The 66,382-nt window shown below is 43.7% G+C and overlaps 2 protein-coding genes and 3 pseudogenes across 2 annotated transcripts; 3 read left to right on the plus strand and 2 right to left on the minus strand.

The window, feature by feature from the left end:
* The first annotated feature begins 5 nt into the window (after positions 1-5).
* Positions 6-12,502, plus strand: LOC121562738 (annotated as a pseudogene).
* A 1,651-nt stretch (positions 12,503-14,153) lies between these two features.
* LOC121561903 lies at positions 14,154-25,928 on the plus strand (annotated as a pseudogene).
* LOC121581171 (cyclin-dependent kinase 5 activator 1-like) lies at positions 16,086-17,641 on the minus strand. Its single transcript, XM_045219783.1, has one exon. It carries the CDS (start codon positions 17,636-17,638, stop codon positions 16,691-16,693), a length of 948 nt encoding a protein of 315 aa, XP_045075718.1. The 5' UTR covers positions 17,639-17,641; the 3' UTR covers positions 16,086-16,690.
* Positions 25,162-29,419, plus strand: LOC123489088 (dynein axonemal heavy chain 11-like). The gene is made up of 5 exons (XM_045219782.1): positions 25,162-25,248; positions 27,570-27,924; positions 28,101-28,238; positions 28,332-28,420; positions 29,374-29,419. The coding sequence occupies exons 2-5, from the start codon at positions 27,787-27,789 to the stop codon at positions 29,417-29,419; spliced, it is 411 nt and encodes a 136-aa protein (XP_045075717.1). The 5' UTR covers positions 25,162-25,248; positions 27,570-27,786.
* On the minus strand, positions 29,266-31,195 carry LOC121561900 (annotated as a pseudogene).
* Between the last annotated feature and the right edge of the window lie 35,187 nt (positions 31,196-66,382).

Raw genomic sequence — 66,382 nt, forward strand, 5'->3', positions numbered from 1 at the left:
CAGGCAGGAAGTTGGGGTTCACCATAGACCTTGGGAAACTCCACATGTGGTTTGTCTTGTGGGTCGGGGTCAGAGGGCTGTGTGGCTGAGGTCGCCATGGAGATGGCTGATAAAAGAGGAGGGACACTGGGTCATTTTTACAGGTATGGCTATCCTGCTATATACTGTACATAAAACAGCAATTCATTCATTCATCATTGCATCCATCCATCCTTCCATCCATTCATTGTTTCATTAATCAATTTATTAGTTTGTTGCGCTTACATTTGTTCATCCATCCATCCATTCATCCATACATTCATCCATTCATTCCCGTTCATCCATTCATCCATTCATTCATTCATCTCTGTCAGAATATCCACCTGGTGGCTCGCTGGCTGGGGTCGTTGGAGAAGCTTCTCGGGCAGCTGCTGTGAGGCAGTCACCAGGACTACAGGGTGTTTATGAGTGCTGAGCCTGCCCCACACCACAGGAGCACATCATCCCTCAGGTACACACACACACACATACACACACATGCATTTATAATAACACGGTGTGTTTTCCTAATTAAAAAAGTGTGTTTGTTCTCCTCTCCTCACTCAGGGCATCCTGGAGAATGCCATCAAATCTCGAGCCTCCCACTGGCATGCATGCCAACCTTCATGCTGCTCTGGACAACTACGACAGGTACAGGAATGTGTGTATTAATGTCTGTCTGTCCACTGGTGTTAGGGATGGGCAATTGAAATTATTGTTCAAAATAATCTCATCAAATGTTTGATTCACACTTTATAATAATGTCCAGTAATAGATCATTTATAAGGCTATTATAAACAGTTCTCACTATTTACTAATTGCTGTTTCTACATTTGCAAATGTTAGTAAGCTATACATAGTTATTTATAAACTTTCCAAATGAATTATTGGATAATTTATTAGATGTTTAATATAGACCCTTATAAAACATTTACTAATCATTAGTAAAGTACAGTGGTGTAAAGTAACTAAGTAAATACTTTGAAGTACTACTTTGAGGTATCTGTACTTTACTTGGGTTTTTATATTTTTTACAACTTTTACTTCTACTTGACTACATTCTGAAATAAAATATGTGCTTCGTTACATTTCTAATGCTCAGGCAGGACAGCAAAACGGTCAAATTCATGTACTTATTAAGAAAAAATGCATCCCTACTGCCTCTGATCTGGTTTGTAAAAGATTGTTGAACTGTGTCCCTGGATTCCCATAAATAAATAAAAAGAAAGGCAATTAGCATAATATAAAAGAATTTGATATATAGCCTTTGCTTTCACTTTGATACTTAAGTACATTTAAAACCAGATACTTTTAGACTTTTACTGAAGTAGTATTTTACTGGGTGACTTTCACTTTTACTTGAGTCATTTTCTTTACTTTTACTCAAGTTTTACTGAATTGGTACTTTTTCCACCACTGGTAAAGTATTATCTCCACCAAGATCTCAAAATGACATGGAAAATATCAATTGTAAAATAATAAGGACACAACACTGGATGTTTAAGAGAATATATATAGCATTTTATTCCAAAACAGTCACACTGTTCGATTCAAGTTCATCAGAACCAATGGTCCTCAAGCGAACCCCTGTCCCCCCAGAACTGTCCAGTCCTGTGCTTGCTGTGGGGGAACATGGGTGTTCACTTCACAGTCTAAAGCGGCGGGGTTGCAGCTTGTCTGTTCAACCATGATCTGAGCACTAGCCCACTCACACAAGGGTGCCTCCTTCCCTCCCGTGGTAGAAAGTGCACATCTCACACAGTCAGAACAGTAGGCTGGTAGGCTGCAGCCTGTGTGATGTGAGCACTAGCACAGTCACTCGTGTGCCTCCAATCCTCCCGTGGTAGGCGGTGCACACGTCAGACAGTCATGGTACAGTAGATAGTTAGCTACAGCCTCAGTCCTCTACACATTCATACCTACCGATTTGTGTTCTCTTTCAAGCCAAATTAACCCTCATATTAACCCTTAAAATCTATAAATCATATTTTCCCATCAAAGCTCACCCCTCTACCCATTCCCTAAACCAATCCTCCTCCCTCCCATTTTGAAATGTCAGGCTATAGTAGGCCCCTCCCCTCCCCTGGCCCCTCTACCTAGGTCCCTCACTGAGTGCTGTACACACCGCTGGGCAGGCGGCTCTTCTTCTCCTCCTTCTGGCTCTCGTTCTTCAGGTCCAGCAAACATCTGGGAGAAGAAGTTGGGGTCTGTGTTCATCTGGAGCATCTTACCACTCATCAGCTTGGTGATGGACATGCAGCGGATCCAGAAGGTCTGCCTGCAGGTCTCCACCGGAAGGGTCCCAGGGGGTAGGAGATCTGGTTGCCCACGTAGGAGCAGGTCGTGTAGAGGCAGGTAAGCAGCACCTGGCTTGCAGCTCATGCAAGGTGGCCACCTCGGAGGAGACCGCCTCGCGGCCACAGCATGTAGAGGAAGACCACCATGGCCGGGTTGATGCAGCTCTGGTTCTGATAGCAGTTGTCCAGCAGATAACGGTCAACCACCCGCAGCCACAGCTCCGGGTCCATGGAAGACATGTCCTGGATCAGGTAGCAGCGCCGGCACAGGAACTCACCCAGGCAGCGCAGCAGCTCGCCGGTTGTAGCGTGGACCATCACCAGCCTCTTGGGCGTGTCGAGGTCCTGGGACGATCACCGTCTGGGGCGGCGGGGGCCGTGTTGGAGTTGGTCAGGGGGCCTTCTCGACCCGACGAGGGGCGTTGTTGGAGCTGTTGGCGATGGCTGGAGTGCTCTGGTACTGGGTGGACAGCTTGTCACAGGATTGAGACTTCTCCAGGGTGAGGGTGGACAAGTTGGAGGAGGACTGAGACTTCTCCAGGTTCTCGTTACTCAGATGGGCGATGTTGTTTTGGTTGGTGTTTCGTGGGCCTGCACCTTCTTGGGAGCCTTTCTTCTTCACAATCCGCCTCCATGGCGAGTAGCGCTTCAGGGTCTTGTCTTTGCGCTCTTACGGGTCTGGACTTCAAGAAGTGGCCCACCGTGTCCGGCCCATCTTTGAAGTGGACTGCCTTCTCGCGGAGTGAGATAGACATTGCGGATCCCATGGTCAATAGTGCCTGTGGAAAACAAAATGCTTCAATATTAGCAAAATGAAATGCATGGCATCAGTTCAGTAGGCCTATCTAGCTCAGCTCTGGGTGTCTCCCAGATGGCAGCCTATTCCCTATATAGTGCACTGCTTTTTACCAAGGCCTATAGGAGTCTGGTCAAAGTAGTGCAATATATAGGAAATAGGGTTCCATGTGGGACATAATCTAAATCAAAGAGTATTAAGCATAGACATTAGGGTTATGTGTTCATAAACATGAGCAATATAACATTTCAAAGCAAAACAAAAATATTACTCACTGATTTCAAGTTGATATGTGAAAAATTGTAAAGATAATTCAATATTTTCTTCGTTAATTGAAAGGTAAAGGCGGGTTGTCCAGGTGCTTTGAGTTCAAGGCTGTTATGGTTGTGAACATCGGAATTGTCCAAGGTTCTGAAATCGGGCGTTCTGAAATTGTGTGTCCCCGTCGTAATAAAGAGGCATGTATAGGCGATTTTGTGAAAGATTAAGTTTGATGTTGGCAAAAATAAATAAATAACACAAATAAATAAAGTCAGATTTTCGCCATGATAGAATTTGCCTCATATTTGCTATAGCCTAGCTCAATACGTTGAAAACGAAATAATCTTTGAGTGACTGCTACGCTTCAGCGTTATATTTTGGCCTCAATGGATGAATAACATGTATCTGCGAGTGTTTTGCATGGATCTCAATGGTCTGTCAAATTAAATTGGCACCTCTGTCAGGTGCGCGCTTATCTCGTTCACCACCAGACTCTTCTTCCCCCTAAAGGGTGCGTTAGTCATTTCACTTTGGCAATCTACTCCGATAATGAGCATTTAGCCTAGGGACAAATAGGTGCTCGCCTATAATCGCTATTTGAAGTGGGGAGATACAGGCCTACTTCTATGTCAGGACTGACTGAAGGACTAGCAAAATGCGTTATGAAGTAGGCTAAATAGCCTTTTCGTGTAAAACGCAACATAAGAACCAGCAGTAGCTCAAATAAAAACGTCTAAAACTACACTCCCAAAGTTATAAAAAAAGATATACCGTACCAGTTAAAGGTTTGGACACACCTACTCATTCAAGGGTTTTTCTACATTTGTGGAATAATAGTGAAGACATCAAAACTATGAAATAACACATATGGAATCATGTAGTAACCAAAAAAGTATTAAACACATAAAAATATATTTTATATTTGAGATTCTTCAAACACCGCTCTTGCTGCTGGTGATTCTCAGATCCACCTCTAGGCAGACGACACCATTTTGTATACATCTGGCCCTTCATTGGACACTGTGTTAACAAACCTCCAAACGAGCTTCAATGCCATACACCACAACTTCGTAGCCTCCAACTGCTCTTAAACACAAGTGAAATGAAATGCATGCTCTTCACCCGCCCAAAGTCCCCATATACTACCCACCACTGCGACCTGTATGCTCTTGTTGGCTGGTCCACACTACATATTCGTTGCCAAACCCACTGGCTCCAGGCCATCTATAAATCACTTCTAGGCAAATCCCCTCCTTATCTTAGCTTATCCTAATCTCTGAAGCTGGAGACACTTATCTAACTTTCAAGCATCAGTTGTCAGACCACCTTACTGATCACTGCACCTGTACACAGCCCATCTGAAATTAGCCCACCCAACTACCTCATCCCCATATTGTTATTTATTTTGCTAATTTACACCCCAGTATCTCTATTTGCACATTATCTCTTGTACATCTATCATTCCAGTGTTAATACTAATTGTAATTATTTTTGCACTATGGCCTGTTTATTGCCTTACCTCCATAACTTTCTACATTTGCACACACTGTATATATTTTCTGTAGTATTTTTTGACTTTATGTTTTGTTTTACCCCATATGTAACTCTGTGTTGTTGTTTTTATTGCACTGCTTTGCTTTATCTTGGCCAGGTGGCAGTTGTAAATGAGAACTTGTTCTAACTGGCTTACCTGGTTAAATAAAGGTGAAATTAAAAAATTAAAAAAATCAGTTGCCTTGATGACAGCTTTGCACACTACTAGCTTCACCTAGAATGCTTTTCCAACAGTCTTGAAGGAGTTCCCACATATGCTGAGCACCTGTTGGCTGCTTTTCCCTTCACTCTGTGGTCCGACTCATCCCAAACCATCTCAATTGGGTTGAGGTCGGGAGGGATTGTGGAGGCAAGGTCATCTGATGCAGCACTCTCATTCGTGGTAAAATAGTCCTTCCACAGGCTGGAGGTGTGTTGGTTCATTGTCCTGTTGAAAAAACAAATTATAGTTCCACTAAGCCCAAACCAGATGGGATGGTGTATCGCTGCAGAATGTTGCGGTAGCCATGCTGGTTAAGTGTGCCTTGAATTCTAAATAAATCACAGACAGTGTCACCAGCAAAGCACCCCCCACACCATAACACCTCCTCCTACATGCTTTGCGGTGGGAAATACACATGCGGAGATCATCCGTTCACCCACACCACGTCTCACAAAGAACCACGGCAGTTGGAACCATACATCTCCAATTTGGACTCCAGACCAAAGGACACATTTCCATCGGTCTAATGTCCACTGCTCGTGTTTCTTTGCCCAAGCAAGTCTCTTCCTAATTATTGGTGTCCTTTAGTAGTGGTTTCTTTGCAGCAAATCGACCACGAAGGCCTGGTTCACACGGTCTCCTCTGAACAGTTGATGTTGAGATGTGTCTGTTACTTGAACTCTGTGAAGCATTTATTTGGTCTGCAATTTCTGGGGCTGGTAACTCTATTTAACTTATCCTCTGCAGCAGAGGTAACTCTGGGTCTTCCATTCCTGTGGCAGTCCTCATGAGAGCCAGTTTCATCATAGCACTTGATGGTTTTGCGACTGCACTTGGAGAAACTTTCAAAGTTGTTGAAGTTTTCCGTATTGACTGACCTTCATGTCTGAAGTAATGATGGACTGTCATTTCTCTTTGATTATTTGAGCTGTTCTTGCCATAATATGGACTTGGTCTTTTATCAAATAGGGTATCTTCTGTATACCACCCCTACCTTGTCACAACACAACTGATTGGCTCAAACACATTAAGAAGGGAAGAAATTCCACAAATTAACTTTTAAGAAGGCACAGCTGTTCTGAAATGCACATTCCAGATGACTACCCCATGAAGCTGATTGAGAGAATGCCAAGAGTGTGCAAAGCTGTCAAGGAAAGGGTGGTTTCTTTGAAGAATCTCAAATAAACAAATCAAAATATATTTTATAACACTTTTTTGGTCACTACATGATTCCATATGTGTTATTTCATAGTTTTGATGTCTTCAGTATTATTCTACAATGTAGAAAATAGTTAAAAATAAAAAAAAAACCCTGGAATGAGTAGGTGTGTCCAAACTTTTTGACTGGAACTGTGTATATATATATCATGGTATATCCTTGTGTGCAAGAATGTGTTAGAATCAAATACTTACAACAGTTGATCCAATTCCTAGCCTAAGCTCGGTTTGAATATTCAGTACCTCCCCCATCCCTAACTGCTGTCCTAATACAGTTGAAGTCGGAAGTTTACATACACACCTTAGCCAAATACATTTAAACTAAGTTTTTCACAATTCCTGACATTTAATCTAGTAAAAATTCCCTGTTTTAGGTCAGTTGGATCACCACTTTATTTTAAAATGTCAGAATAATTGTAAGAGAATGATTTATTTCAGCTTTTATTTCTTTCATCACATTCCCAGTGGGTCAGAAGTTTACATACACTCAATTAGTATTTGGTAGCATTGCCTTTAAATTGTTTAATTTGGGTCAAACATTTCGGGTAGCCTTCCACATGCTTCCCACAATAAGTTGGGTGAATTTTGGCCCATTCCTCCTGACCAGAGCTGGTGTAACTGAGTCAGGTTTGTAGGCCTCCTTGCTTCACGCTTTCAGTTCTGCCACACATTTTCTATAGGATTGATGTCAGGGCTTTGTGATGCGCCACTCCAATACCTTGACTTTGTTGTCCTTATGCCATTTTGCCACAACTTTGTACGTGTCGCTTGGGGTCATTGTCCATTTGGAAGACTCATTTGTGACCAAACTTTAACTTCTGACTGATGTCTTGAGATGTTGCTTCAATATATCCACATAATTTTCCTTCCTCATGATACCATCTATTTTGTGAAGTGCACCAGTCCCTCCCTGCAGCAAAGCACCCCCCACAGCATGATACTGCCACCCTCCGTGCTTCACCGGTTGGGATGGTGTTTGTCACGCCCTGGCTCTGGGGACTATGTTATGTTGAGCCAGGGTGTGTAAGTCTATGTTTATTTTCTATGTTGGTCTGAGTGACTCCCAATCAGAGGCAAGTGTCAGCTGGGTGTCTCTGATTGGGAGCCATATTAACTGTTTGTCTTGCACTTTGTGTTTTGTGGTTTCTTGTTCCTTTTGTTTGTGTGTCGAAGGACTTCGCGTTTCGTTCATTGTTTTTGATGTGTGATCTAGTCAATAAATATAAATATGTTCACCATAGCCTGCGCCTTAGTCATCTCTAACCAACGATCGTCAGAAGAAACCACCAGACCAGACCAAAGCAGCGTGTCCAGGAGCCATCGCTAATAGATCTCCGTGGCAGCTTCGCTGGGTCAAGCCCATTGAGGAGCTGAGTGGCGAGGGGTTGGAGACAGAGGGGGGCGGGGGTGGGCGGGAATGATGGAGGCCTGGTCCCACGGGGAGGAGAGACCCCCAGAAATTTTGGGGGGCTCACGGCGTCGGGGCAGAGGCCGCTCTGGAGCGGTCAGCGGGGTTGCAGAGGAGGCCGCCAGGTACGGGCCACTGGTAGAAAAAGGGATGGAGGTGTGGGGGGGGTATGGCGTGTGTTGCCTCCGGTCCGGCCCGTTCCAGATCCCGGTGTAGAGCCAGTGGTGTGTCCCCCGTGCGGTCGGTCTATTCCTGCTCGCGCGCAAACCTCCGGTGTTGCGTCGACACCCATCGCGGCCCGTTCCTGCTCTCCGCCCCAAGTCTGCGGTGCGCGTCGCCTATGCCTAGCCCAGCCCATCCAAGCTTCCGCGCGCAAGCCGGTGGTGTGGCGTCGTCGGCGGGTGCCTGCTCTCCGCCCGCCAAGTCTGTAGTGCGTTTAAGTAAGCCCTGTCCGTGGCCGTTCCTGCTCTCCGCACCAAGTCTGTGGTGGCGCGTCGTAACCGGTCCGGCCCGCCAAATCCGCGCGGGTCGGTGGTGCGCGTCTCAGCCGGTCCGGCCATTTCCTGCTCCCCGCGCCAAGTCAAGTGCGCTTACCCGTCCAGCCGGTCCGGTCCGTTCCTCCTCACGCATCAAGCCAGGGGGTGTCGTCGTCGGTCCACACAACCCGTGCCCCCCGGTCATGTCGGGCCGGATCCGCCTCGCCGCTGGGTGCCCACCGGTCCCTCCCCCTGTTGTGGTGTTGGCGCGGCCAGAGTCCGGCAACTTTGAAGGGGTACTGTCACGTCCCTGGCTCTGGGGACTATGTTATGTTGAGCCAGGGTGTGTAAGTCTATGTTTATTTTTCTATGTTGGTCTGAGTGACTCCCAATCAGAGACAGCCAGTGTCAGCTGGGTGGCTCTGATTGGGAGCCATATTAACTGTTTGTCTTGCACTTTTGTGTTTTGTGGTTTCTTGTTCCTTTTGGTTTGTGTATGAAGGACTTCACGTTTTCGTTCATTGTTTTTGATCCGTGTGATCTAGTCAATAAATATAAATATGTTCACCTTGCTGCGCCTTGGTCATCTCTAACAGCGATACGTGACAGTGTTCTTCGGCTTGCAAGGTCCCCTTTTTCCTCCAAACATAACGATGGTCATTATGGCCAAACAGTTCTATTTTTGTTTCATCAGACCAGAGGACATTTCTCAAAAAGTACAATCTTTGTCCCCATGTGCAGTTGCAAACCATAGTCTGGGTTTTTATGGCGGTTTTGGAGCAGTGGCTTCTTCCTTGCTGCGCGGCCTTTAAGGTTATGTCGATATAGGACTCGTTTTACTGTGGATATAGATACTTTTGTACCTGTTTCCTCCAGCATCTTCACAAGGTCCTTTGCTGTTGTTCTGGGATTGATTTGCACTTTTCGCACCAAAGTACATTCATCTCTAGGAGACAAAACGCGTCTTCTTCCTGAGCGGTATGACAGCTGCGTGGTCCCATGGTGTTTATACTTGCGTACTATTGTTTGTACAGATGAACGTGGCACCTTTAGGCATTTGGAAATTGCTCCCAAGGATGAACCAGACTTGTGGAGGTCTATAATTTTTATTCTGAGGTCTTGGCTGATTTCCTTTGATTTTCCCACGATGTCAAGCAAAGAGGCACTGAGTTTGAAGGTAGGCCTTGAAATACATCAACAGGTACACCTCCAATTGACTCAAATGATGTCAATTAGCCTATCAGAAGCTTCTAAAGCCATGACATCATTTTCTGGAATTTTCCAAGCTGTTTAAAGGCACAGTCAACTTAGTATATGTAAACTTCTGACCCACTGGAATTGTGATACAGTGAATTATAAGTGAAATAATCTGTCTGTAAACAATTGTTGGAAAAATTACTTGTGTCATGCACATATTAGAAGTCCTAACCGACTTGCCAAAACTATAGTTTGTTAAAAGGAAATGGGAGTGGTTGAAAAACTAGTTTTAATGTCTCCAACCTAAGTGTATGTAAACTTCCGACTTCAACTGTATATTATCAATATCTCACAAACTCCTTCCACAACCACCCTCGCTCTCTCTCTCTCGCTCTCTCTCTCTCTGTCTATCTCTCTGTAGGACATATTGGATCAGTGCAGTAGAGAGCAGGAGTTTAAGACCATCCTGTTCTCTCTGTGTTATTTTCATGCCTGTGTGGCTGAGAGGCGTAAGTTCGGTCCTCAGGGTTGGAACAGGAAATACCCCTTTAACACTGGAGACCTCACCATCTCTGTCAACGTGCTCTACAACTACCTGGAGGCCAACTCACAAGTCACTGTTTACCGTGTTATAGTGATCAGGATGGTGATGATCATGACTGTATTGATGATTGATGATGTTTATATTGATGATGATGATGAGTCATTGTTCATGTATTTTGTGTGTGAGTGTATGTGCTTGCGCATGTTTAGGTGCCGTGGGAGGACTTGCGCTATCTGTTTGGAGAGATCATGTATGGAGGTCACATCACAGACGACTGGGACAGAAGACTCTTTAGAACCTATGTAGTGTCGAGTATATGCAGCCCAACCAGGTGTGTGTGTATGTTACATTGTGATTATAGTGTTAAATAAACCACAGATTTCAGCATATGTTTCAGCCACCAGTTTGAGACAGGAAAGTTGGCTCTGGCTCCGGGCTTTGTGCTCCAACCTGGACTAACAGGGTTACCATGGTTATTACATCTACATTTTAGTCATTTAGCAACGCTCTTGTCCGACTTACAGTTAGTGAAACATTATACGGCCCCCATGGGAATTGAACCCACAACCTGGCGTACAACGATGCTCTATAAACTGACTACACCCTTTCCATCCCCTACCCTGGAGGAATGTATGCGGCCCAGTGAGTGTGTCGCGGCGGCTGCGCAGAAACCTGGACCTTTCGACCAGGCAGTAAGTTGGCTCTGCGGCGTGCCTATGGATCAGGGATGAGATGAGATGCTGCCCCACGAGAGCCCGGTGCATTATGGACTACACCCCAACGCAGAGATAGAGTTTCTGACGGTGACCTCTGATAACCTCTTCCACACACTGCTGGAGCTGCAGTCACCTGATTCTGTGATGGGAGAGGGGGGCTTCACAGACCGTAGAGGAGAAGGTGTGTGTGAGAGACACATACACACACACACCAGGCATATTCATAACAGACACACTCATAGCAGACACACACATACAGCGGACCCACACACACTCATCCCTCATCCTCCCTGCAGGTGAAGACCATCCTAGACGAGGTGTTGGAGAAGCTTCCAAAAGAGTACAACATGTCAGACATCACGTCTAAGACTGCTGAGAGATCACCATACATCCTGGTCTGCTTCCAGGAGTGTGAACGTATGAACACGCTCATCTACGAGATACGACGCCCACTCAAGGAGCTGGACCTGGGGCTGAAGGTGGGTTAGGGGCTAGGGGTCAGCTGGGAAATTAGACTAGGACTGATAGATGACATAAGGGTGAATTGGTAGTTGTCTCTCATAACAGTGATGTTTTTTTCTCCTTCCAGGGTGAGCTGGCTATCTCCTCAGAGATGGAGCAGATCCAGTCAACTCTTTTCTTTGATAACGTCCCAGACACCTGGACCAAACTGGCCTACCCCTCCACTTACAGCCTGGCCCAGTGGTGAGTCACTGTGTGTACTCTCCCACTGTCCCAACGTGTACTTAAGATGATGTGTTGCTATGTGTGTGTGTGTGTTTACCAGGTATAATGACGTGTTGCTGCGCTGTAAAGAGCTGGACAGCTGGACACAGGACCTGGCTCTGCCCACCGTCGTCTGGCTGTCTGGACTCTTTAACCCACAGTCCTTCTTAACAGGTAACATACACGCACATCCCCCTACACACTTACAAACAACATACCCAACCAACTTATGTTGTAACTGTCAGTTGCCTCTTGGTATTCTCTGTTCAGTGGAATTATTTGCTCAACTACCCTCTCTCCCTCCAGCGGTGATGCAGTCTCTGGCTCGTAAGAATGAGTGGCCGTTAGATAAGATGAACCTGACTGTGGATGTGACTAAGAAATTTAAGGAAGAGTTCAACCAGCCTGCCAGAGAGGGAGCATACGTATACGGACTATACATGGAAGGTATACACTCCTCTCCTTCTCATGAACACATACATCCTAGTTCATTTATCTTCATTTTTCCCTCTTTGTCCCATAGGTGCAAGATGGGACACTCAGGGTGGGGTGATCACTGAGGCTCGTCTGAAGGAGTTAACCCCTCCATGCCAGTCATCTCAGTCCGAGCCGTACCTAACGACAGACAGGAGACGCGTAACATCTATGAGTGTCCCCTGTACAAGACCAAGCTGAGAGGAACCACTTATGTCTGGACCTTCAGCCTCAAGACCAGAGAGAGACCAGCCAAGAGGGTACTGGCTGGGGTGGCACTGCTGCTCAGTGTGTGAGCTGTCAGGGTAGGAACTCTGCTTGTGAGAGAAATGAGGTGAAGGTGGAGAAGGATGAGGGGCCTGATGCTCTACAAGACTGTTGGTTAAAAGGGCTTTTTGGAGGTTGGAAAGAGGCAAGGTAGTTTTTTCTTTAGTTATTCGTAGGGTGTGTATTTTCTGCATTATGTTGCTAAGTGTGAGAAAAGTTATTTTATGTCAAATACGCATGTTTTACTACATATCCCTCAAGCCAGGTTTCATGCTGCTATTGAAATATAAAAGGAATTTGTATAGTACTGTTTTAGCACCTGAAAGCTATATGAAAATGTATAAAGCTATATTACGTTTTTTCATATGAATTAGTTTGAATATATTTGTATTTTTCTGAATTTATTGAAAAACAATACAGTACAAGCTACAAAATAGTTTCACACATTTGATCACAGTAAGAACCCATTACTTCAAAGCTTATTATTTTGAAGAAATCAACTGTATCGTCTAACAAGTGTACAAATCTAAAAGCAGAAAACATTGGATTGTACCCTTTACCTAGTCCTAGCATCTAAAAAGGAGTGGTGTTCAAGTGCTCTATGGTCTATGTAACACTTGTTAATATGGCACATCAGTTACACTTTAAAAGCTTCAATAGACTAGGGCCCGGTTTCCCAAAAGCATCCTAAGGCTAAGTTCATTGTTAGAACTTTATGGATGAACTTAGCCTTAGGATGCTTTTGGGAAACCAGGCCCAGAACAACATGACAGTTAGCAGGACGAAATCCACACTGCTCATAATTCTTCACTATTATCCCCTACAGTCCTCACACAAAGGGGTGTGTATACATTTGGCTTCAATTAAAAAAGAAAATGACATAACAGAAACAAAATAGTGTTTGTGTGTTCTCCTAGTCACTTGTCGTCGTCAGACCAGCCCAGGTCCATCATGTTCATGTCCAGCGTCGCGGCGGTGGCGGCCATATTGATTTTGGTTCCCTGTCGTACGCTGCAGGTCTTAGAAGAGTTCTGATTGGATGTTGTCCGCATGCTCACCTGTACCCCGACCTCACCCCCTGACCTCTGACCCCTAACTCACTCCTGACCTTATGACTTATGACCCCAACATTAGCCATGTCACCCCTGACCCCTACCACCCCCATGTTCATATTCATATCCATGTCCCCTATCCTCTCTATCCCCCAATATCATCCAGAGAGTGCATATCCCCAAACCCAACCATACTCCCCCCACTCAGCTCCCTAAACATTGACTGCATCCTCCCTCCCTCCACACTCCCCCCTCCACCACCCTCTCCTCCTTCGTTACCTCCCTCCATCCCTCTTGTCTCCCAGTCTCCCCCCATCCCCTCTCCTCCCTCTCTGTCTCCCCATCTACCTCTCCAATCCCACCCTGGAACCCCTTTAGCATGATTTGTAGCCTCCCCCTTCCCCTAGCTCCAGCCGACCCCCTTCTATCCCTCCCTCCGTCCCCCTCTCCTTCTCTCTCTCCCCCCAGGTTACCTCTATCCCTCCATCCCCATCCGCCTCCCCAAGACTGCTTGAGAAGCCCCTAATCATGGACTGGAACCCACCTATCCCCCTGTCTATCCCTCCCTCCATCCCCCTCTCCCTCTCTCCGTTGCTGAGGGTTCTGATAAGGCAGGATATCTTGGCGCTGTTGGACTCCTGAGACTGAGAACGGAAGAACGACTCCGAGCTGATGCCTGATGCTATGGGGGAGAAGAACTGAAAGAGAGAAAGAGATGGGGGGGCAGTTGAACACAACCCAGATGTCATCATTAACCACACTATAAATGTGTTGTTACTCTAGGGATGCGGGGCTTTGACACCATACAACATGACTGTTTCTAATATCTAAATCTCAAATAAGGTTGTAAAACAAATAGAAAATGTTTATGAATGAAGCATCATGGTCTTTGAAACCCGGCAAATATGTAGGCTACTCACAGGGGTGACATTGGACCTCTCCATCAATCTCTCCTCCCACAGTCTCAGTCTTCTCTCCCTCTCCTCTTCTCTCCCTCTCCTCTTCTCTCCCTCCATCCCCATCTTTTATATGTCTCTGGCAAATTATAATGACGATCAATCTCCCTCCACATACCCTCCCCTCGCTCTCGCGCACTCTCTTTCTGTCTGTAGGAACTTTGTGGAGGAGAAGTTGGGGGTGAAGTATACAGAGGGGAGGAAGACAGAGTTTGCTAAGTCCTTCAGAGAGAGTGGACCTGCCTCGCCTGTATTCTTCATCCTGTCTCCTGGAGTAGACCCTCTCAAAGACGTGGAGTCACTGGGTAACACTAAGACAACTAATTTTGTAATGTAAAGATCACTGTAAATCTGCATGAATATGACACACACACACACACACTGAGAAAATATTGTTTCCATGGTAACAGGCAGGAAGTTGGGGTTCACCATAGACCTGGGGAAACTCCACAATGTGTCTTTGGGTCAGGGTCAGGAGGCTGTGGCTGAGGTCGCCATGGAGATGGCTGCTAAGGAGGGACACTGGGTCATTTTACAGGTATGGCTATCCTGCTATATACTGTACATAAAACATAATTCATTCATTCATCATTGCATCCATCCATCCTTCCATCCATTCATTGTTTCATTAATCAATTTATTAGTTTGTTCGCGCTTACATTTGTTCATCCATCCATCCATTCATCCATTCATCCATTCATTCATTCATTCATTCATTCATTCATTCATTCATTCATTCATTCATCTCTGTCAGAATATCCACCTGGTGGCTCGCTGGCTGGGGTCGTTGGAGAAGCTTCTGGAACGCTGCTGTGAGGGCAGTCACCAGGACTACAGAGTGTTTATGAGTGCTGAGCCTGCCCCCACACCACAGGAGCACATCATCCCTCAGGTACACACACACACACATACACACACATGCATTTATAATAACACGGTGTGTTTTCCTAATTTAAAAGTGTGTTTGTTCTCCTCTCCTCACTCAGGGCATCCTGGAGAATGCCATCAAGATCACCAACGAGCCTCCCACTGGCATGCATGCCAACCTTCATGCTGCTCTGGACAACTTCGACCAGGTACAGGAATGTGTGTATTAATGTATGTCTGTCCACTGGTGTTAGGGATGGGCAATTGAAATTATTGTTCAAAATAATCTCATCAAATGTTTGATTCACACTTTATAATAATGTCCAGTAATAGATCATTTATAAGGCTATTATAAACAGTTCTCACTATTTACTAATTGCTGTTTCTACATTTGCAAATGTTAGTAAGCTATACATAGTTATTTATAAACTTTCAAATGAATTATTGGATAATTTATTAGATGTTTAATATAGACCCTTATAAAACATTTACTAATCATTAGTAAAGTACAGTGGTGTAAAGTAACTAAGTAAAAATACTTTGAAGTACTACTTTGAGGTATCTGTACTTTACTTGAGTTTTTATATTTTTACAACTTTTACTTCTACTTGACTACATTCTGAAATAAAATATGTGCTCGTTACATTTCTAATGCTCAGGCAGGACAGCAAAACGGTCAAATTCATGTACTTATTAAGAAAAATGCATCCCTACTGCCTCTGATCTGGTTTGTAAAAGATTGTTGAACTGTGTCCCTGGATTCCCATAAATAAATAAAAAGAAAGGCAATTAGCATAATATAAGGAATTTGATATATAGCCTTTGCTTTCACTTTTGATACTTAAGTACATTTAAAACCAGATACTTTTAGACTTTTACTGAAGTAGTATTTTACTGGGTGACTTTCACTTTTACTTGAGTCATTTTCTTTACTTTTACTCAAGTTTTACTGAATTGGGTACTTTTTCCACCACTGGTAAAGTATTATCTCCACCAAGATCTCAAAATGACATGGAAAATATCAATTGTAAAATAATAAGGACACAACACTGGATGTTTAAGAGAATATATATAGCATTTTATTCCAAAACAGTCACACTGTTCGTTCAAGTTCATCAGAACCAATGGTCCTCAAACGAACCCCTGTCCCCCAGAACTGTCCAGTCCTGTGCTTGCTGTGGGGAACATGGGTGTTCACTTCACAGTCTAAAGCGGCAGGGTTGCAGCTTGTCTGTTCAACCATGATCTGAGCACTAGCCCACTCACACAAGGGTGCCTCCTTCCCTCCCGTGGTAGAAAGTGCACATCTCACACAGTCAGAACAGTAGGCTGGTAGGCTGCAGCCTGTGTGATGTGAGCACTAGCACAGTCACTCGTGTGCCTCCAATCCTCCCGTGGTAGGCAGTGCACACGTCAGACAGTCAGCTGGTACAGTAGATAGTAAGCTACAGCCTCAGTCCTCTACACATTCATACCTACCGATTTGTGTTCTCTTTCAAGCCAAATTAACCCTCATATTAACCCTTAAAATCTATAAATCATATTTTCCCATCAAAGCTCACCCTCTACCCATTCCCTGAACCAATCCTCCTCCCTCCCATTTTGAAATGTCAGGCTATAGTAGGCCCCTCCCCTCCCCTGGCCCCTCTACCCTAGGTCCCTCACTGAGTGCTGTACACACCGCTGAGCAGGCGGCTCTTCTTCTCCTCCTTCTGGCTCTCGTTCTTCAGGTCAGCAAACATCTGGGAGAAGAAGTTAGGGTCTGTGTTCATCTGGAGCATCTTACCACTCATCAGCTTGGTGATGGACATGCAGCGGATCCAGAAGGTCTGCCTGCAGGTCTCCACCAGGAAGGGTCTCAGGGGGTAGGAGATCTGGTTGCCAATGTAGGAGCAGGTCGTGTAGAGGCAGGTAAGCAGCACGGCTTGCAGCTCATGCAAGGTGGCCACCTCGGAGGAGACCGCCTCGCGGCACAGCATGTAGAGGAAGACCACCATGGCCGGGTTGATGCAGCTCTGGTTCTGATAGCAGTTGTCCAGCAGATAACGGTCAACCACCCGCAGCCACAGCTCCGGGTCCATGGAAGACATGTCCTGGATCAGGTAGCAGCGCCGGCACAGGAACTCACCCAGGCAGCGCAGCAGCTCGCCGGTTGTAGCATGGACCATCACCAGCCTCTTGGGCGTGTCGAGGTCCTGGACGATCACCGTCTGGGGCGTGTCGGGGGCCGTGTTGGAGTTGGTCAAGGGGGCCTTCTCGACCGACGAGGCGGCGTTGTTGGAGCTGTTGGCGATGGCTGGAGTGCTCTGGTACTGGGTGGACAGCTTGTCACAGGATTGAGACTTCTCCAGGGTGAGGGTGGACAAGTTGGAGGAGGACTGAGACTTCTCCAGGTTCTCGTTACTCAGATGGGCGATGTTGTTTTGGTTGGTGTTCTCGTGGGCCTGCACCTTCTTGGAGCCCTTCTTCTTCACAATCCACCTCCATGGCGAGTAGCGCTTCAGGGACTTGTCTTTGCCGCTCTTACGGGTCTGGACTTCAAAGAAGTGGCCCACCGTGTCCGGCCCATCTTTGAAGTGGACTGCCTTCTCGCGGAGTGAGATAGACATTGCGGATCCATGGTCAATAGTGCCTGTGGAAAACAAAATGCTTCAATATTAGCAAAATGAAATGCATGGCATCAGTTCAGTAGGCCTATCTAGCTCAGCTCTGGGTGTCTCCCAGATGGCAACCTATTCCCTATATAGTGCACTGCTTTTTACCAAGGCCTATAGGAGTCTGGTCAAAGTAGTGCAATATATAGGAAATAGGGTTCCATGTGGGACATAATCTAAATCAAAGAGTATTAAGCATAGACATTAGGGTTATGTGTTCATAAACATGAGCAATATAACATTTCAAAGCAAAACAAAAATATTACTCACTGATTTCAAGTTGATATGTGAAAAATTGTAAAGATAATTCAATATTTTCTTCGTTAATTGAAAGGTAAAGACGGGTTGTCCAGGTGCTTTGAGTTCAAGGCTGTTATGGTTGTGAACATCGGAATTGTCCAAGGTTCTGAAATCGAGCGTTCTGAAATTGTGTGTCCCCGTCGTAATAAAGAGGCATGTCATAGAGGCGATTTTGTGAAAGATTAAGTTTGATGTTGGCAAAAATAAATAAATAACACAAATAAATAAAGTCAGATTTTCGCCATGATAGAATTTGCCTCATATTTGCTATAGCCTAGCTCAATACGTTGAAAACGAAATAATCTTTGAGTGACTGCTACGCTACAGCGTTATATTTCTGGCCTCAATGGATGAATAACATGTATCTGCGAGTGTTTTGCATGGATCTCAATGGTCTGTCAAATTAAATTGGCACCTCTGTCAGGTGCGCGCTTATCTCGTTCACCACCAGACTCTTCTTCCCCCTAAAGGGTGCGTTAGTCATTTCACTTTAGCAATCTACTCCGATAATGAGCATTTAGCCTAGGGACAAATAGGTGCTCGCCTATAATCGCTATTTGAAGTGGGAGCATACAGGCCTACTTCTATGTCAGGACTGACTGAAGGACTAGCTTAAAATGCGTTATAGAAGTAGGCTAAATAGCCTTTTCGTGTAAAACGCAACATAAGAACCAGCAGTAGCTCAAATAAAAACGTCTAAAACTACACTCCAAAGTTATAAAAAAAAGATATACCGTACCAGTTAAAGGTTTGGACACACCTACTCATTCAAGGGTTTTTCTACATTGTAGAATAATAGTGAAGACATCAAAACTATGAAATAACACATATGGAATCATGTAGTAACCAAAAAAGTATTAAACACATAAAAATATATTTTATATTTGAGATTCTTCAAACACCGCTCTTGCTGCTGGTGATTCTCAGATCCACCTCTAGGCAGACGACACCATTTTGTATACATCTGGCCCTTCATTGGACACTGTGTTAACAAACCTCCAAACGAGCTTCAATGCCATACAACACAACTTCCGTAGCCTCCAACTGCTCTTAAACACAAGTAAAATGAAATGCATGCTCTTCACCCGCCCAAAGTCCCATATACTACCCACCACTGCGACCTGTATGCTCTTGTTGGCTGGTCCACACTACATATTCGTTGCCAAACCCACTGGCTCCAGGCCATCTATAAATCACTTCTAGGCAAATCCCCTCCTTATCTTAGCTTATCCTAATCTCTGAAGCTGGAGACACTTATCTAACTTCAAGCATCAGTTGTCAGACCACCTTACTGATCACTGCACCTGTACACAGCCCATCTGAAATTAGCCCACCCAACTACCTCATCCCCATATTGTTATTTATTTTGCTAATTTACACCCCAGTATCTCTATTTGCACATTATCTCTTGTACATCTATCATTCCAGTGTTAATACTAATTGTAATTATTTTGCACTATGGCCTATTTATTGCCTTACCTCCATAACTTTCTACATTTGCACACACTGTATATATTTTCTGTAGTATTTTTGACTTTATGTTTTGTTTTACCCCATATGTAACTCTGTGTTGTTGTTTTTATTGCACTGCTTTGCTTTATCTTGGCCAGGTGGCAGTTGTAAATGAGAACTTGTTCTCAACTGGCTTACCTGGTTAAATAAAGGTGAAATTAAAAAATTAAAAAAATCAGTTGCCTTGATGACAGCTTTGCACACTACTGGCTTCACCTAGAATGCTTTTCCAACAGTCTTGAAGGAGTTCCCACATATGCTGAGCACCTGTTGGCTGCTTTTCCTTCACTCTGTGGTCCGACTCATCCCAAACCATCTCAATTGGGTTGAGGTCGGGGGATTGTGGAGGCAAGGGTCATCTGATGCAGCACTCTCATTCGTGGTAAAATAGTCCTTCCACAGGCTGGAGGTGTGTTGGTTCATTGTCCTGTTGAAAAAAAAATTATAGTTCCACTAAGCCCAAACCAGATGGGATGGTGTATCGCTGCAGAATGTTGCGGTAGCCATGCTGGTTAAGTGTGCCTTGAATTCTAAATAAATCACAGACAGTGTCACCAGCAAAGCACCCCCACACCATAACACCTCCTCCTACATGCTTTACGGTGGGAAATACACATGCGGAGATCATCCGTTCACCCACACCACGTCTCACAAAGACACGGCAGTTGGAACCATACATCTCCAATTTGGACTCCAGACCAAAGGACACATTTCCATCGGTCTAATGTCCACTGCTCGTGTTTCTTTGCCCAAGCAAGTCTCTTCTAATTATTGGTGTCCTTTAGTAGTGGTTTCTTTGCAGCAAATCGACCACGAAGGCCTGATTCACACAGTCTCCTCTGAACAGTTGATGTTGAGATGTGTCTGTTACTTGAACTCTGTGAAGCATTTATTTGGTCTGCAATTTCTGAGGCTGGTAACTCTATTTAACTTATCCTCTGCAGCAGAGGTAACTCTGGGTCTTCCATTCCTGTGGCAGTCCTCATGAGAGCCAGTTTCATCATAGCACTTGATGGTTTTTGCGACTGCACTTGAAGAAACTTTCAAGTTGTTGAGTTTTCGTATTGACTGACCTTCATGTCTTAAAGTAATGATGGACTGTCATTTCTCTTTGATTATTTGAGCTGTTCTTGCCATAATATGGACTTGGTCTTTTATCAAATAGGGCTATCTTCTGTATACCACCCCTACCTTGTCACAACACAACTGATTGGCTCAAACACATTAAGAAGGGAAGAAATTCCACAAATTAACTTTTAAGAAGGCACAGCTGTTAATTGAAATGCATTCCAGATGACTACCCCATGAAGCTGATTGAGAGAATGCCAAGAGTGTGCAAAGCTGTCAAGGCAAAGGGTGGTTTCTTTGAAGAATCTCAAATAAACAAATCAAAATATATTTTATAACACTTTTTTGGTTACTACATGATTCCATATGTGTTATTTCATAGTTTTGATGTCTTCACTATTATTCTACAATGTAGAAAATAGTAAAAATAAAGAAAAACCCTGGAATGAGTAGGTGTGTCCAAACTTTTGACTGGAACTGTGTATATATATATCATGGTATACCCTTGTGTGCAAGAATGTCTTAAGAATCGAAATACTTACAACAGTTGATCCAATTCTAGCCTAAGCTCGGTTTGAATATTCAAGTACCTCCCCATCCCTAACTGCTGTCCTAATACAGTTGAAGTCGGAAGTTTACATACACCTTAGCCAAATACATTTAAACTAAGTTTTTCACAATTCCTGACATTTAATCCTAGTAAAAATTCCCTGTTTTAGGTCAGTTAGGATCACCACTTTATTTTAAGATTGTCAGAATAATTGTAGAGAGAATGATTTATTTCAGCTTTTATTTCTTTCATCACATTCCCAGTGGGTCAGAAGTTTACATACACTCAATTAGTATTTGGTAGCATTGCCTTTAAATTGTTTAATTTGGGTCAAACATTTCGGGTAGCCTTCCACATGCTTCCCACAATAAGTTGGGTGAATTTTGGCCCATTCCTCCTGACAGAGCTGGTGTAACTGAGTCAGGTTTGTAGGCCTCCTTGCTCGCACACGCTTTTTCAGTTCTGCCCACACATTTTCTATAGGATTGATGTCAGGGCTTTGTGATGGCCACTCCAATACCTTGACTTTGTTGTCCTTAAGCCATTTTGCCACAACTTTGTAAGTACGCTTGGGGTCATTGTCCATTTGGAAGACTCATTTGTGACCAAACTTTAACTTCCTGACTGATGTCTTGAGATGTTGCTTCAATATATCCACATAATTTTCCTTCCTCATGATGCCATCTATTTTGTGAAGTGCACCAGTCCCTCCTGCAGCAAAGCACCCCCCACAGCATGATGCTGCCACCTCCGTGCTTCACGTTTGGGATGGTGTTCTTCGGCTTGCAAGGTCCCCCCTTTTTCCTCCAAACATATCGATGGTCATTATGGCCAAACAGTTCTATTTTTGTTTCATCAGACCAGAGGACATTTCTCAAAAAGTACAATCTTTGTCCCCATGTGCAGTTGCAAACCATAGTCTGGGTTTTTTATGGCGGTTTTGGAGCAGTGGCTTCTTCCTTGCTGCGTGGCCTTTAAGGTTATGTCGATATAGGACTCGTTTTACTGTGGATATAGATACTTTTGTACCTGTTTCCTCCAACATCTTCACAAGGTCCTTTGCTGTTGTTCTGGGATTGATTTGCACTTTTCGCACCAAAGTACATTCATCTCTAGGAGACAAAACGCGTCTTCTTCCTGAGCGGTATGACAGCTGCGTGGTCCCATGGTGTTTATACTTGCGTACTATTGTTTGTACAGATGAACGTGGCACCTTTAGGCATTTGGAAATTGCTCCCAAGGATGAACCAGACTTGTGGAGGTCTATAATTTTTATTCTGAGGTCTTGGCTGATTTCCTTTGATTTTCCCACGATGTCAAGCAAAGAGGCACTGAGTTTGAAGGAGGCCTTGAAATACATCAACAGATACACCTCCAATTGACTCAAATGATGTCAATTAGCCTATCAGAAGCTTCTAAAGCCATGACATCATTTTCTGGAATTTTCCAAGCTGTTTAAAGGCACAGTCAACTTAGTATATGTAAACTTCTGACCCACTGGAATTGTGATACAGTGAATTATAAGTGAAATAATCTGTCTGTAAACAATTGTTGGAAAAATTACTTGTGTCATGCACATATTAGAAGTCCTAACCGACTTGCCAAAACTATAGTTTGTTAAAAGGAAATGGGAGTGGTTGAAAAACTAGTTTTAATGTCTCCAACCTAAGTGTATGTAAACTTCAGACTTCAACTGTATGTTATCAATATCTCACAAACTCCTTCCACAACCACCCTCGCTCTCTCTCTCTCGCTCGCTCTCTCTCTGTCTATCTCTCTGTAGGACATATTGGATCAGTGCAGTAGAGAGCAGGAGTTTAAGACCATCCTGTTCTCTCTGTGTTATTTTCATGCCTGTGTGGCTGAGAGGCGTAAGTTCGGTCCTCAGGGTTGGAACAGGAAATACCCCTTTAACACTGGAGACCTCACCATCTCTGTCAACGTGCTCTGCAACTACCTGGAGGCCAACTCACAGGTCACTGTTTACCGTGTTATAGTGATCAGGATGGTGATGATCATGACTGTATTGATGATTGATGATGTTTATATTGATGATGATGATGAGTCATTGTTCATGTATTTTGTGTGTGCGTTTGCGCATGTTTAGGTGCCGTGGGAGGACTTGCGCTATCTGTTTGGAGAGATCATGTATGGAGGTCACATCACAGACGACTGGGACAGAAGACTCTGTAGAACCTACCTGGAGGAATATATGCAGCCCAACCAGGTGTGTGTGTGTGTTACGATTGTGATGATAGTGTTAAAAATAAACCTACACCCTTTCCATCCTGTTTCCCACCAGTTTGACAGGAAGTTGGCTCTGGCTCCGGGCTTTGTGGTTCCCTCCAACCTGGACTACCATGGTTATTACATTTACATTTTAGTCATTTAGCAGACGCTTTTATCCAGAGCGACTTACAGTTAGTGAATACATTATTTTTTTTATACTGGCCCCCCATGGGAATTGAACCCACAACCCTGGCGTTGCAAACGCCATGCTCTATCTACTGAGCTTTATCCCTGCCGGCCATTCCCTCCCCTACCCTGGACGACGCTGGGCCAATTGTGCGCCGCTCTTGAGTCTCCCGGTCACGGCCGGCTGCGACAGAGCCTGGATTCGAACCAGGATCTCTAGTGGCACAGTTAGCACTGCGATGCAGTGCCTTAGACCACTGCGCCACTCAGGAGATGAGATGAGATGCTGCCCCACGAGAGCCCGGTGCATTATGGACTACACCCCAACGCAGAGATAGAGTTTCTGACGGTGACCTCTGATAACCTCTTCCACACACTGCTGGAGCTGCAGTCACCTGATTCTGTGATGGGAGAGGGGGCTTCACAGACCGTAGAGGAGAAGGTGTGTGTGAGAGACACACACACACACACACTAGGCATATTCATAACAGACACACTCATAGCAGACACACACATACAGCGGACCCACACACACTCATCCCTCATCCTCCCTGCAGGTGAAGACCATCCTAGACGAGGTGTTGGAGAAGCTTCTAGAAGAGTACAACATGTCAGACATCACGTCTAAGACTGCTGAGAGATCACCATACATCCTGGTCTGCTTCCAGGAGTGTGAACGTATGAACACGCTCATCTACGAGATACGACGCTCACTCAAAGGAGCTGGACCTGGGGCTGAAGGTGGGTTAGGGGCTAGGGGTCAGCTGGGAAATTAGACTAGGACTGATAGATGACATAAGGGTGAATTGGTAGTTGTCTCTCATAACAGTGATGTTTTTTTCTCCTTCCAGGGTGAGCTGGCTATCTCCTCAGAGATGGAGCAGATCCAGTCAGCTCTGTTCTTTGATAACGTCCCAGACACCTGGACCAAACTGGCCTACCCCTCCACTTACAGCCTGGCCCAGTGGTGAGTCACTGTGTGTACTCTCCCACTGTCCCAACGTGTACTTAAGATGATGTGTTGCTATGTGTGTGTGTGTGTTTACCAGGTATAATGACGTGTTGCTGCGCTGTAGAGAGCTGGACAGCTGGACACAGGACCTGGCTCTGCCCACCGTCGTCTGGCTGTCTGGACTCTTTAACCCACAGTCCTTCTTAACAGGTAACATACACGCACATCCCCCTACACACTTACAAACAACATACCCAACCAACTTATGTTGTAACTGTCAGTTGCCTCTTGGTATTCTCTGTTCAGTGGAATGATTTGCTCAACTACCCTCTCTCCCTCCAGCGGTGATGCAGTCTCTGGCTCGTAAGAATGAGTGGCCGTTAGATAAGATGAACCTGACTGTGGATGTGACTAAGAAATTTAAGGGAAGAGTTCAACCAGCCTGCCAGAGAGGGAGCATACGTATACGGACTATACATGGAAGGTATACACTCCTCTCCTTCTCATGAACACATACATCCTAGTTCATTTATCTTCATTTTTCCCTCTTTGTCCCATAGGTGCAAGATGGGACACTCAGGGTGGGGTGATCACTGAGGCTCGTCTGAAGGAGTTAACCCCCTCCATGCCAGTCATCTCAGTCCGAGCCGTACCTAACGACAGACAGGAGGCGCGTAACATCTATGAGTGTCCCCTGTACAAGACCAAGCTGAGAGGAACCACTTATGTCTGGACCTTCAGCCTCAAGACCAGAGAGAGACCAGCCAAGTGGGTACTGGCTGGGGTGGCACTGCTGCTCAGTGTGTGAGCTGTCAGGGTAGGAACTCTGCTTGTGAGAGAAATGAGGTGAAGGTGGAGAAGGATGAGGGGCCTGATGCTCTACAAGACTGTTGGTTAAAAAGGGCTTTTTTGAGGTTGGAAAGAGGCAAGGTAGTTTTTCTTTAGTTATTCGTAGGGTGTGTATTTTCTGCATTATGTTGCTAAGTGTGAGAAAAGTTATTTTATGTAAAATACGCATGTTTTACTACATATCCCTCAAACCAGGTTTCATGCTGCTATTGAAATATAAAAGGAATTTGTATAGTACTGTTTTAGCACCTGAAAGCTATATGAAAATGTATAAAGCTATATTAAGGTTTTTTTATATGAATTAGTATGAATATATCTGTATTTTTCTGAATTTATTGAAAAACAATACAGTACAAGCTGCAAAATAGTTTCACACATTTGATCACAGTAAGAACCCATTACTTCAAAGCTTATTATTTTGAACAAATCAACTGTATCGTCTAACAAGTGTACAAATCTAAAAGCAGAAAACATTGGATGGTACCCTTTACCTAGTCCTAGCATCTAAAAAGGAGTGGTGTTCAAGTGCTCTATGGTCTATGTAACACTTGTTAATATGGCACATCAGTTACATGTCACTTTAAAAGCTTCAATAGACTAGGGCCGGTTTCCCAAAAGCATCCTAAGGCTAAGTTCATTGTTAGAACTTTATGGATGAACTTAGCCTTAGGATGCTTTTGGAAGCGGGCCCAGAACTAACATGACAGTTAGCAGGAGGAAATCCACACTGCTCATAATTCTTCACTATTATCCCCTACAGTCCTCACACACAGGGGCGTGTATACGTTTGGCTTCAATTAAAAAAGAAAATGACATAACAGAAACAAAATAGTGTTTGTGTGTTCTCCTAGTCACTGTCGTCGTCAGACCAGCCCAGGTCCATCATGTTCATGTCCAGCGTCGCGGCGGTGGCGGCCATATTGATTTTGGTTCCCTGTCAGTACGCTGCAGGTCTTAGAAGAGTTCTGATTGGATGTTGTCCGCATGCTCACCTGTACCCCCGACCTCACCCCCTGACCTCTGACCCCTAACTCACTCCTGACCTTATGACTTATGACCCCAACATTAGCCATGTCACCCCTGACCCCTACCACCCCCATGTTCATATTCATATCCATGTCCCCTATCCTCTCTATCCCCCAATATCATCCAGAGAGAGCATATCCCCAAACCCAACCATACTCCCCCCACTCAGCTCCCTAAACATTGACTGCATCCTCCCTCCCTCCACCACCACCCTCTCCTCCTTCGTTACCTCCCTCCATCCCTCTTGTCTCCCAGTCTCCCCCCATCCCCTCTCCTCCCTCTCTGTCTACCCATCTACCTCTCCAATCCCACCCTGGAACCCCTTTAGCATGATTTGTATAATAATAATAATATAATATGCCATTTAGCAGACGCTTTTATCCAAAGCGACTTACAGTCGTGCGTGCATACATTTTTTTTGTGTATGGGTGGTCCCGGGGATCGAACCCACTACCTTGGCGTTACAAGCGCCGTGCTCTACCAGCTGAGCTAGCTGAGCCTCCCCCTTCCCCTAGCTCCAGCCGACCCCCTTCTATCCCTCCCTCCGTCCCCCTCTCCTTCTCTCTCTCCCCCCAGGTTACCTCTATCCCTCCATCCCCATCCGCCTCCCCAAGACTGCTTGAGAAGCCCCTAATCATGGACTGGAACCCACCTATCCCCCTGTCTATCCCTCCCTCCATCCCCCTCTCTCAGTTGCTGAGGGTTCTGATAAGGCAGGATATCTTGGCGCTGTTGGACTCCTGAGACTGAGAACGGAAGAATGACTCCGAGCTGATGCCTGATGCTATGGGGGAGAAGAACTGAAAGAGAGAAAGAGATGGGGGGGCAGTTGAACACAACCCAGATGTCATTATTAACCACACTATAAATGTGTTGTTACTCTAGGGATGCGGGGCTTTGACACCATACAACATGACTGTTTCTAATATCTAAATCTCAAATAAGGTTGTAAAACAAATAGAAAATGTTTATGAATGAAGCATCATGGTCTTTGAAACCCGGCAAATATGTAGGCTACTCACAGGGGTGACATTGGACCTCTCCATCAATCTCTCATCCCACAGTCTCAGTCTTCTCTCCCTCTCCTCTTCTCTCCCTCTCCTCTTCTCTCCCTCCATCCCCATCTTTTATATGTCTCTGGCAAATTATAATGACGATCAATCTCCCTCCACATATGCTCCCCTCGCTCTCGCGCACTCTCTTTCTGTCTGTAGGAACTTTGTGGAGGAGAAGTTGGGGGTGAAGTATACAGAGGGGAGGAAGACATAGTTTGCTAAGTCCTTCAGAGAGAGTGGACCTGCCTCGCCTGTATTCTTCATCCTGTCTCCTGGAGTAGACCCTCTCAAAGACGTGGAGTCACTGTAATGTAAAGATCACTGTAAATCTGCATGAATATGACACACACACACACACTGAGAATATATTGTTTCCATGGTAACAGGCAGGAAGTTGGGGTTCACCATAGACCTGGGGAAACTCCACAATGTGTCTTTGGGTCAGGGTCAGGAGGCTGTGGCTGAGGTCGCCATGGAGATGGCTGCTAAGGAGGGACACTGGGTCATTTTACAGGTATGGCTATCCTGCTATATACTGTACATAAAACATAATTCATTCATTCATCATTGCATCCATCCATCCTTCCATCCATTCATTGTTTCATTAATCAATTAATTAGTTTGTTCGCGCTTACATTTGTTCATCCATCCATCCATTCATTCATTCATTCATTCATTCATCTCTGTCAGAATATCCACCTGGTGGCTCGCTGGCTGGGGTCGTTGGAGAAGCTTCTGGAACGCTGCTGTGAGGGCAGTCACCAGGACTACAGAGTGTTTATGAGTGCTGAGCCTGCCCCCACACCACAGGAGCACATCATCCCTCAGGTACACACACACACACATACACACACATGCATTTATTATAACACGGTGTGTTTTCCTAATTTAAAAGTGTGTTTGTTCTCCTCTCTCACTCAGGGCATCCTGGAGAATGCCATCAAGATCACCACGAGCCTCCCACTGGCATGCATGCCAACCTTCATGCTGCTCTGGACAACTTCGACCAGGTACAGGAATGTGTGTATTAATGTATGTCTGTCCACTGGTGTTAGGGATGGGCAATTGAAATTATTGTTCAAAATAATCTCATCAAATGTTTGATTCACACTTTATAATAATGTCCAGTAATAGATCATTTATAAGGCTATTATAAACAGTTCTCACTATTTACTAATTGCTGTTTCTACATTTGCAAATGTTAGTAAGCTATACATAGTTATTTATAAACTTTCAAATGAATTATTGGATAATTTATTAGATGTTTAATATAGACCCTTATAAAACATTTACTAATCATTAGTAAAGTACAGTGGTGTAAAGTAACTAAGTAAAAATACTTTGAAGTACTACTTTGAGGTATCTGTACTTTACTTGAGTTTTTATATTTTTTACAACTTTTACTTCTACTTGACTACATTCTGAAATAAAATATGTGCTCGTTACATTTCTAATGCTCAGGCAGGACAGCAAAACGGTCAAATTCATGTACTTATTAAGAAAAATGCATCCCTACTGCCTCTGATCTGGTTTGTAAAAGATTGTTGAACTGTGTCCCTGGATTCCCATAAATAAATAAAAAGAAAGGCAATTAGCATAATATAAGGAATTTGATATATAGCCTTTGCTTTCACTTTTGATATAAGTACATTTAAAACCAGATACTTATAGACTTTTACTGAAGTAGTATTTTACTGGGTGACTTTCACTTTACTTGAGTCATTTTCTTTACTTTTACTCAAGTTTTACTGAATTGGGTACTTTTTCCACCACTGGTAAAGTATTATCTCCACCAAGATCTCAAAATGACATGGAAAATATCAATTGTAAAATAATAAGGACACAACACTGGATGTTTAAGAGAATATATATAGCATTTTATTCCAAAACAGTCACACTGTTCGTTCAAGTTCATCAGAACCAATGGTCCTCAAACGAACCCCTGTCCCCCAGAACTGTCCAGTCCTGTGCTTGCTGTGGGGAACATGGGTGTTCACTTCCCAGTCTAAAGCGGCAGGGTTGCAGCTTGTCTGTTCAACCATGATCTGAGCACTAGCCCACTCACACAAGGGTGCCTCCTTCCCTCCCGTGGTAGAAAGTGCACATCTCACACAGTCAGAACAGTAGGCTGGTAGGCTGCAGCCTGTGTGATGTGAGCACTAGAACAGTCACTCGTGTGCCTCCAATCCTCCCGTGGTAGGCAGTGCACACGTCAGACAGTCAGCTGGTACAGTAGATAGTAAGCTACAGCCTCAGTCCTCTACACATTCATACCTACCGATTTGTGTTCTCTTTCAAGCCAAATTAACCCTCATATTAACCCTTAAAATCTATAAATCATATTTTCCCATCAAAGCTCACCCTCTACCCATTCACTGAACCAATCCTCCTCCCTCCCATTTTGAAATGTCAGGCTAAAGTAGGTCCCTCCCCTTCCCTGGCCCCTCTACCCTAGGTCCCTCACTGAGTGCTGTACACACCGCTGAGCAGGCGGCTCTTCTTCTCCGCCTTCTGGCTCTCGTTCTTCAGGTCAGCAAACATCTGGGAGAAGAAGTTAGGGTCTGTGTTCATCTGGAGCATCTTACCACTCATCAGCTTGGTGATGGACATGCAGCGGATCCAGAAGGTCTGCCTGCAGGTCTCCACCAGGAAGGGTCTCAGGGGGTAGGAGATCTGGTTGCCCACGTAGGAGCAGGTCGTGTAGAGGCAGGTAAGCAGCACGGCATGCAGCTCATGCAAGGTGGCCACCTCGGAGGAGACCGCCTCGCGGCACAGCATGTAGAGGAAGACCACCATGGCCGGGTTGATGCAGCTCTGGTTCTGATAGCAGTTGTCCAGCAGATAACGGTCAACCACCCGCAGCCACAGCTCCGGGTCCATGGAAGACATGTCCTGGATCAGGTAGCAGCGCGGCACAGGAACTCACCCAGGCAGCGCAGCAGCTCGCCGGTTGTAGCATGGACCATCACCAGCCTCTTGGGCGTGTCGAGGTCCTGGACGATCACCGTCTGGGGCGTGTCGGGGGCCGTGTTGGAGTTGGTCAGGGGCCTTCTCGACCACGAGGCGGCGTTGTTGGAGCTGTTGGCGATGGCTGGAGTGCTCTGGTACTGGGTGGACAGCTTGTCACAGGATTGAGACTTCTCCAGGGTGAGGGTGGACAAGTTGGAGGAGGACTGAGACTTCTCCAGGTTCTCGTTACTCAGATGGGCGATGTTGTTTTGGTTGGTGTTCTCGTGGGCCTGCACCTTCTTGGAGCCTTTCTTCTTCACAATCCACCTCCATGGCGAGTAGCGCTTCAGGGTCTTGTCTTTGCCGCTCTTACGGGTCTGGACTTCAAAGAAGTGGCCCACCGTGTCCGGCCCATCTTTGAAGTGGACTGCCTTCTCGCGGAGTGAGATAGACATTGCGGATCCCATGGTCAATAGTGCCTGTGGAAAACAAAATGCTTCAATATTAGCAAAATGAAATGCATGGCATCAGTTCAGTAGGCCTATCTAGCTCAGCTATGGGTGTCTCCCAGATGGTAACCTATTCCCTATATAGTGCACTGCTTTTTACCAAGGCCTATAGGAGTCTGGTCAAAGTAGTGCAATATATAGGAAATAGGGTTCCATGTGGGACATAATCTAAATCAAAGAGTATTAAGCATAGACATTAGGGTTATGTGTTCATAAACATGAGCAATATAACATTTCAAAGCAAAACAAAAATATTACTCACTGATTTCAAGTTGATATGTGAAAATTTTTAAAGATAATTCAATATTTTCTTCGTTAATTGAAAGGTAAAGACGGTTGTCCAGGTGCTTTGAGTTCAAGGCTGTTATGGTTGTGAACATCGGAATAGGCCCTTTTCACGTGACGTCAGACAACTTCCGTTCTGCCGCGATGCAGGTTATGTTTACATCCGGTGTCGGCTTAGGGAACGCTAGCTAATAGCACATCATTATGGAGTTCACCCAGTCCCTTTCACATCTGCCACCAATACGACTTAACGACGTGCAGAACGACTTGCTGACAAGTGGTCCCCTCTTCAAGATCGAAGCTTGATAAAGGCTACAAGTTCTTCGAAGGTTACCTGTTTGATTATGAAGGTACGTGTTTATCTTTATTTAGCTTAATTAGCCCTATGCTAGCGAAGGTTATGAGCTGACGAAGTTTCTGTTTTGCAGCCTCTTTTTAATATTACTGCTGTTTGTATCGACCGTAAGATAAGAGTCAGTAATGTATTAATGGCTAATGCTGCGCCCTTTCTCCAATCACTGTATTGAAACAGTCTCAAGTGTAGTTAACGGTGAGGTGACAGTGAGAGGGCGATGTTACAGGTCCATGAAGAAAAATGAGGAGGCTCATCGGCTTCAGGTTTCTCAGATAAACAGTTCTCTAACATTATGATAAGATAGGTTAAGATAGATAAGTTTTCTTTTTGTTGTGTTTGCTGCGGTTGCAGATTTAATAAGAATGATTCCACAAAGTTCCACTGTGGATCGGTTTGTTTCTCAGTCTGAGCTCTGATTTTTGTATCATTAAACTTAATACACAACGAAATTCTTACAAACCGATGTGGGTTGTTGACGGCAATAAAGACTGGGAAAGATTCTGTGATAACTCAAAATGTTCAAATTTTCGATAAATGTTGGCACTACTTGTCAAAGGTTTCAGAACAGCCAATTTTTCTTAATTAAAAAAAAAGAAATTGGGTTTTGAAAATTGTGTACAGTAGTTTATAATGAAACGCGAAAAAAATGTTTTGTAAGTACAGCACTAATTGTTATGTCTCTATGAACAGGTTACACTAGACTCTGCAGAGGTTTCTGTGGTACTCAATCACATGTCATGTTCCTGCTCTGCTGGGAAAGCACTATGTAATCACATAGTAGCACTTCTTTTTCAAAGTGCTCACTATGTTACCATGGGCTTTAAGACAGTGCCATTGCCTCTGTCATGCACCAGCGCACTGCAGACCTGGCACCGGCCTAGGACACAGGTCAGACATTATTTGTTACACTGATGCAGAACTTTGCAGTTTGTATTGACTTTTGACAATGTTTGTTCATCATTATTATATCACAGGGAATTGTACCAGAGGCCACCAATGATATGGCGGTGTAAACCAGCGGCTAAGAAAAAACAAGTGTCAGAGCTGGTGTGAAGTGCACACTGTACCGAGCCTATGATGGTGAGTCTGAATGAGCCCCCGCTTCTGTACTAGAGCACAAAGACTTTGTGCATTTCTAAAATAATACAAACATAAAAGTGATTATTATTTGTTACTTTTTATATAGACTTTCAGTGGATATTTTTATTTGTATTAGAAGCATGTTACAGACTGGATGAGGTGGTTGTCTTTTTAGTGAAAAGATAAGGTGGCATTTAATGAAATCTAAACTTGACATATCTCACTTTCATGCCAGGGCCTATTCCGGATCCTCACGTCATGGCCAGTGCTGAGAAACTGAAAGACATCCGGTCCACAACCAGGGATTTGCAAATTGCTGCACGGGCTTGAGGGCCTTAATTTGGTGGACTCTCTAAATTTGGCCCTGTGCCATTTGGGTCTGTGCTTTCTTACCAGTGCCCTCTAGAATTAAGTAGAGATATTATTAAACACCCTGGTGCCAGTGAGTTTCCTCAGTTGCCTATTGAAGGTTACAACTTTAAATTTCCCATTGATTTTGAGCCCAACTTACATACAACAATGTCATTTGGACAGCCTGATTGTGTCAGAGGAGATGTCTGCTGCTATTGAAGCAGAAACAAGAATGCAGTCAGAATGCCAGCTGTGGAGCCAGGTACGCAAACCCCGACTGACAGCCAGCAGATTCCGTTGGAAATATGCCATGTTCGTGGGGAGTTGTCTGCCAAGCGCTTTGCAACCCGCATTCTGAGAGGAACTCCTCAGACAGCTGCTATGAGAAGAGGGTTTGATCTGGAACCTGAGATACTGAGGCAATATTCTGAGTTTTTGTGATGTCTCTCTGAAACAATGCGGGGTCATCATCCACCCTGATTCACCTCACCTTGCAGCCAGCTCCCGGATGCTAAAGTCTTCTGCCCAACAGAAGCACCACCATTTGGTCTTGCTGGAGGTTAAGAGTTGCGATGTTGAAAATGTTACCCAAGTTAAACACCTGATCACAGTTAAAGGCCAGGCCTGCCTTAAGAAGAGCCACAAATACTACTATCAGGTTCAAGGCCAACTCTTAAGCGGACTTCAGTGGTGTGACTTCATTACAGATACCCACACTGACTTCACAGTGTGAGAGAATCTTTAGGGATGAGATTATCCACTCAATGCGACAGAAGCTTGATCATTTCTATTATAACATCTACATGGATGTCTTCTTAGTTATAAAACATAAGGCAGAATTTTATGTGTAAATAGTGTTAAGGTAAATGTGGAAGGTGAACCTTTGACATTTTTTTTTCTTTAACTGCAAATTAACTTGTCATATACTGTATATCTCCTATGTACTGAAACACACATTTTGAAAAGGATTGTGATGTAAATGTCGACATGTTTTTCTTTAACTGCAAATGAACTTAATTGTGTTATATACTGTATATCTATGTATTGAAATACAAATTTTGAAAAAGGATTGCGATGTTGTAAATGCTCTTACCAAAATCAAAAGGATTGGAAGCAGTTGCTTGCAAACATATATTTAATAGTTCCATCAGTGCCATGACACATAAGCACATAACATGGTTAATAGTTGGATATTTTTACAATATATCACATTAGGTTCATTAATAGCTATGGAAAAGTTATTACCCTTAACAAAAACATACAGTATAACATTAGATCAATTAAATTACCAACAAAGTTAATTCATATTTACATTTTTTTTTGTACATACAATACAGTAATATAAAAGTACTTCTATTTACAGCCCATCTAGCTTACTCAGGAAATATACAACTTCCAGTTGACAAAACATCAGACTGGTTTGTCTCCTTTAATGTCAAGAGGTCCCTGATAGTTCGACATGAGGCAGCAGATGGCCCACAGCTGATTCACTGAACCCACTGTGGAAAGAGGAACAAGCCCATCCCAGATATGGTACTCCTTCACCCTCCGTATGGTCCTCTCGACTAAAATCCTCAGCCGGGCGATGGCCTGGGTCTTAAGAGTGTCCTCCCTGCTGAGCTGAGGAGATTTTTTCAGTGGAGGGATGACGAGTGTTGCCCCCACTTCTGACAACATCCTCTCGATCAGGAAACCCTTGTCCGCCATTAATTCATCTCCGGGCTGAAGTAAATGCAAGATCTGACATTTCCGTGTTATTTCCATGTCGGAGATGGAGCCTGTGTAGAGCTTTGATACAAATGTGATACACACATGGAGCTGCACCAATCAGCCCTTTAAAGGTGGTGTGATTTTTGTAGCTCGAAGGTTTCTGACTGTAGTGAGAGGGAGGATGGTGTTTTCACAGCGGATCTCGGTGCAGTCTACTATAACTCTCACCTGAGGGCAGTAGAGCTTGAACTTATCAGGCATTGTGGCCTGCACCTGCTCTCTTGTCATCCACACCGGCAGTGAGCCAAGAACCTGATAAAGGTAGCTAGTCCATGTTAAAATGATGCGGCTAACTGTGGACAGGCCCTGACCTCAAAGATGGTAGACAAGGTTTTCTCCTGAAGCCCAGCTGCAAACACGACACAGAAACATAAATAGTTCATCAATAAGTGGGAAGTTTTCGGTGAGGGCTAGGTGTCACATGTGCCGTTTGCTGTGCCTTAGACCAGTATACAAGCCGTGAAGCAGAGGGATAAACAGAATCCCAAAACACAGTGAAGACCTCCTTTTGAGCTGAATCGTGTGTAGTAGCGATAGTCCTCATCTGTGACACAAAAATTAAAAAGGAGTGGATGCTGCTTCTTAACTGTCAGGTGCTGGATCTCAATTTCTAGGGACAACACTTGCAGCTCCAACTCTCGAATTCTTTGAGTAGCACTGTCCAGTTTACCTTAAGGGGAAGAAAAAGCTACATGTTGGTAGGTTAGTTATTACTCATCTATCCCATCCCATTTTCAATAAATAAAACTGAAGAAGCTTCTAAGATGGATGAGGTTTAAAACGCCAAGTCTTTTCACAGAGAGACCAGTTACTCCAAATCGTAGTATAAAATAGTATTTTTACTTAACTGCCATATACTTTTACTTTTTCCAAAAGATACATGGTTACTCTTATTTGTAATACTAACCAGGAGAAGGACGGCAGGCATAGTCTTGATCGTTTGTCACTGCAGGCAAAGCACCCTCTGTGCTGTCAGGCATCTCATGATCAGAATCATCCAGGACAGCAACACCAAGACGGCTTTCTTGCTCGCTGGTAAACTGACTCCCGAGCTTGAGAGCGCCTCCTATATGTGTGAAATTAACCATATGCTTGTCATGATACATTTTGGTAATCACTTTTCAGTCCCTAAAATGACAAAATGTAGCAGCTATATTGCATCAGGATTAAATTATTAAACATTTTGTACAAGTAATATATTATTGGATTACAGTGTATTACGTTTAACGCTGTCTACCTATCCCTTGCCCCAATCATTCCAGTGGAATCTAGACGGCACTGATCCCTGTTTAATACGGATCCGTCCACTGGCCGATGTGTATCTATCCTCAGGGGGAAAGTGCTGACTGCAAACAAAGGTGCTCCCACGAAGAATCTTAAAACTTGGTCCCTCATCTCTCCTGATCGCCCTCACCCAACGGGCACGTATTTCTCCATCAACAGGGAAATCGTGAAAACTCCAGATACGGGAATTTCTGTTTAAGTTGTTTGAACAAAATGGTACACTGCAATAGCATCTTCTCGAAGATTGTGCCATGCTTCGGTGTTGGATGGGATACTGTTGCGATACAGACACCGAGAGAAAAGAAACAGCTAAATTAACATTCAGCTTTGACCAGGAATCAATATTTATCTAGCTATCATGCACAACAGTATTTGAATAGGTGAGTTACTATACATTCATGAATAAACTAACTGCCTAACAAAGGGTTAGATAGCTAGCTAAGTAAACTTGTTACATTACAGCCAGGCAGCAATGTAAACAGCTACCTTTAACGTTATCGGTATCTGGTACTAAGTTGTTGTTAGCTAACGTTAGCCCACTTTTAAGTAACTAAGGCAGTGAACAATTATGAATTAACAATAACGTTAGCAAGTTACAAACCATTGCATATACGTAAACATTATTAATCTCTTAACTTTACTAATTTAACTTAAACGTACCTTTTGGAATTTCTTCAAGTAGCTAGCTTGCTAGTTAGGGGTGGTCAACAGTTGTATTTTCGTTGAGAAGTCTCAGGTTCCGGGCGAACCGAAGTGAAGTTAACCTGCTACGCCGAAAGGCGGAAGTTAGATGACGTCATCGAGAAAAAGGCCTGACCAAATTCTTATTTGTGACAGCCTGCAGCCAAACCAGTTGACGCTTAGCTGAGTGTGCACTGCCCTATGGGACTCTATTCTGGCGGTTGTGATACGGCTGGAATCAGGCCAGAGTGTAATGACGCCTCAAGCACTGAGATGCAGTGCCTTGAACCGCTCGTCACTCGGTAGCCCCCGTGGCCCGAATACAACAGGTGTAGCCCTTACGGTGAAATGCTTGCCCACAAGCCCTTAACCAACAATGCTGTACAACTGAAGTATCTGATCATCAGCCGTTGAGAAAAAGCTATTAGTTTTTAACACAGCAGCGCATTTTCATCAGTTAGGTCCTTGTTTGTAGCCTATGACATGTTGTTTGTAATGTTGAAGGCTTCTTACGACAATAGAGTGTCATTACCCATTTCGCAATTCGCCGTTCCACCATCAATAGGCATTCCAGCGAAGCTTAATTATCGACAGGCGAAAAAGAAGGACACTATCTACCATTGACATATCAGCTCTTCTTCTGTAGGGTTTATCGGTTGGCATCCAATGTTATGGTGCATTACCTTACTACTGTCTTCAGTTTGCTGCCTGCCTTCTGCCTGTGTAGCGGAGTCCTAGTTTAAGAAATGGCGGCTAGAAGTATAAAAGAGGGGGTTCCTGCAGATTGGAGGAATGCCCATATGCAATAACGCCCTACAATTGCAGGGCCACAAATTCACCCCTCTCACAATAGCCTACTTCAAAACCAAATGGTACATAGTCCAAAAATAGATAGGGTGTTTGTTGAGAATTATCTTATATTTTAATATTTTATGAATGGAGTGAATTTGGAGCGGCAGTTGTTTTTCCTGTGAGGTGCTGAGCGTTTTTGAAGGGAATGGGGAAAGGGATATTGAGCGCTGGTGCTGTCCGTGAGCAATGAGTGGGATTTCCAACTGTTCAACTCTGATCACACTCTGAAGTAATCTCAGACCTGTTGCTTAGATAAACTGTCATGGAATCTGCCGAGGCTGCTCCTCCCTCCTTGCTCGGGCAGGTTTCCTGGGCCGCTATCCCGGAGTACTAGCTGCCATCGTTGTTGTTTCATGTTCGTTGGTTTTGTCTTGATGTTTGTATACCTGTTTGAAGTTAAAAATGCATTAGTGTCCTATTTAGTTCTCGTTGTGTGTGTCAGATGTTGTGTGTGTGATTCTGCTTCTGTTTGGTGTTCTCAGTTACGTTGTTTCCCTCCGTTGTTTTGGGAGAGGTTTTCGAGATGTTAGTGCGCCTTTTGTTTGATGCCTCGTAAAGCGCTTATTTCGCCTCCCGGGCCTGTTGTGCTCGTGGTACTACGTGAATATTTAACTAAAGTCTTTTGGACTTTGTTTCTGCGTCTCGCGGCGATTCTCTGACACACCCACCTTCAGCACTCGTGACATAAACCAAATACTAGTGTACATGCCCTCTGCTCTGTGCTCCTTATTGTTAGTGGAATGAAACAGTATTATCAAAGTGAAAGTATATATCAATGTCCCCGTTTTTCTCAGCCAACCATTAACCATAATTCACAATAAACAATAAATTGTGCTTGATTCTGTTATTGAACCCCGTGGCTTTTAATCGTCTAGGGTGATGGACATGAGAACTGAAGAACATAAATTCATTCAAATTATAAGTGTAGTATGGAACAGTGAGAACAAATAGGACACAACTACAGAACCACCGTCAAACACACACATGGTTTATTTCAGAACACACGGTAAGGGTTTGGGAAAAAGGGCTAACAGGACCCAAGAAATGAAACAATAGTGTAAAACCCCTAAACTGATCTAGCCTGCCTAAAGAAACCGCTAGGCTACTTGCTAATATACAAAAGTACAGTGGGTGGTCAACCAGGTCTAACTAGTGTTTTTAGACAGATTTCACACGGGTAATGTACGCCCAAGGGCACCATACTTAAACTCCCCTTTTCCCAAAAAACACAAAGCTACTAAACAGGGTAATCAGTAAATTAGATGCGTACACAACACACAGGACACCAACAATGTCATACTCACATATGGCAAAAAGTCTCTCTCTCCTGCAACAAACACAAGTCTGGTTTTATAAAATGGGATGTGTGATTGAACAAACGAATAACAGGTGGTGATTAACAAGGAATGTTCATGATTGGTCCAATCAGGCAGACACCTCAACCACTACCAATCGGGGAACACAGGAGCACCTGTGATTAGGGCAGAAGGAGAGAAACACACAAAAACACAGGATACCTGTATCCGTAACACTCCCACCCAAAAGAGTCGAAACCAAACAAAGTGGTTTGCATAATAACGGCTACTATCAAATACCTTTTATAAAATTTAATAATCATCCTGCCGGGATAACCAAAAAAAACCTAGATCATTACACACAAGAGACAAAGCATCTGCCAACACATTATCTAACCCCTTTTTTGTGGCGGATCTCCAAATTATAATTTTTGCACGACAAGTGCTTAACGAGCAAGGCGTTGGTTCTGGTTGTACATCCGGTGGAGAAAAACTAAGGGATTATGTGGTCAGTATACACTACCACTGGTAATGCACTGGAACCAACATAAACTTCCAAAGTACTGTAAGAGCTAATAACAAAAAGCTAGAGCTGTGTTTCAATGGTGGAATAGTTTGTCAGACATTTGTTAAATTTCACCGTGAAAATAACAGACAGGATGGTCCACCCACTCCTGGTCTTGCTTGCAGTAGAACAGCACCAGCACCTCTGACACTTGCATCTACCTCCAGTTTAAATGGTCGTTGCAAAATCTGGCGAGCAAGAACAGGAGTACTACATAAGAGTGCTTTAGTAGTGTTGAAAGCAGTACAACAATCTTCAGACCATACAAATTTTCTGCTCGGACTGAGCAAATCCGTTAACGGAGCAACTACCGGGAAGTAGGAAATTTTACAGAAACTACAGAGCCAACCATCCCTAAAAAACGCGTAGCTCTCTTCTGGTAGTAGGGTAGGGAAATGCGTTTAGTAAGCGGAGACCTTGGCATCTACAGGGCGCACCCTGACCATAGGCCCGACCTGTTTACCCAAGATACGTAACAGTGGCCTTCCCAAACTCGCAGACTTTGCTAAGTTCAGGTTAGAGAAGCGGTTGCTAGACGTTCACACACTACCTTAGAGTGTTAACATGATCAGACCACTCAGTTGAATAAATTACCAGATCATCAAGAGTAAGCACTACAATTAGGAACTCCAGCCAATACTGTGATTAACCAGGGCGTTGGAAAGTGGCTGGTGCTGTTCGCATCCCAAATGCCATGACAGCATATTGTGAAGTGATCTGGGGTCACGAAAGGCAGAGATGTCTGAGGCACGTGGGGTTAACGGCACCTGCCAGTAACCTTTAGAAGATCTAGTTTGGTCACGTGCGATAGCACCAACAGTATCAATACAGTCATCCAGTCACGGGTAACGAAAACGAGTCGGGCACTGTGACAGCATTGACTTTCCGATAGTCCGTACATAATCTGGATGTCCCATCAGGTTTAGGAACCAGAATGCACGGAGAACTCCAAGGACTTGAACTTGGCATAGCCAGGTTATTCTCCAGCAAATAACCCCGTCCTCACCCTCATTATCTTTCTCTTAGCGAGCGTTGAACGATAAGGATGTTGCTTGATAGGTGCAGTGTTTCAACATTAATGTCATGTTCTAACACATTTGTACATGTAGGAACATCATTAAAAAGACATGGAAAGCTGTGTAACAGTCTCACAATATCATCTGACTGTCTGTTCACGCGTAAAATGAATCAGGCTTGGGGAGAGACAACAGCATCTCTGAATTGGGCAAATCTAGCTACACTGCTGCTGAGTATTGCGCAACTCCAAACCATCTCCGTCCACATCATTAACATTACCTCCCACTATAGCGTAGCAGCAACAGAGACAGCCGACCGCCAGTTTCTCTGGACTGTCTACCTGAGTGATGGTCTGTTGTGGTATGCTTCAACATGTTAACGTGGCACACACGAGATTCGTTTCTATCAGAGTCTGTATCACATAGTCAGTTTCAGTTAGTTTTTTCAATGACATAAGGACCAGAGAAACGTGCTGACAATAACGCTCCTGGCACAGGCAATAACACTTAAGAACTCGGGTCACCTGGCTGCAGTGAATCGAGAAACAGCTTGTGTGTCATAGTGTCGTTTCATCCGTTCTGTGAGGAAGACAGCGCTCCTTTGCTAGAGCACAGGCAGCATGTAGGCGCCACGAAAGCGACTAACGTAGTCCAACACATTTTCTTTCACACTACAACTTCTTGTGACAAAAACTGATCCTGGACTTTCCATAGGTCCTCTCATGGTGTGTCCAAACAACCAGTTCAGCTGGGCTGAACCCAGGGATTCCTGTACTGTCTCACGGACAGCAAACAACACTAGAGGAACTCCCTCATCCCAATCTCTCAGATTCAAGCAATATTTTACGGAGCATAGACTTCAGGGTCTGATGCCAACGTTCAAGCAGCACCCTGAGACTCTGGGTGATATGCGCGTGACACACGGTGTGTAACTGACAAGGATTTTAACACTTGTTTGAAAAGTTTAGAAAGGGAAATTCGTGCCTGATCAGTTTGTATCACCCTAGGTAATCCAAAGTTGAGAAGAATTTGATCAACGCTTTTACTCACACTGAGCAGTAACCTTCGCAGAGGAATGGCCTCGGGTACCTGGGATGGCCACACACATAATTGTCAACATAAACTGTTACCAGATTTTTGTTTTTGGTAATGGTCCAACACAATCAACCATCACATGTTCGAATGGTTCACCTATGGCGACGGTATGGGACAAAGAGGGCTGGGGAAATAACCTGGTTCAGTTTCCCAACTAGTTTGACAGGTGTGGCAAATCCGACAGAACTGAGCCACATCTGTTGTGAAGCCAGGCCAAAAGAGGAATGTGCAGTAACTCACCATCATAAGTCTTGGTGACTCCCAGATGTCCGGACCACTGTGATCATGAGCCGAGGGATAAAACATTATTAGCCGAAGCTGTAGAATCACTATTTGGTAAACAGCCATTCCAATCTCCTTGCAAAGGCTCAACATGGGAGTTGTCCATTTACGCAGATGAGGAGATTACCATCAATAAGTGATGCCATGTTTTTCTTCTTTAGCTCCTCCTCTGAGACAACACCAGAAAAACATTTAGCCAGACTAATGTCAACCTGTTGGTTAGCGATCAGCTGCTCACGAGTAACTGGCTAACTGTATTGCTTCAGCAACAAGTTTCACATCCTTCTTCCTTTCTCTGGGCTGTTGGTCAGACCGACCAGCTTACCAGAGGTAGCAACCGAACTATCCTCGGGTCACACTTCTCGTTGAATAGAATCGTGGTCTGACAAATCTACCACTTCACCCACTTGTCGTGCTTGAGCACGTGTGACAGCACAAGGGGAACACATCTGGATAACCCTGTGCCAGCTCCTCGGAGAGAGACTGGTCACTTTTATCCAATACCTCAATATGGGTATTACCTTTCCTCCGGCAATATCGTTGCCCATTATAAATGTCACACCTTTTACTGGCAACATAGGACGTACGCCCCACTCTGAACAATCCACTGACTAACTCCAGAGTGTACGTTCACAAAGTGCAATGCACTGGGACGAAACCCATTTCAATTCCTTGTACTAACACACTGGAACCCACAATATGTATTATTAGACAATGGGCAACACATCAAGCCTAGTGATGAACGACTGCGCCGCACCAGTATCTCTGAGGATTCTAACTGACGCTGGGAGACGGCTTTCGTCATTCGATATAGAAACAAACCCCTCAAAATAACGGTTCATAACTGTGATCTAGGACAGGGACTTTCAACCACATTCACTATGAGGCTTCTGTCTTGATTCCGGCCTGTACAACCGTACTGAATCAGCCTAACACCCGTTGGCGGTCTGGCGGTTGCTGAGGCATCCCCGGTTTATGAGGTGGTTTAGAGAAAGCAATCATTAACTATATGTCCCACCTTATGACAGCATAAAGGGAAACAGTGACAGCGCATCTTTTGGGCGTAGCTGGATGTACTGCTGGTGCGACTAGGACTAAAAGTTAGCAACTCTGCAGCCCTGCTCTCCGATTTACGAGGCGAAAACACGCTCTTATCACAACACAAACCTCGTCTCAATACAAGGACGCTTCCGACAGTGAGATACTTTCCTGTTCGTTCAGATAAACTACAAATGCAGTTCCGTAAAACAATTTTTAAACTCTTCCCCAACAAGATTAACTCCCGTGAGAGAGTTAAAATCAGTTACCTTACTAGCACTGTGCCATTTGTCAAACAGATTTCCTTTGTCTCTAGCAAACCTCACATAAGTACGAGTAAGACTTTTTATGAGACCCTAAATCTCTGCCAGATATGCCTCGAGAACAAGCTCATAAGGACACGAAGAACAGTAGCTTTGACCACTTCATAATTCAAACTGTCTTCAAGAGGTAGCGCTGCCCAGAACCTCTTGGGCATTTAGTTAGTTTACACTGAAGTAATAGGCACCATACCTCTTCGGGCCATTTCATGCTTACCGCTATCCGTTCAAACACACTGAAATAGGAATCAACCTCTGACTCCCTGAACATAGGTACCAAGGTGATCTGCCTACATTATCAAAACGTGGGAGACGACCCAGCTGTGTGAGTAGATGGCTCACTAAAGGCAGAAGTATGCAGAGACACCTTCAGCAGTTTCTGCCTCTGGGTCCATTTTCACAATTCAGTTCTTGATCAAGCCGACGCGTCGCCGTTTCCATCTTCTGGCGCTCCAGTTCCTATCGCCTACGCTTCGGAGAAGTTTCAGCTCTGCGACAAGCTCGACGTTTGTCTACGCTTTCAGTTTTGTCTAGTTGTGACCGCCCCGCCTACCATTTGGAGCCACGTGTGACATCCATCCGGGGCATCACTTCACTCCGTGGGAGTGGGTCATAGTGCAGGGGGAAGTGTGGCTGGAGCCTTAGTCTCGTCCTCTATAGACATGATGGAGCTTAGAACAGCAACCAAAGATCCCCTACAGAGGCAGCAGACTCAGGCGGGCGGACTCAACACTCAGCTACGTTCAACAATACGCTAGCACTTCTTTACTTCGACCTACTTCTTGCTTTAGCTAACCCCCTCGGTATGGGTGCAGAAAGTGGTCAGCCAAAGCCTTTAAGATCCACTCTACAGATACTCCAACTCACGAGGAGCCAAGAATGCTTCCAAATCAAAAGTAGCCATCCACGAAAATACTAGCAGCCGTCGACACCACTGAACACACCAAAAAAGAAGTAGAGAGAAGAATGAAGCTCAAGATCTGAAACAGAACTAATTTGCATGAGAAACAGAGAGATCCCGGACGAGACTTCATTTTGAATGATAACCCGTCTATTAAACGTACAGAGGTTGCGCATGAGACCAGGAAGGCAAAATTCATGCAAATTATAAGTGATATCGAACAGTGAGAATTGAAATGAGACATCAACAACCAAGAACTACCGTCAAACGTAATGATGTATTTCAGAACACCACGGTAAAGGTTTTTTGGAAAAAGGGCTATATGCGGACCCAAAGAAATGAAACAATAGTGTAAAACCCACTGTCTAGCCTGCCTAAAGAATTCACAGAAGGCTACATCTACAAAAATACGTGGGTGGTCCGGCTCGTATAAATGACCAAAAGTGACATTTTCTATAGGCTGGGACACAATTTGTTAAACCTTTCTAAAAACAGCGGGTAAACGCACAAAGGCAACGTTGGGAATAGCACAGAGCAACAGTCCACTTTAGTCCAAAGAACAACAACAAAGCTACTAATACGGGTAATCAACAAATTAGTGCGTACACAATCACACAGGACACCACCTTTTGGGTCCATACTCAAGCATATGGCGGGGTGTCTCTCTCCTGCACAAACACGGGTCTGATGAGATTCTGGGAGTGTGATTGAAAAAGCAACGAACAGGTGGTGCAATTAACAGGAATGTTCACTGAATTGGTCCAATCAGCAGACACCTCAACGACCACCAATCAGGAAAGATACAGGACACCTGTGATTAGGGCAGAAGGAGAGAGAAACAGGCAAAACACAGGATACCTGTAACCGTAAAAAAAATTTTTATACTGCCCTCGCGGAATGAACCCACAACCCCATGTGCAAAATATTTCAAATAACGAGCTTAAGCATCCCCTTACGCCATTCTCTCCCCTACCCTGGACGACGCTGTGCCACCAGGCGAAGGTCCCGGTCATGCCGGCCACGCATAGAGCCTGGATTAACAGGACGGGTGGCACAGCTAGCACTGCGATGCAGTGCTCAACAGGAGACAAAGTATTGAATGGTGGTTTACAATAAACGTGAGTTGACAGGAGGAGTTTTTGCTGAGTTTATATCTCAAATGTCCCAACCTCTAAATACATGGCTCTGGGCCTACCCTCTCCATACGTGTGACCTTGGACCAACTACGAATCGTACGTAGGCCTATGTGATCCTGGTAACCAGTCACAAATGTGTAATTAGTGTAATACTATGACTTCCTTCATAACATCAGCTTCACGGATGTGTCATCGATTATGAGGTGAAGTATCTCTGCACTGACCTCTGACTCCTCTGTGATGGTGAGTACAAAGTCATGTTTAGATGTAAATATTGTGTCGCTTAATAAGGAAATACTTTATATGTTGGGATAACGGGAAATAGAAAAAAATAATCTACTGGGAAAATCGTCTGAAATAGCTATTGTCCAACCCGAATTTGAAGCTCGGAAGCAGCGCGGCATGATGTTTTAAGGAGATAACCCTCACCCCCCGAGCTCGCTGGGGAGTTGCATGGCGATGGGAGTGAAATGAATGATATCACGAAGAAAAGGGATAAAATAATAACAAAAGTAAAAAGGAATTAATAAATTCTGGCATCTTTTTCTAAGTTCACTGAGAAGATTGGTTGACGGAGCCATGATTTGACCTCAGTGATGAGCCAGTGCCGCCTTGAGATGACATAACCCAACTCTCATTGTCACACGGTAAACAATTAGAGAAATAGAATACAGAATATCATATCAGGTGTGATTAGTTTACTAGATAAATTGCCAAGGTCAGAGGCTCATCCTTTTCTAGTGCTTCCTGGTTTCTATGGTCACATAATAATGCATCATATCTATAGCTGAGTCCGAAATAGCACCTAGTTCAATATAGTGTAATTTCTTTGGCATGGAGCCTCAGAGAGTCCTACATATGAGTATAAAAATGAAAATCCTAGTGGTCGGCAGCCTTTGGAAGTCTGGCAGCCAACAAGGCAGAGCTGATCTGAGCATGCTACCTCCAGTCCCTCGACTTCTGGAGCGAGGATTTAGCTAGGATTGAGAAAACACTGGCTATTATGCTTTCTTCGTTTAACCATGTGTGTTGCAACCTCGAGAGCATCTGGCTCGGCGCGGTGGCACAGGAATCTTGATTTCAAAGGAGCATTCTCTCTTTTGACCCATCTGTCTATCTCCTCATTTGAATTCCATGCTGTACATCACTAGTCACATTCAAGCTTAACATCCTTATCATTTATGATTCTTGGAGAGTTATCAAGAGCTTGAGTTGATAAGTTTTGAGGATGGTACCTCACAGTTTGGGGTGACTTTAACTCCACGCCTGACATTGTCTTTCCACTCCTCCCTTTGATCACCTTCACGTCTTCATAAAGGCAATATACTTGACCTCATCTTTACCAGATGCTGTTTTATAATCTCTGCACTGCAACTCCCTCCAAGTCTCCGTACCACTACTTTGTATCCTTTTTTCCTCCAATACTACTGGCTGTCCCTACTCAGATGGTGGATGTGCTATCAAGCAACCGTCTCTCCCGCTACTTTCTCCCTTCCATCCTATCATTCCCCTGTTTAGATTTGGCCTCTCAACCCCCCCCCCTTCTGCATTTTTTGATTCTAGTCTGATCCTCCCGGTAGCATGGGTCCTCCCCTCCTGCCGCGGGGTTGGGAGACTCATTGCGAAAGCTACAGAAGAGGGCTCCGGCAGCCGAGAGGAAATGGAGGGGAAACTAGACTCCCCTGGCGGACCTGCTACTCTTCACCCTCCTCTCTACATTCCCTCCTCTGCTGCAAAGCCATTACACCCCAGTCTTCAAGCCATGCCTAAAGGAAGCCTTTGTACCTTCTCTCCTCCCGGCTGAATCCTCATCCCCCTCCCCGTGGATGACTTCTCACAACCATTTTGAAAAAGAAGGTTGACGAGCATCCGATCTCATGTATTAAGTGAAATGACACCGCTGGTCCTGCCCTACACTGCCCTACCCTATGCGCTTTGACTTTCCTCTCTCTCCAGATGAAATTATGATTGAGACGGCCGGACCAAAACGTTGACACCCCCCCCCCCTCCAGACCATTTCTCGAGACCTCTTACCTCACCTCACCTCACTCTCGCTTTCTATCAATCATCTGATCACTGGCCACAAGTCCCTCCGATGCCTTCAGAAGAGCGAGAGCGTGCACCCTCCTCAAAAAACCACACGATCCTCCGATGTCAAAACACAGACAAAGTAAGAATTTCTTTTTTTCTCCAAATTCTTGAGCGTGCGCTGCTCTAGCCAACCCCCCCTGCTATCACTCTCAGAATGACATTTGATTAAATAGTCAGGGTTTAAGACTGGCATTCAACTGAGACGCGCTCTTTTTTCTCAGCGTCATGGAGGCTTTCGTGACTGCTAAAGCTTTTAACCTCCTCTGCATTCTTCTAGACCTATCCGCTGCCTTTGATAGTAAAAAATCTACCAGCATATCGCTACTCTTGGATTGCGCCCTATCGTACAGGTGTTCTACCAGGAACGTGGGAGAATTGGTCTCCACACCATGTGCTGCCCACCGGTGTCCCCGCAGGCCCAGCTAGGCCTCTCCTATTTTCTCTCATACACCAAGTCACTTGGTCTGCATATCCTCACATGGTCTCTCCTGATCATTGCTAGCAGACGACACACAATAATTTCTTCCTTTCCTGAGTAACAGTAGGTATGGGATCGTATCTTCTGCATGTCTGGGCAGAAATCAGTGTGATGTGGATAACCCAAGAACCTCCGGCAAGACGGAGCGCGCTTCATCCTGGGAAGATGCCCGCTAGATCTCGCCCATCACGGTTGACAACTCATTGTGTCCTCCTCCAGAGTGCAAAGAGCCTTGGCGTGACTCCTGACAACACTCCTGTCACCTCTCCCTGCTAACATCAAAACGTGAATCCTGCATGTGTTAAGTTGTCACAACATTTTGTAGAGTAATGACCTATCTACACAGAAAGGGTGTACAGTTCTAATCAGGTACATGTATTTCCGGCCTTGATTACTGCAACTTTCGCTGTTGGCTGGGCTCTCTGCCCGTGCCATTAAACCCCTACAACCTATCCAGAACGAAGATCTGCCTGGTGTGACTGCCATATGTACCCCCGCCTCTGTTGAGGCTCGAGATCTACTACAAGACTCATGGTGTGCTTGCTCACGGAGCTGTGAGGGGAACGGCACTCTCATCAGGCTCTGGCACCCCTATTGGTGGAACAAGCCACGCTGCAGGACAGCGGAGTACTGACCACCTGAGACACTTGAAACTCTCTTTAAGGAATACCTGGAATAGTATAAAGTAATTACCCCCCCCCCCAAAAAAAAAAAAGAATAAGGAAATTAAGTTGAATGCACCAATTGTTGAATGCACTATTGTAAGGTGGATAAGAGCGTAAAATGAGGGTAAATGGGAAATGATATATGATAAAAGTAACTTGTAGAGAGATTTAATGAAGTTACAAAAATTGTTGGCTACGCCAGGGTAAGCCAGAGACACAAAAGCCTTTTATTTTATGTGTTTTGAAACGGGCCATGGGAAAATGAACATGCATGTGAAATAATGAACTCGTCTCAAATAATGAAGGTTGGGGTTAGTGGGTAGTGAATTTTGAGTGAGAAAAATATAGTAAAAACACCTCAAAACAAGACAGGTATAATAATACCCATACAACAAGCTGAAAACATGCCACAGAGCAGATTCTTTACATGGCAGCTTGATAAAAGTTAGCTGAGGTTAAATATAACAAGATACACGACTTCTAAATATTTCGGAGCTCAGGCCAACTCTTTCTATGGGGTAAAAGTAGTAGTAATAGTAAATAGTGCATTTTGGACGAATTCAAGGAAGGTGAAAAACTTGACCCCCACTTTGACCTTACTATACTTAGAATTCTCATGACTCCTGGCCATGGACTTTCTAGTTTGATATTAAATAATTATTTTGTTAAACAATATTTAATTCACAGTAATTAATATAATTGAAGATTTAAAAATAAATAACATGCCTACTTGAACCTTATTCTCCATCTAAGGAAGCATTTACTAAAATGAATAAGATGAAAATTAAATGAATTTAACTAGGGGAGGTCTAGAGATTGAACTGCTCCAGCGGTTTTTCATTTTGAATGTTTATAGTGATGACGTAACAATGACCTGTACAGATTTGATTGAAATTTGATATCAGTTGATGCAACATTGGTGTAAATATGAAATCTGGAGTGTGTAATAAATGAATTGCTGCTCCTTTAAAACTGTAATGTTGAGGACGCCATGGAAAATAGCATAATAACACAATGTTAGTGCCAAAGAGCAATAAATTGCCAATAGACTTCTGGGATATCTTGCTTGTAGTAGTTTTCTTTGGGATGATGAGCACCACTGAGAAATTGATATTGTGGAATATAAAACAGATAAAATTATTTATTAAATATAATTTTCTTTTATTTTATATATAAATATGTAAGATATGAAAGAATTATGGGAGGATTAAATACTATTTATATGTATATGCGTAGGTTTATCCTTTTTTAAAGAAAAAGGAAGAAAAAAACTGTAAATTGACTCGATTGATCGAAATATATATGTATTGTAATATCATAATTATTTTTAAAAGAGATAAAAATGGGGTTTGGAATAGAATACATAAAAGGTTTGAGGGTATTTTTGAAAAGAAATATAAAGATAAGAAAAATAAATTATTTTTACAAAATAAATGCGTACCATTGGCTTTACAGTGTTTTCTTTCCAAGGAGGTATAAGTTTCTGTATGCCCTCTTGGAATAGTATCAGCTGCAGTATTAGGTGCGCATCATTGTTTTGAAAGTGCACTCTCCAACCTCCTCAGTAACTAAAGAAGGTATTAAAATGATGACATAAATATAAAAGAAAGAATACATGAATTAATAATTTACTTTCTAAAATATTTTTAGGGAAAGACAGGTAGGTTTAATAACGCAAATGTAAAAAGTTGGTTCATACAAATGCAAAATCTAAATGGCAACTATTTTTATAGAGTACACTACTTTGACAGAACCCTATGGCCCTGGTAAAGTTAGGGTAATATAAAGGGAATAGGGGTGAACATGGGGATGGAAAATTTTTTAAAATTATTATGAGAGCAAATACTTAGATTCTCTTGGTTCCCTACAGAGTGGTCAGGAGCTTAAGACATGAATTATATTATTAAAAATGTTTGTTATAAAAATAAATGATTTTCTGGCTCGATGGATAAAGAGTTTTAGGAAATTTTGACACACTGAGTGGGATAAAATGACATCAATTTTCATAAAACTTAAATGAAACATCACTCCTATGTTTTTTTCAGAAGAAACAAATTTTTAAAAAGGTTTGAAAAGGCTTTAACATCTTTTGGTTATGTGTTTTTACTTCAGTGAAGTGCTATATACCTGGACTACAGGTGTTAAATGTGTCTGTCTGCTGGCTGGACAGTTTTACGCTGGTAGGACCTTTTGTAGAGTAAAGGTAAAGGTGGTATAGCAGCAGCAGTTCCTTCTTGAAGTCCAGTATCTGTTGGAAGGATACCTGTGGCAGGTACAGTGAGGGATGAGTGTGGTCAGCCAGCCCAGCTGTATTTTTCATCTGCGAAGAGAGTTGGCTCTCGCAGCCCCCCAAAAGCTGGCTGTGGGATAAGAAGTGTAGGTGTGTGATTTGTTTGGTGGGCTCTGCCCCACTTCACTGTCCATCCGCCTGCCCTCTGGCCCCTCCAAAGCGACACCACAGCGAGTTGAGAGAGGTCCATCTTGTAGTAGCTCCATGGCCTAGGGCTGTGTGTGAGGAGGGGCGAGCAGCACGGGCAGGCTGGGCATGGAAGGTCACACCTGGAGGGGCTGCAGGGGTAGGGTTAAGGCACTGAAGGATGGGGCTGGGCGCCGTGAGAGGATACGGGGAATTATGGTGGGAGCAGGATAGCGCCAGGCAGTCGCTAACGCTTCGTTGGGGGAAAGCAAGGAGGCGGAGAAATAGGGTAAACAGAAACAGCAGATGGATTGTGGAGCATCACCGCTTACTATAACACTGGTGAAAAGGCATGAAAGTAACAGCATAATAGGAGATACAAGTTGAGAGATAATAATCAAAGGACTAGGAGAGAGACATTTGTGTGGACACATTGAGAAAGGAAGAAGAAAAGGTAGGTTGTGGATTTCAAAATCAGCGCAGAAACTGAGTAGGGAATTCACCACCGCCAGACCATTTCGGACAACAACGGCCTGAGGAGAAAGTACCACCAGATTAGCCAGCAGCAAATGATTGATATTCCCAAAATGCAGACATTCCTCATATAGTGTACTTTTAATTCCCTAATTAATACAGAATGAACATGACATTAGCCTAAGGGATAGTGCTGATGAGGGTCGTAATCTTTCAATATCAACAAAGCACTGGTTTATGTTAAAAACTAGAGTCAAATATGGCTAGACCAAAATTTAAACCAGAGAGAGCCCCAACTGTTTAGATGAACGTCATCTTCACATGTGGAGGGATGCTCACCTTACTGCAGGCAGATGAAGAGCAGAAAGGTTCTTGATGGTATCTCTGCAGGGAAGAGCTCTGCTTCGGCACTGCTTTACCAACAGCTCTGACACAGACAGAGAAACATAAAGAAACTCAATTAGGGAAATTAAGCGACTTATTCAAAAAAAAGACATGTTGAACTTAAAGAAGGAAGGGGTGGATCAATGTTGTCGGTTCCGCAGCCATCACAGAGGGAGGCCTCCCGGAGGAATCGGGGGAGTTGATCAAGGTAGGTTAGCAGTGGCTGAAGACACTCCACGGGTCGTGCAAAGCACGCATGCAGGGGGTCCTGGAGAGAGAGGAAACTTATTTCACTGAACGATGTATGTTATAAAAGTCTAATTGACCCGTTTATATATAGAAATATAAAATCACTAATAGGATGTGGATTGAAAAGTATAAATCTCATCCAATCAGGAGAGATATTCCCAAGATAACATTTTTCTCCAAAAAAAGGATTTGTATGTGCTGTAGTACTGGGTCTAGGTGGCGTTGATAATGGCCGCCAGAGTGTAAATATTCTGGCAGCCCCTCAAGGTGAGATACAGCACAGTGAGAGGGCTGAAACGAGAGTGTTTGTCTGTGGAAAACCGTTCAGCAGCAATCACACGGTATGGTTAGTGGAAGATTGATTTACAGGAAAAGATGAATGACCACAAATAATATAAAAATATGAAAGAAACAAAATATTTTAGCTACAAGAATTGACAAAGTCCGTTTCAGGAAGGTCTCCACTGAGAGTCATAAAATTCCTAATTCTAAGTTGTAGCCCTGTTTTATTCCTCTCCACATGGCTCGTTTATACTAAACCAATGCTTTTCGCACAAAGGGGGAGTGAAAGGTAACTTTATGGAGGAGAGAGAAATAGAGCTACAGTCCAGTTAGTTGGTACGCACTCGCTAAGGCGAATAAGATCCATCTACTAATATCGTGCTCGGTGAGTTGGGCTTTGGACAACATAATCACTCTAAATCTTTAAATGTAATAAAATGATTATACTAGGAAAAAATGATTTAAGCACGTTAGACTTTATATGGATGTTTTTTTTTCTTAGCAATTTTTAATGATAAAAGACAAAATATACAGTCTGCTTTGTCCGTGACGCCATGCCTATCGCCAGCAGCAGAAAGGGTTGAAGAAACAAACAAGCAGAATAAGAGGAAATTCAGAAGAAATTATGTGAAGCACCATTGCGGTCTTTGTAAGAAACAGGAATCTAGGAAACTTCACCTGGCACTGGTCAGTATCCAGTATTTATTTCAGTCAACACTGGTTTAATTTTTGGCCAGCAAGGTTGTTGAATCGATTTCAATATGAATCAACTGGATGAGATCTAAAATGAACCAAGAATCGATTTGATAACTAGAATATGATAATAAATAATGTAATCTAGTGTGGGTTGGCCTCCGCCTAATGAGGGATATGTTTAGTGCTGAAGAGAGAGAAAATAGAAAAGATCTAGTGTTGATAGTTAGTATGGTACTCAGTTGAAACAGGCTCAGTGTAGTGGGGTGTAGTCCTGGTTGTCTGTGATGACGGGAGGGAATCTCCACTGACTGGGCGGGCGGTAGGAGCTCTCCCAGCACCCCGATAGGTCCGAGACGCCGCGGCCAGGGTGGACAGGGGTCCGGGCCGGTACAGTCCCGAACCAGGAAGCGCGCGCTGTGTGCAAAGGCAGGGCCTCCACACACTCCTATGACCTGCCACACGTCTGGGAGGAAGGGAAGTGGAGAAGAATGGATGAATAAAAAATAAGATATAATAATTGAATCATCAATTATTACAAATGATGTCTGAGGCAGGTCTAAGGGATGAATAACTACTACCATGGACAACTACTTTTCTGAAGATAATATGTATATTTGAGTTCAACCTTTCTGTGTGGGAGCGCATGTTGTCAGCTCTCCTCCTCGCGCCCCCTGTGGTAGCGCTGTTTAGCCCACTTGTTTTGGTTTGTCACGTTGGTTCCCTTTGAGTGATGCGTGAGGACATAACAGTTGTGTGTGATAGCACCGACAGCATCAGGAGGGTCTTGATATAAAGACAACAAATAATTAAAAGTAATAAAGGTTGAGTTCAAATGGAACTATTCATATGGTAATAACGGGTGTAGCGTAGTAGGATTTGGGAGGAGAACTAGTGTAAATTTCAGGAATTGTATCCAAAACTGACTCAATTGACTTACTGTCCATTCTCTGCTTGAACTGCCACATGGATTGGAGGTAATTTCTAATCAGCAAAACGCAAAAATCAATGACCATTGTAGCTAGAGGAGGAGGAAAAGAGAGGATATAAGAATGTGAAATGAATAACCATTGGTAGCTAGAGGAGGATAAACAGAGAGTGATATAAGAATGTGAGAGATGATTGATCGTTGGTAGCTAGAGGAGGCTAAATGAGAAAGGATATGAGCTGATTGCTGACGACTATTACCTCTCTTACATGAATAGACAGATTTCTAGAACAGTGGTGGATGGGTAGATGACATCTCAGTGATGTTAAGACAGCAGATAATAAATATTTTGGGGCTGAGGCCTCGAAGCCTGTCACCTGCTAGCTGTGTATGGCTCTGGATAGAAGTCCCCCTGTGCACTGATCTAGGGATCAGCTCTCCCCAGATCCTATGCAATAATGACAAAAAGACTTAGATCAGTGTAGTAGGTATTTAATATGTATATAATATCCCTAAGGGACATTAGCCCCAGCAACAGGACCAAACAAATGTCATCTTGGTAAGGAAAACTTTTTAAATAAAGTGATATTATATTCTGCAGCGGATGGGGGTCCTCTGGGGGAAGTTTTAACCAGATGGAGCTGGCTGATGAGGACGTGAACACACTCCAATACTGTAAAGGCAGCCGGTGGCCAGAGGGGATGCGCCTGGCCAGGTTCTCAGCCGCTTCTAGATCCAGCAGGAGACTGAACCAGGACCTCCATAGCATGGGTGGTGGCTGTGGCGGACGCCTGAATGGGAACAGAAACACACAGTCTGAAGCAAAGTCAGTGGTAAGCCCTGAACAGATATAAATTCCTAATATAATCAATGACCCAAGTAGATAGTGGTATGCAGAACAGATGAGTACACCAATATAATAATCTGTAGAACAGGGTGCGCCTGAATAGCATACACTCCTTAATATAATCAATGTCCTATAGGACTAGTGGTAGTGTTGGGTGCCAGAACAGATGTACACTCTAAATAATCAAATCTAAAAGACCAGTGGTAGCTGAACAGATATACACAAATAATCAAGTCTATAGTAGACCAGTGGTATGTGCCTGAACAGAAATAGTCCTAGAACCTAAAGTAGACCAGTGTCTCTCAAATCGGGTGCTCATTTTTCTCTCCCGCCCAGCATCAACATCGAAGGTCCTGCTAAGCGCGAGATTTAGAAATCAATCTACTTCTCCTCTGCTGAGGTTGATTAACTCAAATGGCAAAATAAGGAAATAATCCTCATCATCACCGTGTCAAAATATGCATGTATTTTACACTAATCAGGATCAGATAGGAACATGGGGTGTGAGTGTGACAATCAATCTTTTGGTGGTAAAATAACACCATGATCAGATAGCACTATTTCCTATGGAGTGAGTATTTGATTGGGCCATAAGGCTTGGTCAAAAGTAGTACTAAATAGGAATAGGGTGATTTGTAGTGGGTGGGGACCCACAGGAGCAGGTAGGCTTTATCACAGCTAAGGTAGGGTGATGGGAGTCTGAATAGAGTTTAAACTGGATGTTGTCCTGAGAGGTTCCATTAGCTGGGAAAGACAAGGAGGGCAGTTTATGACTAAATATTTTACTTCGAAGTAGTTAGTAGGTATGTTTTATGTTGTAAATCTCAGGACCAGCTGCAGACATACTGGGGTGCTGCACTCGTATCTTTAATAGCTAGGTGAGGAAAAGTAACTAACTGGTACTTATACATCTAAAGGTGTTTCTACTTGCAATCTGGAAAAAGAACATTTCAAGAGGAAGTGCACTTATAAACATGCAACAACTTGAAACATTGAATATCAACGTCGTCTAAATGCTGCACCTTATTCTTTATAGTGCATTAATTTTGAATAGAGCTCTAAGGGTCCTATATCCATTTGGGACGCAGACAAAATGGTCTGTGAATGTGCTAGCGGGTTGATATGATAGGGAAGAGGCGGTGTAGAGCAGACGCGTAAGGAACTTGTACGAGCCGATTGTCTTGATCCTCTAGAAGAAGGGTTTCGCAGCAAATATTCAGACACTTGTGGAGGTAGAGGTCAAGAGTTATCAATCATGTACTAAAATATAAGACAGACAGATAAACAACAACACTTTCCCAAAGGAGACGTGGCCAACCTTTCACACTGCAGAATTTAACACTAGTATGTATTCAAACACGGCCAACAACATACTCTAGACTACAGTGAAGTGAAAGGTATGGCACCACAACATACTCTGGTGACTACAGGAAATGTGAAAGGTCATGGCACCACAAATATACTTCCAGACTACAGTGAAATGTGAAAGGTCATGGTAATACAACATACTCTAGACTACAGTGAAATGTGAAAGGTATGGGCACCTGCCAAAACATATAGACTACAGTGAAATGTGAAAGGTATGGCACCACAACACACACAACAGCAGAGAGGTGTGAGATGAACTTTCCAGCCTGTGTGGAGGCAGCAGCGGAGTGCAGCGGGGTGCAACCCCTTTATCCAGATCAGCTCACACTGGCTCCCAGACCCTACCAAGGCAAACAGACACTGGTAGTTACATGGCTGCCGCACAATGCAGAGGACTCCTAGTTGTGCCTCTGGCCAGAAACCATTCAACATCAACAAATAGAAACAGCGCACGAAATGAACATTTAATTTTTAATTTAGATTTAGCAGACACTATTATCTAGTACACTATAGGAGTAATTAGGGTTAAAGATGGTTTATTGCAGTGCAACACAGAAACAGACACTCATTAGCTAGGGATTTGAAACCAGCAACCTTTCAAGAAAAATAACGTTTTAACTGTTTAGGACACGTGGCAATATTTCCTATGAGATGAATTATTATATGCCCCTATACTATATTCTATTATCATAAAGATTACATATGAAAGTTATTTGATGCCATATATAGACTCTTCCAAGCCAGCCCTTTCTATGTTGAAGTTCTGGCTCTGTGTTGAGTAGCAGATTCAGACAGTCAGGCTCCTGGTAACAAGAATCAAGTTCAGAAAGGCCCTCAGATATCTGAGCTATCAGGTGAATGGTAACAAGATACTGAAGTCTCAGAAAGGCTCTCGTAAATCTGAGCTATCAGGTGGATAAAATAAGATATCAAGTCTAGAAAGGCTCGTACATCTGAGCTTATCAGGGTGGATGGTAACAAGATATCAAGTTCAGAAAGGCTCTCGTCACTGAGCTATCAGGTGGATGGTGTAACAAGATATCAAGTTCAGAAAGGCTCTCAGAAATCTGAAGCCATATCAGGTGGATGGTAACAATGAGAACTCTAAAGAAAAGAGAAATTTGACACTGCTCTTGCTAGTATCACTGGTTTTTATAATGCTAATAAAAAGCAATAATAAAAAGTGATACTAGGCAAGAGCAGTTTGCAGGTTTTCTTTTCAAGAAGATATAAAAGACAATTTAGACCAGAGCTGCAAGTAATACCACTCATGGCATGGAACCACAATATACAGAAATGATAGCACTAATGATCTACATGATTTTTTATAGCTAAACAATGTGAAATGCAAGAGGTGAATATGTGTTTGTTTTTTGTATTTCAGTTCATGAACTAAATATCCTTGGGGTAAAGCCTGGACCAGTCCACTCACCCAACAGCAGCAGTGACAAACAGTCCTCTCAAAGTGGTGTCTATATCAAAGCCTGATGAGAGGAGCTCGAAGTAGAGAACCCACTGAGAGCAGCCAGGTGGAGGCGAACATCCCATGGACGCCCCGCCTGCAAAAATTTTTACATTTTAGACTTCTTAAGCAGACACATCCAGAGCGAATTTACAGCTTTGATTCAGCTTAAGATATCAAACAGCACCACATCACAGTTCCTCATTAAAACCCATCAGCAGATCAACACATCAGCATGCTGCAATGCCCTGTCTATCAACCTCTACACACCACATAAATGTGCTGAAGTGATAGTTCAAAGGAATTCGGTCAATGACAGAATTGCAGATGCATGTTGTATTATTGCAAAAGGTGTTTCACTTGGCTAAATAAAATTACTGTGATGAGTGTATTGGATGAGTAACTCATGTCACATGGAAGGATGAGGGTGTGTTTCATTCTTGTCTTGCAGTGATCTCAGCACTCTACAGAACACACACACACACACACAGACACACAGACACACACAGACACACACACACACACACACACACAGACACACACACACACAACCACTGACTCCAGAAAGGCCTTATGAAGCTTTCATGTTCAACCACATTGCAAGTAACATTGCTCTCAAATAGTGAATCATGGTTTAAAGACTAAAGACAATGCTGGGAAGAGCCCATTGGCCCATATATATTCAGAAGAGAGTATTCTGCCAGTGACACCATTCTGCTGACATGGCTTGAGATCTGGAGAAGCGCCCGTGGATGGGCCGGGCCATGTGGAGGGGGTTTTTCCATCTTTACTCTGCAGATAGAAAGACAAAGATGGTTCACAAGTAGTTGTGCTGCTGACTACAGGCATAAATTTATTGGAGGAGCGCTGATGGCATTTAGTTTGCATTGTTAGTATTCCATTGGTATTTGAATGTAGACCAGGGCCAAATACTGGGGTTTGCGTGGCTGCGACAGTAGGTATCGTTTCAATGGAAAATCTGACTTTCTATTGAACTACATTTTAAACCAAAGTAGTGTATTTATAAAGGGAACAGGTGCCATTTGGGACACAGGCAGGCCACCTACTGGCTCCTTGCTCTATGGGGCCTTGGTCAAAAAGTAGTGCACTACATAGAAGAAAATGGTTTTAGTTAGATACAGTGTTGGTATGGTTCTCACCTTGATGTTGGGCTGCTAAGGCTCACTCAGCAGCTCCAAGCAGAGCGCCCCATGGCGCGAGGCGGGAAGTGGAGAACTCCTTCTCAGACACCTGGGTTCACGTTGGCGCCACACTGATCAGGGCTCATTCACCACCACATCCTGCCCAAGGTGTAGCATGCCACAGGGGGTGCATATGTCGACACAGGACCGAGGAGCAAGGGAGGGAAAAGGACACAGAAAGGTGGGGGTTAAAGTAATGGCATTCTGATTGTAATAATGGCCTGAAAAACCCTGTCCAACCCCCCCTCTTCATTACTTGGTTGGTGAAAAACCCCTGGTCCAACCTCTCTCTTCATTACTTGGCTATGAAACCCCTGTCCAACCTCTCTCTCTTTCATTACTTGGTTATGAAAACCCTGGTCCAATCCCTCTCTTCATTACTGTTATGAAAACCCCTGGTCCAACCCTCTCTCTTCACATTTACAAGAAACCCCTGGGTCCAATCCCCCCCCTCTTCATTACTTGGTTATAAAATTTCTGGTCAACTCCCTCTCTTCACATTTAAGGTTAGTGAAAACCCTGGTCCAACCCCTTCATTACTGGTTATGAAACTCCCTATCCAACCCTCTCACATTACTAATGAAACCCCTGTCCAATCACTGTCTAACCTCACATTAAATGAAAACCCCTACACATTTGAATGCGTGTTGACTCACATCCACACCAAGTCCAGGAGGTGCACGTGACTAAATTGACTGTCCACTGGAGGGAAACAGAGAGAGAGAGGAGAGAGAGAGAGAGAGAGAGAGAGAGAGAGAGAGAGAGAGAGAGAGAGAGAGAGAGAGAGAGAAAGGTAGGAAGAAGATAAAACACAGAGAGATAGGCAGAGAGAGGGAGAGCTAGATTAGTTTACAGGTGGTGCCACAGCACCACAAGCAACACCTACATCATGTTAGTACAACTGAAAACATCTAATCAACTCACTTAGTACATGCTGCATTCTAATAATAAACTAGACGTGGGTTTATAAGCAGCTGAGCTGTGAGACTAACACACAGTCATTCATCATTCATTCATTGGTATAAAGGACATTAGTCAGAATGTAAATGATGTGGGTAAACCTACGACCCATGTAAGCAGCCCAGTGGATTAAGCTCAAAGATCTCTTCTTGTCAAAGGTATTAATGTTGGCTTGAGAGAAGCAGCCTAACCATCTAACAGGGAGAGAGAGAGAAAACAAAACACAAGTTGAGGAAAATCTAAACAGCAAACATGGGGTCAGTCCAATGGAGTTTAACTGCCACAGTAATAATGGTAGAATTTTGACAATTCACATTGAAATGGATAGGTAAATACCAAACTGTATAAGGTGAGTGGGCACAAGGGAGTTTACCCTCAGCAAGGCTTCACTGATCGGATTTTATATCAGCCTTCGAACAAACCATATAGGGTGATGGTTATGAACTTCAGGGGAAAGTGGTGATTGAATGATGTAATGGTGGCCAATTGACAGCTGACAGGAAATTAGCAAAGAAAACATTAGCGTTGCTTAGGCGAAGGTCGCGTAGAATAATTTTTCATGAAAATATCAAGCATTCCATGCATCATGATTTGGCAAACTTATAAAAATAAAAATGGTTCACCTTATTTAACCAGGTAAGCCAGTTGAGAAATGTTTATTTACAACCGACTCACAAGATAAAGAAAGTATATGATAAAACATTACAGAGTTATACTGCAAAACATGTAAACAGAAATACAACAGAAAATATAGGAGGTAAATGTAGTGTTATGGAGGTAAGGGGCAATAAATAGGCTATAGTAAAATACCTACAATAGTATTAACACTGGAATGCTAGATGTGCAAGAGATTATGCAAATAGAGATACCGTGCAAAAGAGCAAAATAAATAACAATATAGGGATGAGGTAGTTGGGTGGCCTAATTTCAGATGGGCTGTGTACAGCAGTGATCGGTAAGTGCCTCACAACTGATGCTTAAAGTTAGTGAGGGAGATAAGAGTCTCAGCTTCAGAGATTTTTGCACCGCTCCTGAATGGCCAGCAGCAGAGAACTGAAGGAATGCGCCGCTGAGGTTAGCTGGGAATGACCAGGTGAGATACTTCATGAGTGTGACTGTCAGTGGTGCAAGCAAGCATGGTGACCAATGAGCTAAGATAAGGCGGGACGGCTCTAGCAAGTGATTATAGATGGCCTGGAGCCAGTGGTTTGACGCACGAACATGTAGTGAGGACCAGCCAACAAGAGCTGCATAGGTCACAGTGGTGGGTAGTGTATGGGGCTTGGAGAAAAAACGATGTGTGCACTGGGATAGACTACATCCAGTGTTTGATATAGAGTGTTGAGGCTATTTTGAAATGACATCACTTGGGTTTAAAGGATCATAGGATAGTCAGTTTACGAAATGCTGGCAGCATGAGTGAAGGAGGCTGTTTCTACAATAGGAAGCCGATTCAAGATTTAACTTTGGATTGGAGATTCTTTATGTGAGTCTGGAAGGAGCTTATTAAATTGAGATAATCAGGTATTTAAAGTGTCACATACTTCAGGTAGACCTGGCCGAGAGTGGTGATTTAGTCGGGAAGTGTGGAAGCAAAGAAAGGTCACTGGAAAAGGCATACATTTAGCTTTACTAGTAAGCTAAGAGCAGTTGGAGGCTACTTCGGGCTGAGTGTTATGGCATTGGTTTGCTGAGTTTGTTAACACAGTGTCAATGAGTGGGCCAGATGTACATAAAATGGTGTAGTATGAGAGGTGGATCTGAGAGTCACCAGCAGCAAGAGCGATATCATTGATATACACGAGAAAAGTGTGGTTAAGACGAACCCAGGCACCCCATAGAGACTGCCAGGTCAGACAACAGGCCTCCCGATTTGACATTAATTGAACTTATCTGAGAAGTAGTTGGTAAGTTCAGGCGAGGCAGTCATTTGAGAAACCACATTGTTCGCCAATAAGAATGCTGTGGTGGTTGACAGAGTGGGGCTCTGGCGTGGCTATGAAGACGGGGTAAGTAGTTATTATCAATTGCGGTTATAATATCGCGACCTTGAGCGGCTGAAGTGCACCGGGACTAGCTCGAACTAGGTGTGTAAAATAGTGACTATCTCTAATGTGATTAGTAAATTGATAGTCATAATTTAGGCTAATAATATAACCGAATGCAGCTGCCCAATGCAGCCATGAGTAGGTTTCTTTTCACTGGAAAATTAATTTTTACGCTTTAAAATCACGCAATCTCTACTACACTTTATAAGTAATGAGAGATTAGCTAGAATCTTTTCAACACGTACTTCATGTATAATTGACCCAGTGATAAAGACAGTGAATATGCACACCACCGGGATATAGCCGATGCCACACACTGTTCCCAATTAAGTTGAGGATTTTGAGCCAGGGTGATATTGTATTTATCTTCTTTTTTTGAAGCACAATAAATGCGTAAACTGTTTTCCTCCATTGTATTTTGAAAATTATATATGCCTGGTTGAGCCTCTCTTCACTGACATTCACAACTCAACAGTCATCTATTTGGAAGCCTCTATTCGCCTGCGACCCGCTGCCCCGGACAGGCTACGCGATTTAAAACAATCCAGAAGAAGCTAATGATCATGCTTTCTGCATAGTATAACACGTATTGATGAGATTCCAGAATATGTTATATTCTATTATTAACTCATTATAATCAGTGGTTTAGTTCAGAGGCGATTAGCTAAATAAAACAATAAATGTGTGTAAGTCAGCAACATTATGATTCATGAAACTAGCCTATTTGTTTGTTTATTTGCTGGCATTGGAATTACAATTATTCATGAACAATAATTTTGGTATAGTTATTCTTTTAACATTGAATAGCTATAATGGTATTACAGCTTAGTTATTAAAACTTAATTTCTCACAAGAATGAGGCTGTGAATTGGGAGGTTCAGTTTCGGGTCTGGGCCTTACTTAGGCCTTCTTTAAATCGCCAGCCTGCTAAAAAGTGCCCACCAGAGTTCTGCACATAGGCCGAGAAAGATTGGCCAGCCTGGGCTTCTCCACATTGATGGTGACAGCGAGATGGAGATTGTGTGCCAAAGCACTTAGTGGGCTGAGCCCATGCCTCACTTCAGCCAATAAATGTTAGTCCTGTTGTCTGCATGATACAGACACAGATTTTCGTTTAAGGGCCCAGCCTGGCGAATTCCGGAATGGTAGTTGTTTCTAACAGTGGATTTGGTCAGTCTTTCGCCGATAGCGCAATTGTTAGGTTATGGGTGAGCTTATTTACACTTGAATGGACATGCCCAGACTAGTAAAAATAAACAAATCTACGTCCTTAGCTCTGCCTGAAACCTCCTTCACCTTGTTGAACAAGTAGACCGCTGTTTGAGACAAATACTTTCCCCGTAACTGATAGTCTGTCAGTCTCCAGAGATTACTTGAAGGCGGGTTTTCACTGTCTGTAAAGGCACCATTCCTATGACTAAATAACGAGTTCAGTGTTCATAGTGTTTGCCACTGTCGTGTCCTGTTTGTATGCTAAATTTTAGTAGGTAGCTCATGGTTTTATGCATATTTGCAAATAGTGGCAAGTATGTTTCATCACGTTAGGTGTGAAACTGAAATGAACAAACAGGCTGTTATGGTTTTTTTTTGCCATGAGGAGCATCTTTTCACTCCTGTACTCCTCTGATCTACTGTGTCAAATGAAAAAGGTCAGAGGGCTGAGGTAGAGGCTACCACTCACCCCCAGCCTGTAGGTATAGATTCAGAGGGTACTATAGTTAATTTCCGGTCCCCACTTTCTTTTCACCTCACCCCCTTCACCAACTGAATTGACCTCAAAGATTCCCTTTCCTATCTTTATGAGCAGATTTGGTGATTGCGGTGCATCAAAGATAGTCCATTCATTAAACTGTCTATATCTCCTCCAAACTGCTCAGCAAACAATACCATATAATCAATAGTTAACACTCCCAAGCATGGATAAAGTATAATCTACATTAAAATAAAGGTGATAAAACATTTGGTGGAGAGAAAATCACAAATTTTGGTTTTGACTTTTAAGGTTCTTCATCCAAAACCAATGTCAGCGGGTTATCCAATTACCGCCACAGCCCTACATACAACCATTGTAAGTATGATGTCAGTAAGCTCAACGGGGATAGACAGGCAGTGCCGTAGACTACAGTAATATGTCATGCTAATTGCAACTCCTGAAAGTCGCCTGAAGGTTGCATGGTAGCTAAAGCGCCTGCCCGGTCTGACAATATCTACGTTGCAGAGAGGGACAGGCCTGGGGGCATTGACTGCCTTAGCTGGTCATGAGCGATGTGGAGCTGCGCTGCTCGTGTCCCTGGCGTTCACGCCAGCAGAGTGTTTTAACAACACCTGGACAGCTTCCTACAGGAACACAGGTGTTAAATCATGGTTAAATTTGGTTTTGTAGTTATTTAAAATCATAAACATTAATTTAACAGTAAACACATATGTAAGGAGTGTGGTGTGAGGGGCTGACAGTATCAGTACACGTACCACACTGCAGGTAGCCAAGGAGGAGCACCGGGTTGCCTTGGCATTTAGGCTCCTGGGAGTCACAGACAGAAAAAGCAGTACAGACCGGGACAGGGGACAGACCGACAGGGACAGACCGACAGGACAGACTGACAGGGACAGACCAACAGGGACAGACTATAGGGTTAGCCACTGGGGTTGATGATGGCAATATCCTTAAATTGCTGGAGCACAGAAATGGATGTAATTTAAAACACCCTATTCCTTTATATTCACTACTTGACCAGGCCCAGGTAAAGTAGAGAGAAACACAGGGAATAGGGTGCCATTTGGAACGCCGTGAGAAAGCCTCTTGTAGAGCGCCATTCCGGACGGGACTTTCATTACACAGCATCACTCTAAAGAAAATGTCACTGAGTGGAGATAGAGTAGGAGGAGCCCAGCCAACGGAGACGAGGTGCACAAAATCAAGGAGGGTCATTCAAGGAAAGGTTTGACTGTCGCTCACAGTTAAAATCTGATGTCACTTATCAAGTTAAAATAGGATGTTAGTGTCAACGGTTTCATTAAATGACTCTTAAACACATAGTGGACATAAGATCTGAATGGGGATGGAAGTACGGCGGGAAAACATTCACATTCAAACACAACCAGCATCAAAACAGAAGTCAAAGCTCGACGGACATGAGCTTTAGCGACCCATCTCATCAATGATAACCTACTCTGATAGTATGAGAAGCCTAGAATTTCTGCATTTCCCCTAGAGGCAGCTGCATGCAACAGTGGTCTGCCTTCTCGCTGTCCTGCAGGGAAGACAGGCATGTTATAGCATTTCATATTAGCTAGTATGGATACAGAATACATTGATTTTAAATTTCATTTGCTAGCAATACATTCTATGCTTGATAATTCAGCTGGTAGCTGGATATTTATGGTATTCTAACTAGCTCTATACTGCAACTAGGTAGCATATAACTAGGTATATCAAATTCAGTGTTAATACTGTAATCTGTGTTACACAACTAGGCTACATACTGTAACTAGCTACATACTGTAAATTCAGGGCTACATACTGCAATCAGGCTACATCTGCATTCAGGCTACATACTGCACCAGGGGCTACATACTGCAAATTCAGGCTTATGACATACTGCAACTAGGCTATATACATAAACCAGCTGGGCATACTGCAACTAGGCTACATATCAACAATTCAGGCTACATACTGTAATTCAGGCTACATACTGCAAATTCAGGCTGCTACTGCACCAGGCTACATACTAAAATCTGTATTACATACTGTAACTAGGCTATATACTGCAACAGGCTACATACTGTAACTAGGCTACATAATGCAACTAGGCTGGCACACAGCAACTAGGCTACATACTGCAATCAGGCTACACTGTAAATTCAGGCTACATACTGCAATCACATACTGTAATCAGGCTACATACTGCAACTAGGCTACATACTGTACCAGGCTACATACTGCACCAGGCTACATACTGTAACTAGGCTGCACGTAACTAGGCTACACACTGTAATCTGAGTTGGGCATACTGCAACTAGCTACATACAGCAACCAGGCTACATACTGCAACTAGGGGCTACACAGCAATTAGGTTACATACTGCAACTAGGCTACATACTGCAAATTCAGGCTACATAATTAAAAACCAGGCTACATACTGTAAATTCAGCCAGCATACTGCAACTAGGCTACATACTGTAAATTAGCCATACTGCAACCAGGCTATACAGCAAATCTAGGCTACATACTGCAACTAGGCTACATACTGCAACTAGGCTACACTGCAACTAGGCTGCATACTGTAACCAGGCTCACATAATGTAACTAGCTACACAGCACCAGGCTAAGCATATCAAAATTCAGGCTACATACTGGCAAATTCAGGCTTACATACTGCAAATTAGGTTATTCAGCAACTAGGCTATATACTAAAAATTAGGCTACATAATGTAAACTAGCTACATTCAGCAACTATTACATTGCAATCTAGGCTACATACTGTAAATTCAGGCTACATCAAACCAGCTACATACTGCAACTAGGCTACATACTGCAACCAGGCTACATTCAGCAACTAGCTACATAATGCAATTCAGGCTACACACTGCACCAGGCTGCATACTGCAATTCAGGTAATATGCAATTCAGGCTACATACTGTATTCAGGCTACATACTGCA

Source organism: Coregonus clupeaformis, unplaced genomic scaffold (genome assembly GCF_020615455.1).
Source record: "Coregonus clupeaformis isolate EN_2021a unplaced genomic scaffold, ASM2061545v1 scaf2739, whole genome shotgun sequence".
Classification (NCBI taxonomy): domain Eukaryota; kingdom Metazoa; phylum Chordata; class Actinopteri; order Salmoniformes; family Salmonidae; genus Coregonus; species Coregonus clupeaformis.

Coding starts and splice junctions, on each gene's coding strand:
- LOC121581171 (XM_045219783.1), bottom strand. CDS start 17,638: ATGTCTATCTCACTCCGCGAGAAGGCAGTCCACTTCAAAGATGGGCCG.
- LOC123489088 (XM_045219782.1), top strand. CDS start 27,787: ATGGTAACAGGCAGGAAGTTGGGGTTCACCATAGACCTGGGGAAACTC. Junction 27,925..28,100: donor GACACTGGGTCATTTTACAG/GTATGGCTATCC, acceptor CATCTCTGTCAG/AATATCCACCTGGTGGCTCG. Junction 28,421..29,373: donor CTCTGGACAACTTCGACCAG/GTACAGGAATGT, acceptor AGAACTGTCCAG/TCCTGTGCTTGCTGTGGGGA.